The 58,526-nt window shown below is 44.0% G+C and overlaps 1 protein-coding gene and 1 non-coding gene across 2 annotated transcripts; one reads left to right on the top strand and one right to left on the bottom strand.

The window, feature by feature from the left end:
- Window positions 1-18,401: 18,401 nt before the first annotated feature.
- Window positions 18,402-43,492, bottom strand: SEC11C (SEC11 homolog C, signal peptidase complex subunit). Its single transcript, XM_029061353.1, has 6 exons — window positions 43,371-43,492; window positions 31,005-31,114; window positions 28,240-28,389; window positions 22,961-23,080; window positions 19,010-19,067; window positions 18,402-18,588 (listed from the first exon to the last, which is right to left on the bottom strand). The coding sequence occupies exons 1-6, from the start codon at window positions 43,410-43,412 to the stop codon at window positions 18,535-18,537; spliced, it is 534 nt and encodes a 177-aa protein (XP_028917186.1). The 5' UTR covers window positions 43,413-43,492; the 3' UTR covers window positions 18,402-18,534.
- LOC114811001 lies at window positions 23,240-23,371 on the top strand. The gene has a single exon (XR_003758686.1). It is a non-coding gene; the product is annotated as a small nucleolar RNA SNORA7 (small nucleolar RNA).
- Window positions 43,493-58,526: the final 15,034 nt, after the last annotated feature.

The following is a 58,526-nucleotide window of genomic DNA, read 5'->3' as shown; positions in this document are numbered from 1 at the left end:
CTTTTAAATAAAGCCAGGTCGTGTGGAGTTTATACACATGAGATCAGAAAGGTGGGCTGTCCAAAATGAATTTCAAAACATTCGTGAGAAGCAACCCAGACCTGCAGGCATGACTAATTGCTCTTCAAATCCACAATCTACCAAGCTATTTATCTTTGCTTTATTTTCCCCATTCCTTCCATCCTAGATGAACAAGAAACACATTTATCCCACTAAAACATAAACCTTAAAATGATCTACAGAATTACTCTAATGTCTATCTACATTGTGCTTTGCTGATAGAGAAGTCATAATCTACCTAGGGAGAGAGGGACCAATGAGAGAGGTAGTGGGGTCTCCTGGATAGAGCATAGGCCTGGAATCAGAAGGACCTGGCTTTTAAGCCTGGCTCTGCCACTTGTCTGCAGTGTGACCTTAGGCAAGTCACTTAACTTCTCTGTGCCTTAGTTAACTCATCTGTAAAATGGGGATTAAGACTGTGAGCCCCATGTGGAACATGGATTATGTCCAATCTGATTAGTTTGTATCTACCCCAGAACTGTGCACAGTGCCTGGAACGTGGTAAGAGTTTAACAAACACCATTAAAAAATTGTCTCAGTCTATCAATCACTGGTATTTATTGAGCACTTCCTGTTGCAGAGCACCGAACTAAGCACTTGGGAGAGGACAAAACAACTCTGTAAGCAGTATCAACATTTAGCTTTTCCAGGAGTTTTGATAACCCACTTTCTTCGAGGTGGGAGTGGGATTGGAGGCAGGGAGAGTGAGCAGATGATTATGGTAATTTCTTTTAACCCAATAGGCTAAGATTCTGATAATCTGGAAATGTTCCCAGCTGGCTCAGAGCACAGACAAATCAAATGTTCTGTCCCTCATGAAACCATTGTTCCAGGGTGGAGTCTTGCAGAGAAATTTTCAATGAGATCGTGATTGGACCTACCAGACCTAGGCATGGCAGGAGGCCCAAAGAAGCAGCCTGGCCTAGTGGAGAGCGCACAAGCCTGGAAGTCAGAGAACCTGGGCTCTACTTCTGGCTCTATCTGACCTTGGGCAAGTCACAACTTCTCTGGGCCTCAATTACTTCATCTGTTAAATAGGTATTAAGACTGTGAGCCATGTGTTGGACAGGGACTATATCCAAACCGATTATCTTGTATCTACTTCAGTGGTTTGCCCAGTGCCCGGGACACAGTAAGCACTTAATAAATGCCATAAAAAAAAGTACTCCACTGTGCCCAGCAACCAACTCAAATGCCCATGGGGCACAATGACCATGCCAGGCTGCCAGAACAGGGCCCGTGTATTTCGGGGTTGAAGGGGTGTATGTGTGTGTGTGTGTGTGTGTGTGGTGTGTGTGTAGGGGGGTGGTATCTTGGGGGCAGGGTGGGGAAGGAGGGCAGTCTGGTTCTGAAAAGTGGTTCAGAACCTTTCCCCAAGTCTTCTGGTGTGTGTGCTGTTTAGAAGAAAACTTTACAGACTCTGCAATGTTTGCAGAAAAGCGTATGCCAGAGATAAATTTCTTACTATTATTCATTCAATAGTATTTATTGAGCGCTTCCTATGTGCAGAGCACCGGACTAAGCGCTTGGAATGAACAAGTGGGCAACAGATGGAGACGGTCCCTGCCGTTTGACGGGCTTACAGTCTAATCGGGGGAGACAGACAGACGAGAACAATGGCAATAAATAGAGTCAAGGGGAAGAACATCTCGTATGTTACTTCATCTGTTAAATAGGTATTAAGACTGTGAGCCATGTGTTGGACAGGGACTATATCCAAACCGATTATCTTGTATCTACTTCAGTGGTTTGTCCAGTGTGCCCGGGACACAGTAAGCACTTAATAAATGCCATAAAAAAAAGTACTCCACTGTGCCCAGCAACCAACTCAAATGCCCATGGGGCACAATGACCATACCAGGCTGCCAAAACAGGGCCCGTGTATTTCGGGGGTGAAGGGGTGTATGTGTGTGTGTGTGTGGTGTGTGTGTGTAGGGGGGTGGTATCTTCTTACTATTAGTTCCTCATCCAGCACTATGTATTATGGTATTTGTTGTTAAGCTCTTACTATGTGCCAAACAGTGTTCTAAGTGCTGGGGTAGATATAAGGTAATAGGGTTGTCCCACATGAGGCTCACAGTCTTTATCCTTATTTTACAGATGAGATAACTGAGGCACAGATAATTTAAATGGCTTGCCCAAGGTCATTCACTCAGTAATAATAATAATGTTGGTATTTGTTAAACACTTACTATGTGCAGAGCACTGTTCTAAGTGCTGGGGTAGATACAGGATAATCAGGTTGTCCCACGTGAGGTTCACAGTTAATCCCCATTTTACAGATGAGGTAACTGAGGCACAGAGAAGTTAAGTGACTTGCCCACAGTCACACAGCTGACAAGTGGCAGAGCTGGGAGTCGAACCCATGACCTCTGACTCCCAAGCCCAGGCTCTTGCCACTAAGCCACAGTGTTTCTCACTAGTAGGGAGTGACGTTGAGCAGCAGAGATTCACCTCAGGTAAGCTAGCATCCATTTCAGATGGCCATGCATAGGACCCTCCATGTCCAAACCACAAAAACCTGGGAGTGTATTCTATTTGCACATCTGGCTTTGCCATTTGACTCTGCCCTAAACTCCTTCCTCCAAAAGAAACTCCATGCTCAATACTACTCATTATTATTATTATTATAAAGTGCTGTCAAGTTGTTTTCAATTCACAGTGACTCTGTGGATATACCTGCTCCAGAATGTTCTGTCCTCTGCCATAATCTGCAACCTTTCTAATGGTTCTTCTGTAAATGTTGTTATGGTCTCTATCCATCTAGCCGCTGGTCTGACTGCCACATTTTCCCTGGACTTTTCCTAGCATTAGTGTCTTCGCCAGAGAATTACTCTTTCTGACTTTGTCCAAAATATGCTAATCTAAATCGAGTCATTTGGCCTTCCAAGGACCTCTTTGGCTTAATTTGCTCCAAAATCCATTTGTTTGTTTTTTGGGCAGTTCATGGTATTGACAGAAACCTACTCCAACATCACATTTCAAAAGAATCGATGTTATTTCTATCCTGTTTTTTCTCTGTCTACCTTTTGGATCCATGCATTTTCACTGGAAATACCATAGATTTAGTTCAGTATAGGTGTTGGGAAGATAGAGACCCAATGAAAACTCAATAAACCTGCTAGGGAATCTTTCTTCATAACTACCCCTCCTGGACTTCTGTCCTCTCAGAGTCCAAGTATGGAAAATTGTAAAAATGGAGTCCAGTGCTCTCCTGAGATTAAATTATATGTTTAAAATCAGCACTAAACAAATTTAAACTGCAAGCACCAAAATAGCCTCACATGAAAATATCAGTATTTGAGATAGATCTTTCCTGAAATTTACTTCCCTGATGAAGGAAAGTTCCTGATGACCTGAAAGCATCTCGGTTCTGTTTTATGAGTGAATGTGTTGAGATTGGGTGCAACCTTGTATGTGTGGGAATGTATAGAGTGTTCTGCTTTAAGAGTTGGAAAGATTGCATAAACGTGTTGGTATTAAGATCGCCTTAGTGTCTCTGTCCTAGAATTGTTCTGTAGGATGTTCTGGGAATGCCAAGGAGTTGAGATTTGAGGTGATGCCTTTACAGATACTATGGATTGAAGGAAAAGAATGAAAGACCTAAAACCTAAGGGGAAGTGAACATAGAGAAATAATCTGTAGGTCACAGAATGGAACGATTATGTTAAATAAGGATGTAGATATTTATTCGTGGAGAATGGAAATTAACATCTCATTTTGATAGGAGGGATTGACTACACTTGCGTGTCTGTGTGAAAATGTATGTAAAATGAGTTATGTTGAATGAACTGGAAAGTGCTCCAAAGGTTGCGAGTCATTTTATTGGTTTGTGTTTTTAAGTGGTTTCCCCTTTTAGCAATTTGTGAAATCACCTAATTAGCAGCAGGAAATCTGCAACTAAGGGATGGGATAAGAATTGGAAAACCCCTACGGGGCTGGAACTATCAGTTTAGAAGATCAAAAAGGAATTTGTTTGAGAGAAGGCGCCTCCCTCTACCAAAGAGTTAAGTGTGAAACTGCAAAAGAGGGGATTGGGTGAGAATTTGAAAGTACTTTCCTAGTTAGAAATGTCTATAAGGGTGGTGATTTAGCCACTACTTCTGAAAGTCTACTGCAATAGATTTTTGCTAATGCTAAAGCAGCAATGTTAGGTGATGCTCTCACTCTGAGTTGGAGGTTTCCCAGAATAATAATAATAACTGTGGTGTGTGTTTAGTGCTTACTATGGGCCAGGCATTGTACAAAGTGCTAGGGTAGATACAAAGAATCAGGTGGGACATAATTCCCCTGTCTCACGGAGAGTTCATGGTCTTAATCCTCATTTTGCAGATGAGATAACTGAGGTTTCCTCTTTAACCCTTTAACCTTTAACCCTACTTAAAACTCACCTCCTCCAAGAGGCCTTCCCAGACTGAGCTCCCCTTCTCCCTCTACTCCCTCTACCGCCCCCCTTCACCTCTCCGCAGCTTAACCCTCTTTTCCCCCCATCTCCCTCTGCTCCTTCCCCTCTCCCTTCCCATCCCCTCGGCCCTGTACTCGTCTGCTCAACTATATATATTTTCATTACCCTATTTATTTTGTTAATGAAATGTACATCGCCTTGATTCTATTTAGTTGCCATTGTTTTTACGAGATGTTCTTCCCCTCGACTCTATTTATTGCCATTGTTCTCATCTGTCTGTCTCCCTCGATTAGACTGTAAGTCCCGTTGCAGGGACTGTCTCTATCTGTTGCTGACTTGTTCATTCCAAGCGCTTAGTACAGTGCTCTGCACATAGTAAGCGCTCAATAAATACTATTGAATGAATGAATGAATGAAAGGTTCAGAACAGTTAAGGACTTGCTTAAGGTCATACAGCAGACAAGTGGCAGAGCTGGGATTAGAACCCAGGTCCTTCTGACTCCCAGGCCCGTGCTGTATCTACTAGGCCATGCTGCTTCACTTAATTAGTATTCTGGCACCAGCTCTTGGTTTCTGAAGCGTACCCTCAAATTTGGCTAGGCAGAATGCCTCAAATAAACCTGAACTCAGTCCATTGCCCTGCTTTACTCCACTGGCAGTGGGGAGGAAAATAATGATTATGGTACTTGTCAAGCATTTACTATGTGCCAAGCACTGTTCTAAGCCCTAGAGTAGATACAAGGTAATCAGGTTGGACCCAGTCCCTGTCCCACATGGGGCTCGCACTCTTAAATTGGATCAAACTCTCCGACTCTGACACAACAAATGTACCATCGGGGAGGAAGCTCAGGATCTTGTTAAACTTCTCAGGACAGCCAAACTCTGGCTGACATGACCCAGAGGAGAGGACCTGAGAGGAAGGAGAGGACAGTGCAAGAGACTGTGTTTTCGCACTATGTACCTCATATGGGTTGATCCACTTTAGATTTTATTTTGAGAGACATAGTGTTGAGATTTACTCCTTGGGGAATAGACAGGGAACTTGACTAAAGCGGGCCTGGCTGGGGGATAATACTGATAATAATACTAATTGTGGTATTTGTTAAGCGCTTACTACGTGCCAGGTGCTGTACTAAGTGCTGGGATGGATACAAGCAAATCAGGTAAGATACAGTCCCTGTCCCACCTGGGGCTCACAGTCTCATCCCCAGTTTACAGATGAAGTAACTGAGGCACAGAGAAATGAAATGACTTACCCAAGGTCACACAGCAGACAAGGGGATCTGTTCATCATGCGGTATGGGGATCTCCAAGAAGTGTAGCCTAGTGGAAAGAACTTGGACCTGGGAGTCAGAAGCAATAAAGCTCAGACTACATTTGCATGGAGAGTCCCAAATCCCTGTTGAACTCAAGTCTTTCTTTCTCCCAGCCTAGTGGAGAAAGAAGCCCATATTCACTATGGGAAAGAGGATTTGCCCATTTCCTACACTGCAGAGTGGAAAAGAAATCCTGAGAGAACTATGAAGTAAACTAGACCAGGAGATGAAGCTATTCAAAGAACAGTCAGTAGTATTTACTGAGAGTATACTCTGAGCAGAGCACTGTATTAAGCACTTGGGAGAATCCAATAAGTTTAAAGCACACAGTCCCTGAAATTCATAGGAAGGGGAAGTCATTGATTTTCAACATGTGTGTAAGTGATATTTGGAGGAGGGAGTTGGGTTAGATGATGCAGAGGTGCAGCAGGTGGGGAAATTAGATGGGGAGGTGAGAGGTTAACCCGGCAAGGCCTCCTGGAGAAGATGTGATTTCAGAAGCCCTTTAAAGATGAGGAAAGAAGTGGTCTACTGGATGTGAAGAGGAGAAAGTTCCTCCTGGCAGAAGGGAGGGCATGGGCAAGAAATCGATGTTGAGAGATGAGAACAAGACACAGTGATTAAGTTGTCTTGAGAAGAGTGAAGCATGTAAGCTGGGGTGTAGTGAGAGAGGAGTGATGGTAAGTAGTGGGGGAAGAGCTGATTGAGTAGCTTGAAGCAAACTGCTAATGGGGATAGGAATGGGTAACCCGAGGTTTTTGAGTCGGGGAGATGGGCAACAACTGAAGTTTTAGAAAAATGATCTGGGCAGCAGAATGAATTATGGATTAGAGAGGGGAAGTGAGCAAGGAGACTATTCATTAGTTGAGTCAGGATATGACAATAGCTTGAATCAGCAAGGCAGCAGTTTAGATGGAGAGGAAAGGACAGATTCTGGAAATGGTGTTCACATGTTCAATGCTTTCCCTGGAGTCATTTTTCTAAAAAAAAAATAAATTGAATGAATAAATAAAAATTCAATTCTCTCTACCCTCAGCCCCATGGCACTTACATATCTATCAATTATATATTATAAATTATATACTTACATTAGTGTCTGTCTCCCCCTCTAGACTGCAAGCTTGCTGTGGGCAAGGAGCAAGTCGACCCACTCTATTGTATTGTATTCTTAATACAAACACCAAGTGCTTAGTGCAGTTCTCTGCACACAGTAAGTGCTCAATAAATACCATTGATTGATTGATTCAAGTTTCCCCACTCCTCAAAAACTTCCAGTGGTTATCCATCCACCTCTGCATCAAACAGAAACTCCTTACCACTGGCTTTAGAACACTCAATCACCTTGCCCCCTTTTATATTACCTCCCTGATTTCCTTCTACAACCCAGCACATTCATTTCACTTCTCTAATGCCAACCTGCCCACCATACCTCGATCTCACCTATCTCACCACCAACCCCTCACCCACATCCTGCCTCTGGCCTAGAATTCCCTCCCCTTTGTATCCAATAGAACATCACTCTCCCCACATTCAAAGCCTTATTCAAATCATATCTTCTCTGAGATGACTTCCCTGACTATGCTCTCATTTCTCCTACTCCCTCTTATGTTGCCCTGGCACTTGGATTAGTACCCTTAATTTACCCCACCCTTAGTCCCACAACACTTATGATTTTAATATCTGTCTTTCCCTCTAGATGGTAAATTAGTTCCTTGTGAGCTAGGAACATGTGTCCCGACTCTGTTATATTGTATACCACAATAATACCACAATTATTATTACTCTCCCAAGCACTTAGTACAGTGCTCTGCATATAGTAAGCACTCAATAAATATTATTGGTTGTGAAGATAGAACTCATAGGATTTGGTGATTGATTGAATATGGGATGCGAAAGAGAGAGCAAAGTCAAGAACAATAACAAGATTGTAGGCTTGAGTGAAGATGATGCCTGTGTGGTCAACAGCGATGGGAAAATTAGGAGGAGAAGAGGATTTAGAAAGGAAGTGGGACATCCATGCAGAGATGTCATGGAAGCAGGAGGAGATGAGAGATTGCAGAGAAGGGGAGCAGTAGGAGATAGATTTGGGAGTGATCTGAGCAGAGGTGGTAGGGAGGAAGGGAACAAAGAGTTTCTGTTGACTACTTGAATGGGCCTGATGACCTGTAGTTCAGGCACTGGAGATCATCTCCAGAACTGGGGGAAGAAGTTGATCAATCACTCACTACCTGCAGTCTTTGCCTTCAGGAAATTTCCCTTGTATCTCAGATGAATTTTTGTGTATTAGTAATAATAATAGTATCTGTAAAGCTCTTACTGCATACCAGACACTGTTTTAAGCTCTGAGGTAGATACAAACTAATCAGGTTGGACACAGTCCCTGTCCAACATAGGGCTCATAGTCTTAATCCCTATTGTACAGATGGGGGAACTGAGGCCCAGAGAAGTTAAGTGACTTATCCAAGGTCACACAGCAGACAAGTGGAGGAGTCAGGGTTAGAATCCAGGACCTTCTGATACCCAGGCCCGTGCTCTATCCACTAGTCCATGCTGCTTTATTAAGCACTTAATGTACTCAGCACCGGGAAAGAATGTCCAGGTGAGAATTAGGCACAATCCCTAAACCTCCAGAAGCTCACAATTTAAGAACAAAGAGGGGAGATGACAGCCACCTAAGGAGAGATGAAATAATAAAACAACTAAATATAAAAGACAAGGACAAATACCGTAGCTGGAGGAGCAGAATTTCAGGCTTCTCTAAGCACGGAGTCCTACAGTCACAGCTGCAGCCCCGGCGATTTAGACAGCCACTGCTGCCATCGCCTTCCAATTTCTAAATTCCCTGGAGGCTGTGAACTGCAGCTGCTTCTATCCTTCCTGCTGGGTAGTGCAAGGCAGGTTGGGCTCTAGGCTCCAGGGTGATGCGAGGGATGCACTGAAGAGTGCTGGTAATTTTTTTGAATTTCTATCCCTTTCTCTCTTATTCTTCCATTCCTTCCATCCTCTCTGACTCGGCTTCTCAATTGTTGCTACTTCTCCAGCTAACCACCCTACCATACTCTCCCAGTATAGTTCTGTCTCTAGTAATAATAATAATACTGATAATAGTGGTATTTGTTTTATTTGTTAAGCACTTACAAGGTGGCAAGCACTGTACTAAATGCTTGAGAAGCAGCGTGGCTTAGTGGAAAGAGCACGGGCTTGGGAGTCAGAGGTCATGGGTTCTAATCCCAGGTCCAGCACTTGTCAGCTGTGTGACTTTGGGCAAGTCATTTCACTTCTCTGTGCCTCAGTTACCTCATTTGTAAAATGAGGATTGACTGTGAGCCCCACATGGGACAACCTGATTACCTTGTATCTACCCTAGTGCCCAGAACAGTGCTTGGCACATAGTAAGCACTTGACAAATACCATCATCATCAAATGCTAGGGTAGATACAAGATAAGCAGGTTGGACCCAGTCCCTGTCCTATAGTGGGAGGGAGATCAGGTCTCTCTTCATTCTCCCATGCTCCCCAACCACAGGCAGCAGAAACAGCCAGTGTTTTGACCCAGTCTGACTTGGCCCCTGGGATGAGCCTTATTCCCTTCTGGATTGTGGAGCTTAAAACCCTCAGACAAGCATTGATCTCTTCTCTTGGGAGAGAATGAGTGTGGGCAAGTCACTTAACTTCTCTGTGCCTCAGTTCCCTCATCTGTAAAATGGGGATTAAGAATGTGAGCCCCACGTGGGACAACCTGATTCCCCTGTGTTTACCCCAGCGCTTAGAACAGTGCTCTGCACATAGTAAGCGCTTAACAAATACCAACATTATTATTAAATAGCATTTGTGACCCCTGCCTTCACAAAGCTAACAGTCTTGGTTAGTGCATTTTGTTCTGTGTGCTTAGTAAATATTGGTTGACAGGCAAGCGCACATTATGGAATCCTAAAGTGTTGTATTGGCCCTGAAGTTTACTGTTTGGAGTTGTAAGGAATTTTAATGTTTAATGTGTACAGTAGCTTCCTCTTTTCCTCTTCCTGGACAAACCTGGATATATATATATATATATATATATATATATATATATATATATATATATATACATACTCTTTAGTAAATTAGGGTTTATCATCAAATTTAGATTTTATTCATATTAATGCCTGTATCTCCCTCTCAACCATAACTTCGTTATGGACAGGGAACAAGTCTGCTCATTATTTTGTATTGTACTCTCCCAAGCACTGCACATAGCAAGTGCTCAATAAATAAGATTGGTTGATTGATCCTTTCAGAATGGAGGGATTTGCAGTAGGTGTATTTCCCCTATGGCCCTGTGGATGGTGCTGAAATTGTTCTACCAATTGTTTCTTGCTCCAGCTGACTTTTTGGAACAGTTTCAGTATCTGCCAGTGCATGGCAGGAAAAACAAAGAGGAGAAATGTGCCAATCTGATTATCCCCAACATGACCAAGTGTCCTCTGGTGGACTTTTCAGTCACAGGCCCTCTAGCCACAACTCCTGCAAGGCAAAACATCCTGGCCCATGGTCCCAGCCTGAGTGAAGACCAACCACTGGTTGTTTCACTGTGGGGAGAATGAAGGTGATCCATGTACTTGTTGGCTCAGGTAAAGGCTTCAGTGTAGGGGATTTTATGTTCTATAGGGATTTGGGCAGCAGAGTCAGCAGTGTTTATTATTTGCTCGGGGGGCATATGATAGAAGTCAAAAATACACTTTAGCCTTTAGTGTTCGTCACCCACAATACTTAAGTGGAGCACTGGTAGTCATTGTCTGTGGTGGGAATGCCCAGACCTAAGAGGAGCACGCCCAAGGAACAGCAAATTGTCAAGGCATCACGAACTAGGTCTAGCTTCTTTGCCTCCCTCCCCGTCCCCGCTCCCATCCCAAAACCAAGGCCCTGAAAGCCTGCAACTTGGATTCCCCAGTGCTACCATGCTCCGATATAGATCTGTGTCTAGTGATAATAATAGTGATCATAATTGCGGTATTAAGCACTTACTAAGTGGCAAGCACTGTACTAAATGGTGGGGTAGATATGAGATAAGCAGGTTGTACACAGACCCTGTCCTATAAGGAGCGGAAGATCAGGTTTCTCTCTTCATTCTCCTGCGTTCCCCCCTTCCCTTCCAGGCAGTATCCCTGTTTTGTGAACAGACACTGAGGCAGGAAACAAGGAGGGGTGGGTGCTGTTCTTACATCCTTTGATTTTTTTTTTCTTTTCTTTGCTCTGCTGGGTCACTTGCCTGGTGTGGACACAGCCTTGCCTGGATTTATTGTTCTGGAGAAGGTTGAGAGAAATTTCTATTGCCTTGAAAAGAGCCCTTTTGACACTCAAGTTGTGAAATAAAAATCCAGATGAATTTAACTGAATTTGGGAAAACAGAAACTGCCCTCTGAAGATTCAGCTCAGAAAGTTCAAGCAGAGCAGTCGTCACCCAGACTATACCCCTCCTGGGCTGTTTTAATTATCCAAACCAACCCCAACTCCCAGAGAGTGAAGAAAATCAGCAATTATGACCCAACATTGTTACATTCAATTTTAGCGGTGAGGGAAGAAAAATAGATTTTCTGGGTAAACAGTTTATTATTAAAGGTTAAGAAGAATAAATAATAATACTATTTAAAGTATTCCGTAAAGCTGTCCTTTCAGCTTTGCTGATTTCAACAGGATGGAGTCCGTTATTATTGTAATAACCTATTTCAGCAGAGGTAAAGGATTAAAGAATATGTTGGCTCCCACGGATCACTCCCGCTGATCTTTAGCAAACTACAGAATTGACTCATGGAAAGTATCCTTTTATGTGGAAGACATGTTAGATAAGCTTCCCATGATCCCATGTGAGAAGGGGGACTTCTAAGACCAATTTTAAGAACCAAATATCCACATTAAGAGCAAGAACCATGGAGTAGATTGCATGTTTCTAATTTACTTTATTGGCATTGCCAGTGAGGAATTAATAGTAGTGTCTATTAAATTCCTACAGTCAATCAATCAGTGGTATTCATTGAGCACTTACTATGTGCAGAGCACTGTACTAAGCACTTGGGAGGGTACAAGACAACAGAGATGATAGACGCGTTCTCCGCCCTTAGTGAGCTTATAGTCTAGAAGGGGAGACAGACATTAAAATAAAGTAGGCCTATATTCATAAGTGCTGGGAAGCTGAGGGTGGGGTGAATAAAGGGTACAAATCCAAGTGGATGGATTTGTGGAATCCAAGTGATCCAAGTGGAAGGGTGATGCAGAAGGGAGAGGGAGTTGGGGAAATGATTACAATGTGCAAAACACTATACTAAGCACTGGGAAAAAATACAAGGGGGAGAATTAGACACTGTGCCTGATACACTGTGCCTGATCCCCAGTGGACTTCAATCTAAGAATAAAGAGGGAAGGGAACTGGCTACGGAAACATATAGAATTGTCCTCCGTTCTCGGGGAAGACACCACTGCTGGTAGACTGAAGGCTCAATGTGGGCAGGGAATATGTCTACGAACTCCATTGTATTGTTCTCTCCCAAGTGCTTAGTACAGTGCTCCACATGTGGTAAGCGCCCAGTAAATATCATTGATTGATCGATTGATAAGTGCATATGTGGCTGAAGCCAATGTAGGACCCACAGCCTCGGCTGCATTAAGCACACAAAGAGGTTGTCCCTTGTAGTGTCGATGCAGCTGCTGGTGCTGTATTCTTTGCATTCTTGTCTCTCTTTCTGTGTAAAGTTTTGCTGAAGGAGAGCTGCTTACTTTTTAATGGTGGTCACTATGCTCATCTCTTCTCAGCAACTGACTCCAGGTTTTCAGCTGGGATGCAGCATTGTCTGAAGTCTCTGAAGCTTCTGCCATCCTCACTTTCAGTCTCTCAATTTTAGCTCACCCTACAGCAGCTGTTTGAGTGAGTATCCTGCTGTTGCTTATTCTCCTCACATGCCCCAGCCAGAGTAGCTGTGTTAAGGTGAGAAAATTTCACAGAAACACAAGGAAAGATTCTGTTTCCAGTGGGGAACAATGGGTGAACTATGTGGAGGAATTGATTACAGTATCAGTGGTTTGCGTGGCTCCAATTGGGCTCAATTAGCCCTGCCAATTGTGTTCCCACTGGGTTAAGGGAGTGAAGGGAGTGAGCAGGCGGTCAGGGGTGCAGCACCATGTAAAGTGCTTGCAAAGTTTTCACGCTCAAGACCTATTTGCGGTCCAAGTGAGCACAGCAGTGACAAGGCCCCATAGTCAGGCCGGTGGTTACCTTAATAGCCGCTCTGCCCTTTGCTACCCATGCTGCCCAGTTATTTTCTGGATTTTTGCTGCGTCTCTCCAGCTCACAGAATGGGCTCAGTGGTTCTTTGCTCAGAAGCCTATGCCCTTGATGGCACTGCCCCAACACACAGATCAGCCTAGAACCCTGGTTTCCCAATTCCCAGGACAGCATTCTTTCTGCAAGACCAACAACAGAGTTTCCAATTCAGATTGAGGAGCAAGATTAATTTGTTTTACTTAATCTGTAAAGTTATTTCTAAAGAATGGTGATAAAACATTTAGTATTCATTTCTTTCCCCTGGATTCTAAGATACTGAAATGGACTACACTGTTCAGATCAGAAGTTTTCATGTGGGGAGACAATGGCTTATTTTAAAAGAAAAAAGCCTGACTCCTATTTTTAGTTCAGTTGTGTTAACAAAGATGTTTCTAGAAACAAATACAAGCCAGGCATTGGTGCGCTGTAAGTTATGAGATAGAGGCATGGAATAAACCTCAAAACACCTTAATAACAGCTGTACTATTTACAGGGAAGAAAGAGCAAATACACTCCAGATTCTTACAGCTTTTGTTCCCTATCATCTTCACTTCCCCTAAAGCACTTATGTATTTATCTGTGATTTATTTATATTAATCTATGTCTCCCCTTCTAGACTGTAAGCTGACTGTGGGTAGGGAATGCGTCTGCTTATTTTTACATTGTATTCTCCCAAGTCCTTAGTACAGTACCCTGCACACAGTAAGCGCTCAATAACTTCGATTAGATGAATGAATATGGCTTGAGATCCATTTCAGGCTAAAAAGTTACCAGATAAGGACAGATGGGCTTATGACACTTCCCAGCTACTCTCACATAATTATGTCCAGAATCTTATTATAAATAAGTGCGGTGTTTGTTAGCACTTACTCTGTGCCAAGCACTATACTAAGCACTGGGGTAAACACAAGAAAATCAGGTCAGTTACAGTCCCTGTCCCACATGGGGCTTACAGTTTAGGAGCAGCATGGTATAGTGGATAGAGGTTCTAATCCCTATTCCACCACTTGTCTCTGTGTGACCTCGGACAAGTCACTTCACTTCTCTATTCCCCAGTTCCCTCATCTGTAAAATGGGGATTGAGACTGTGAGCCCCACATGGGACAGGGACTGTGTCCAACCCGATTTGCTTGTATCACAGTGCCTGATGCATAGTAAGTGCTTAACAAATACCGAAAATATTATTATTATTAAGGAGAACAGGTATTGAATCCTTATTTTACAGATGATGAAATTGATGCACTGAGAAGTTAAGTGACTTGCCCAAGGTCACACAGCAGGTAAGTGGCCAAGCTGGGATTAGAACCCAGGTCCTTTGACTCCTTAGGCCTGGGCTCCTTTCATTAGGGCATACTATTTCTAAACCAGCCTGTGGTTGTACCACATATTTTACTTGGGACACTGTCAACACTGTCAAGGGAGGAGAAATGGAACCAGGAGCCACACTCAGAATTGTCTGACTACTGTCCTGAATAGAGAAACAGCTCCTGAGAGCAAAGATAGCTGCTTCTTTACACACTATTGGACAGGAGAGGCTGATGCAGAATTAATTCTCTGCTTTTGTTTTCTGCTATTCTACTACACTGTCAGCTGGTCCAGCCCTCAGTGGTTTCTGTCTCCTCCCTCATAAGCTTTTAAATTCAAGTCTGAATAAGTCAATTGTCAACAAGTCCGCAAAAACATATTTGAAATTGTTTTCAGAGCGGTTACTTACTTTTTAATAACCGTTTCATGTTGTTTATAGCTGTAATTTGTACCACAATTATTTCCACAATTGTGTCTTTCCCAGTATGCCTCATGGAAGCTTGTCATACTGATTCGGATGTCTTCCCCAGTTCTGGTATGAGAGGAGCTTATGGGAGGCAGCCTTCTGAGGAATTCATCTTCCAGACATTGTTGATTTTTACTGTGCTTCCATAATGTGCTTAATAGAATGCAGCAGTCTCTACTGAAGGGCTATGTCCAGCACTTACGGATTTATACTCATCTTCAGCACAGATGTTTATTCAATTCTTTACTCTGCTTGCTCCATTTGTAAATATTTGTATGCTCATCTCCCCCAGTACAGTGTAAGCTTGGGGTGGGCAGGGAATATGTCCCTTCTTTGTGTTTTGCAGGCTTACCCCATGATACAGCCATAATATATTCCTTGAAAACATGGCTGTATGGTGGGGAACATTTTTCCATACTCAGTGCCATCTATTTGATTCCTTTCAGATCCAACCCTGACACAGCCAGACCTAAAAGTAAGTAAAAATTTACATTTCAAACTCCTTCCCCGCCTCCCTCTTGTTTCTTCCCCTTTTATTCTTAGGAACTTCACTGTACCCCACTCCCCAACTTTAGCCCCCTTTTCCTCCAACTCCAGTATTGTACTATTTTTGTGCTTTGTCCATCTGTTGCTTTTCCAGCCCTGTTTAGTCCATCACCCCGCCAGCCATTTCCAGGATGAAGAGGGAAGGGGTGGAAAAGGGAGAGAAGGGTTGGCCACTTCCACAGCCCAGCTGTCCCCCGCCCTTGTCCAGGTCTCCATTCCTGGGCTTGGGAAGGGGGAGTGGGGCTATGCACGAGAACCGAGAGGGGCAGGGCTTCCAGTCATCATGGAGAGAGAAACCACATTGTGTATCTGGCATAGAGCTGGGAAAAACCAAGTTTGCATCAGTCGCAGTGGTAGCTTTTGTGGCCTTAAGCAGCTATGGTGAGCACTCCTTTGGTTTAGGGAAGCAGTGTGGCCTAATGGGAAAGAGCATGGACTTGGGAGCCAGAGGACCTGGGTTCTAACCCGGGTCTGCCATGACCTTGGGCAAGTAATTCAACATCTCTGGACCTCAATTACCTCATCTGTATAATGGGGATAAAGACTGTGTGCCCCATGTGCGACAGGGACTGTGTCCAACCCGAATTGCTTGTATCTACTTCAGTGCTTAGTACACTGCCCGGGGCATAGTAAGCACTCAACAAATACTAATATCATTATTATTATTAACTTCTCTGTGCCTCAGTTTCCTCAACTGCAAAACAGGAATTCAATCTCTGTTCTCCCTCTCACTTGGACTGCAAGCCTTGTGTGGAACAGGGACTGTATCCAGCTTAACTTGTATCTACCCAACGCTTGGACCAGCGCTTGGCAGAGTAAGAGTTTAACAAATGCCATTAAAGCAATGTGGGTCAGACTGTATCTAACTTAATTATCTTGCTTCTACCCCAGCGCTTAGCATGCATTATGAACTTCCCAGACATCACTGTTCTCGGCAGCAGCAGCTGAGGTCTCACAGCTTTAAGCAGGCTCGGCGAGGCTCTCCGTGGCTTTCTGCAGTGGCAGTCCAGGTAACCTAAGGTGAGTTTAAAAATCCTGTCTCATACTGGAGGATGTGGGATGCAGATGACTAAAAATTACTCGAGAGGGCAAGGAGGAAAACGGGGCTGGGAGCAATCAATGGTATTTGAGTGCTTACTGTGTGCATTTTCACTGCCCATGACAAGTTTACAGTTTAGACATTGACCTCCTTGTGCTGACTGGACATAATGTTGGGCTGGGCCTACAGCTCCGTTCCTGGGCAATTAATGCATGATGTATCTCTGGATTTATTAAAAACCTTACTAAGAGCACACCTCATCTAAGAAGTTTTCGCCAACTAAGCCTTCATTTCCTCCTCTTCCATATCACCCTTGCACTAGGATTTGCACCCTTTATTCGCCCCTCCCTCAGCCCCATAGCACTTAATCTGTAGTTTACGACTAAGGCCCTATTTCCTCCTCCTCCCACTCCTTTCTGCATCACACTTGCACTAGGATTTGCACTCCTCCCTAAGCCACATAGCACTTAATGTACAGAGAACATATCTACCAACTCTGTTACATTGTACTCTCCCAAAGCTTAGTACAGAAAGTGCTTGATAAATGCCATTGATTGATTGGATTTTCCATATTGTGATTTGGAACATGGGACACCTACACTTTTCCGATAGCGTAGTGCACTGCATTGCGTGCAGGGAATACTCTAAATTCCAATACTAACAATGGACTGTAAACTTCTTGAAGGTAGGGACTGAGATTCCTATTGCATGTTCTCAACTACCTTAGTACAGGGTTCTGCAAGCAGTAGGCACTAATAATTGCTCATGATGGTGATGAGAATTTTGCAAGATGTATGTTTGGACAAAGGGTAGCTGCCATTTTAATATCTTTTTATATTTAAAATGAGTGCTTACCTCCCTTCCAGGTTGAGACAATTTTGCTTTATCTTTGTGAACACCAATCGAAAGCTAAGTCTGTGAGTGATGCACTGTCACTTGAGCTCCTCTGCTGAAAGGTAAGCAGATTGCTGTCCAGGGATATGGGTACTAATGCAGGATTACTATGTGTTTTTTTCCATATTTGGGTCCCAAAGTTTTCTCTAACATCTTAATCACCTAACATCTGGACCTCTGTTTCCTCATCTGTAAAATGGGGTCTCAAATCTGTTCTCCTTTAAACTGTGTCCCACCTGCGTATCTAAATCTATTCCTGTGTTTGGCACATAGCACTTAACAAATACCTAAGTTATTATTATGTAGACTGTAAGATCATTGTGGGCAGGAAATGTGTCTTAATATATTACACTGAACACTCCCAAGTGCATAGTATGGTGCTCTGCACACAGTAAAGCATTCAATAAATGTGATTGCTAGGGGCAAGATCCCCCCTAGCTCCTTACAGTTAGAAGCCAACTACCACCTACAATAATTACTGTGAAGTTGCAGACAAGTGGAAATGGAAGTAGTAATAGTATTTAAGCATTTATTGTGTGCAGAGAACTACACTGAAGGTTGGGAGAGAATAGGAAGGTGGAGTTAGACACAGCCCCTAACCCTTGAGAGGCTCACAATCTCTTAGTGCGAGCCCCCCGGGGGGACAGGGACTGTGTCCAATCCAATTTGCTTGCTTGTATCCACCCCAGCACTTAGTACAGTGCCTGGCACATAGGAAGTGCTTAACAAATACCAGTATTATTATTATTATTACTAAGGTTATAATAGAGTACAACAATGAGGAACAAGGGTGTAAAATATTCCAAAGGTGGTGGATATAGCAATAGTATAGAAATTTGCATTAGTGTCATAGTGGAATCTTCAAGCCATCTACCCCCTAAGCAATTACCTTAAACTCTACCACTACAGTTAAGGGTCCCAATTTTGGGGGCATGCTGCTTTATCAAATTCAATCAAAACATAGATATACTTGATGCAGGCTCCTTGCTCCCAGTGATGTGGAGCCTGACACTGTTCTTTGTGTGGGGTTTATCAATGGGACAGACTCATGCCAGAGAATTACAAAAGAAACCAAAATGTTTTCTCTCTATCCATTTATTTGGACAAAGCAAACCATTTGCAAATTCTCTCTTCTTTAGAAAGTGGAACGTTTCCAATATATTAAGTTTTTCGGTAGCATTCATTTTGATCAGGAACCAGGCTTCTCATCTTAGGATTCACGTTTCAGTAACACGTATGCACCCATTACAGCCAGAAGAGCATACTATAAAGAAGAAAAACACAGAAATTACAGTGCTTCCTTTGCAAAGCCTGGAAATAATAACAAAAAAAGCATACAGATACTAAACTTAATTGGAGACCTTCTATTCTAGGACAGAGCTAGTGACTCCACTCTGACTCCCAAAGTCAGTTGTGTTGCACCTAAAGTGTCTTGAATGTGGTGTTGGGCTACCTACCCGATGCACTTGCTATAAAAGAAGTCTGCTTCCATCTTCTAGACGAAGTTTAATAATGAAACAATTTTCTTTAAATTCCCCTTTAAGGATGATCACTTAAGCATTTTCCTTTTCTTTTTGCAACAAAATTGTTTTTTTCTAGCCAAACACAAATTGAAACAAAATTTTTTTTTTCAGACTTTGAGCAGTCCCCGACCCTGAAATGTGCAGAAAATTATGGGCTCTTACCTTAAATTTTGGATAGTCGTTCATTATTATGGTCACCATCCCAACGTACGGTAAGAATCTAAATAGAGGAAAACAAATATAATAGGCCACTGTGAAAAGGATGTACAGAATGAAGCTAGCCACTGTAGATTCAGACTAAGATTCATTTTCCTTTTGGGACAATGTTGAATCTGTGAATAAAGACTAGTTGCCTCTGAACAGCATTAAAAAAAAACCCCAAAAGACCCAAAGGGACTTGTAAGGATCTTTAAAGAAGGGAAGAATCTCATTTTAATTTTCACCTGGCTATCTGAACACAGGAGGTCCTTGACTTATGACTGTCCAAATTATGACAAATCCCACTTGTGCCATCTCAGAATTGACACCCAGTGCTAGGTTTATTTTTATGACATCAGATCCCACAGACACGGGCTTAAGACAAATAGTACAGCAGTCCTGCCCCTCCCTTGGCCCAAATGGGCTTCTGCAGCCCACCCTCTGGGGCCTCAGAGCCCAGGATGTGGGAAGACTTGGAGATTACAGGAGGGATCCTGGAGTTCCTTTCTTCCTCCTTTTCCATCAGCTGGTGATGGCGGGGGCTGCCAAGCAAAACCCCCACGGATCAGCTCACTTGCTTGTTTGACCCCAGTGCTGCAGGGACTTTAATAATCATAATCATAATATGGTATTTGTTAAATATTTAGTATAAACCAGGCACTGTACTAAGTACTTGGGGAGATAGAAGATAATTGGGTTGGACAGCCCCTGTCCCACATAGGGCTCACAGTCTTAATCCCCATTTTAGAGATGAGGGAACTGAGGCACGCAGAAGTTAAGTGACTTGCCCAAGGTCCCAGAGCAGACAAGTAGTGGAGCTGGGATTAGAACCCAGGTCCTTCTCACTCCCAGACCCTTGCTCTTTCCCACTAGGCCTTGTTGTTTCACCCTTTAAACTTAAACTGTTGCTTATGTTTAAAACCTTAGGACTTTCCAGAGATATTCTTGATTCATTCAATCATATTTATTGAACACTTACTGTATGCAGAGCACAGCACTAAAAGCTTGGGAGAGAACAATACAAGAATAAACGGACACATTCCTTGTCTGCAACAAACTTACAGACTAGAGGGTGCTTACCGAGGGGGCACCTCGCCCTCAGCCCTATGGCATTTATGCACATATCCCTAATGTATTTATATTAATGTCTGTCTTCCTTCTAGATTTTAAACTCAGTGTGGGCAGAGAACCTGTCTACCAACTCTGTTATATTGCACTCTCCCAATTGCTTAAGTACAGTGCTCTGCCTATAGTAAATGCTTAATAAATGATCGATTGATTCATTCATTCAATCATATATATTGGGCACTTAGTATGTGCAGACCACTGTACTAAGTGCATGGGGAGAGTACAATACAACAATAAACAGTCACATTCCCTGCCCACAATGAGCTTAATCCAGAAGAGGGGAGACAGACAGCAATACAAATAAATAAAATTAGAGATATGTACATAAGTGCTGTGGGGCTGGGAGGGGAAAAGAGCAACGGGAGCAAGTCAGGATTGATATTCTAAGATATTAACCCAGTGGTAGGGAAATCCAACCCCACGGCACAGATCAAATACATCATCTTTGAGGACTGGTTTACTGCAGTAATTCCTGACAAAATGATGTTTCGGCCTTTAGGCCATCTAACTATGCCAGCATTAAAGGGATATTTCTGCAGCCCATGGACAAAGGTAATTACATCTGTCCAGGCCTGGTGTCATATGCCCAGACCATCCTGGCACCTGAGAAGGAAAGGAGTCAACTTGGAAAGAATTCCAGAAAGGCCACAACATTTACCAGGCAGTTAAGAACAACGAGGATGGCATGAAGTGAACTGAAACCACAATGCCACTCCAAAAGGGCCAAGGAAGCAAAGGGGAACATCATTCCTCCCGCCCCCGACTTTCTGACCTAGACTTCCAGGCGTGTTTATCTCTGAAATGACCTGAAAGTTTCCTATTGGGGTCAAACATACACAGAATGATGACTTTCCGGGCTATGAGTTCTTTGACACCCATCCCATTCCCCTCATGCTCAGAATAAAGAAAGTTGACACCTATGCCAGAAACAAGCCGATATGAATGGTGTTTAGAGAAAATTGTGTCCTGGGTTTCAAACTGACTTCTAAGACTTTGCAGACACTGCTGAAGACATAGCCTAAAATGTGGCTGAAATGAGATGGGTGCTCAACTTAAACATGGCACCACATTCTAAAAAGTTGACTAAGGAACACCTCATCAAATTGCAACAATAAAAAAAAAGCAGAGGAAGAAGACACCCCCGTTGCCCGAGAGACTCCTTATAAAGTTTTGACAATACAAGTGGTGGTGGAGACACTCCAACTGGCTAAATGGACCGGCCCTTGTTTGAAGGATATGTCCTCAACTCATGCAGCTGCTACTCGGAAATTTACAAGAAGGGGAGACCAAAGACAAGTGTCCACAGACACTTTTAAGAAGAGAGATCCAACCTCTTGAAGTAAAAGTCCCACCTGGAAATCTCACTTAAATAACTTCACGGATGGAGCTGACTGGGTGGGAGGAAAAAAAAGTTACAACTTGACTATATGCTATGGCACCTATGTAGAGAGAGGTAATGCACAGGGTGTTCTGTGTAAAGTAATTGCACAGTAAATGCTATATTTTGTATTGCATTTAAAAACTTTCTATGATTGCTCTTCATAAAAAATGGGGTAATGTGCCTATAATCACATCTATAATTGGGTATTTTGGGTCATAACATGATTTCCTCTAACCTGTAAGCTTGTTATGGGCAGGGTAAGTTGTACTGTAAAATGTTTAGACCAGTGCTCTGCACACAGTAAGGGCTCAAATACCATTTATTGACTGATTATGGGAAAACTGACACTTACTTAAGGCAGTTTCTCAGGAACAAATTATGTCATAAGTTTAAAGACTCCTGTATATACCAAAGTTTTTCCTCTATCTGCTGCAGAATCAGTGTCCCCAAAGTAAATGGGACTAAAGGGTCTGTTCAACTGCTAAATTCTTTAGTCAGGGAGCAAGAAAGGAATGCAAGCTAACAAACCCTTTTGTATGAATTACTAAGCTGCTAGTCATAACCAAGTGGATAAAGTCTAAGACAGACACACACGCACACCCACACACACTCACACATATATAAATGAGAGAAAGAGGCAGCTCTCTCATTCTCTCTATAGATAGAATGTTTTGTAAATACACTTGCCATACCAGTTGGAGTTTTCAGGCAAAGCAGCAGAGTTTAGGTGAAGAGGATTATTGACTTCAAATATCCAAGGCTCCAGTGAAAGTAAATGAATGGAGCCGGTGATTAAGTTAGAGAAGGGCCAATTTAGAAGAAGAAGGGGTATGATATTAGTAGCTTTTTAAATTATAAAATTATAATCACATTAAAATCAATTATAATTTAAATTTCTATATAGTATGAATAAAATCCACAGAAAAGCAAAAGTTCTTATTTTAACTAATAGCTTTGTCTTACTAAAATGAATAGTTCTGCTAAACATTGACTGGAATTGATCTTTCTCAGAAAATAGTTCTTCATCTTAACGGGTGGTGCTCTTGCCCTGAAGCAAGGAGGTGGACTATAGGACCCTTGAGGTCTCTTCCCATTGTGTATTTCCAATACATGCCAATCATTTTGATCCCCCTACCAAACTGAAAACAGTTGGAAATCTGTGGAGTTTTATTCCCCATGACCCTACATTTTAAGTAACTCTGGATGAAAAAGCCTCCTTCCCCCTAAACAAAGGCTAACTTTTCCTTCAAATTGTAGGATTTAAACAGTTAAGATGAAAACATCATGCAGTTGTGTTTGGTTCTCATTTTCCATATCTCTACAAAGAGTACACATTTTATCAGAGTAAATGGGCCTCAATTTGGATTCTACTTAATGACAACCAATTTTAAAAACAAGTTTCTTACCCCCTTGCTCTTCCCACAACATCCTTCTTTTCTAGCCAGTTCTGACCTTCCTTGTATAAGCCTCTATCATCGACTTCATTATTATCTCCTTTAGTTAAGAATTTGATGTTTCCATTGTCCCTGGAAGGAAAAAGCATAGCAAATTAACTCAAACCATTTTAGTTCAAAACGATTACATTTAACTAGTATGTAGTATTTCAACTATATATTAGAGTATATGTATATTAAGCTGTATATGCTAACACATAGTTGAAATACTATGTGGTAGTATTTCATTCCCCTCTCTTAGGGTCACACCTGGAGAGTTTCCAGTACTCTACCAGTCTCGACTATGGGAGGTAGAGTCAAGCAGAGGCATTCCATTCCTTGCTTGGGTAGTGGCTAGAGAGTGGAAGGCAATCTGCTACAAACTCACCTGTGCTGGGCAGCAGCGCTATGGGAGAGAGCCGAGGGCAGAGATTCAAGGCAATGGTAAACCACTTCCATATTTTTACCAAGAAAACTCTATGGATACACTACCAGAACAACTGCAGCTGGAGGAGGGGCGTTCTGGGAGAGATGTGCCCATGGCATCGTTATGTGTCGGAGATGACTCAATGGCATAAGACAAGTATTTCATATATGTATATATATGTATAAACCCACTCACACACCAGGTGCTGCAAACATGACAACACAAGAGCCAGCCTTGGGATTAAGGGTTCCCCACAGTGGCCTTTTCAGTCAGACAAACATACACTCAAATATAAAGGATCCCTATGTAAAACATCAGGGTTTCCTATAACCAACACTTTGGCAGTCTAAGGATAAGCCAAGTGACTTACATCTATTGGAGTATGCAAATACCGACTAGCTTTCTGTTCTTTAATACTCAAGTTTAAGTACAAACCATCTCATAATTCGATAGGATCAAGTTTTAAAATGCTCCAGGTCTTGGGTCATAAAAGAACACCATTTTTGAATAGAAGGGACCTGACATACTGACACGTTTTCGGCCCCCAGAAGCCTATGTTTCTTTAGAAGGGAGGAAAACATCCTCATTACTTTCACTTTCCCAGAGCCCCTGCACATCTCCACTCTGGGAATCCCAAGGGCAAAAGCCCGTAGATTGCCCCAATTCTGGAACAAGTTTTGTAACCAGAAGGGTTTAACTCTGTCGCTTGCAGGCTGTTTGATTGCCAGGAGCTGTAAAGGGAAGGAGAGCGTTGGTGGTAGCGGCCCTTGGCCCTCGGGGCCTGTTCATTAATTCAGAGAAGGCAGCAGCCTGAGAGAAGGAAAGGCAGTGACGGGAAGTAGGAGGGCACAGTCAATAAGATAACTTAGGAATCTGTCAAGCACTGGCATTAACCTATATTTCTTCAGAAGACTTTAGAGTTTAAAAATCCCTCTCTGCACTTCACCATTTTTAGTAAAAGGTTGCAAATCCTCTAAAAATCAAGATCAGCTAAACTTTCTTTTGACTATGCTTTTTAAAAACTTTTTTTTAAGCTAACTGCCAAAACCTGTCACCAAACATGGTCACTTGTTTACTTCTTTTGTTTTGTTGTCTGTCTCCCCTCTTCTAGATTGTGATCCTGTTGTTGGGTAGGGATTGTCTCTATTTGTTGCTGAATTGTACTTTCTAAGCGCTTAGTACAGTGCTGTGCACACAGTAACCGCTCAATAAATATGAATGAATGAACTTTTACCACAGTGCATGCTTTCACTACACACCTTGGATACTTGGGGAAATAGGGAGCGTTCTTCTGGCAAAAACAATAATAACAAGGCTGTGCAACTATAACAATAATGAAGGTATATCTGTTAAGCACTGTAGTAAGCCTACGGTAGATACAAAATAATCAAGTTGGGCACAGTCTCACTAGGGGTTCACAATCTAAGGGAGGAGGAGAATAGATCCTGAATCCCCATTTGACAGATGAGGAAACTGAGGCACAGAGAAGCTAAGTGACTTGCCCAAGGTCACCCAGCAGAGCAGTGACAGAGCCACCAAACCACGGTGCTGCATCAATCTGGAAAGACTCTGAGGTTGGAAGAAAAGAATCTGGGTACAGCTGTGTAGCAGTGTGATGTTTCCAAAAACGTCATCCTTGCGTTCTGGGGGAACGGGTTTCATTTGGGCAGTTGGAAGAAGTTGAACTGAAGTTGGAAGAAGACCAGACTGGCACACAGACTGAGCCACTCAAACCTAAGTGGGTTCCGTGCTTCATCAAGTTTACTTTTTATATATCAGGATAAAATATATTCCTGGATCACATTCTTTATTATGGAGCACACTGATGTAAACCCAGGATTGTTAGGAGAGCAGAACTCCAAATGGGACTAATCAGAGGCAGCCTGAACAGACATTTGGACAGTCTATAAGATGCTGGGGAAACAGAATATGACTGTAAAGAGAGTCCTTTTTAATAAGACAAATGAAAAAAAGGGAATAACATGATTAGATAAAATATGAAAACCTCCCCAAGGACCTGAATCTGCGTCAAATAGCATCAGGTTGATTTGAGGGGTGATTTGCTAAAGAAATCAAGACAAGGAAGGGGAGAAGTGGTAGTTTTTGAAAACTTAGACAAATTGGTGGAATGTGTGCAAAAATTATTATCATTGCATCACGTGTGGAAGTTTACATCTACCTTTAGTTAGAAAAATTGGAACACACACCAATCTTACAGCCTCTGGCACTTGAACAAATTTCTTCACTATTGCTCAATCAATAGTATTTGTTCAGTGACCATAGAGCATAGACTGCTGAACTGGAACATTCTGCACCAAAGAGACTTACGGGTACTTGAACAGATGAATATGTTTACTGCATTACCATTCTGGCACAACAGAGAAAGTGTAGAAAACGAACAACATATAAGCGTGGCTTAGTGGATAGAACACGGCTCTGGGAGTCAGAGGGACCTGGGTTCTAATCCCACTCCGCCACTTGTCTGCTGTGTGACCTGGGGCAAGTCACTTAACTTCGCTGGGCCTCAGTTACCTCCGATCAGACTCAGACTCTGCCCCTCAAGGGACTCACAGGTTAAGTAGGAGGGAGAACAGGCACTTATTACTCATTTTACAGGTGAAGAAACTGAGGCAGAGAGAAGTTAATTAACTTGCCCAGAAGTAACACAACTGGCAAGTGGCAGTGAGAATTAAAACCCAGGTCCTCTGCCACTCCTAGGCCCAGGCTCTTTCCACTAGACCAAACTGCTCCTTGTAACTTTGCTCTATCTGAAATTCTTTTCATGTCTGTCTCTCACTGTAGACTAAGCTCCTTGTGGGCAGGGATTGTGCCTACCAACTCTGTTGTACAAGCACTTAATACAGTGCTCTGCACTCAGTAAATGCCACCTGAGTTACAAGTTAATTAGAAAGGCTCAATTGTGTTTGTAAAAGTTATTTTAGCCAATCTAATACTTTCTTTTTACTTTCTGCTATACAGTCTCTAAGATTAGGAAGAGGGAAAAGTCTTGTTGATCGATTTGTTTTGCTTAGCAATATAAATCAGGGGGAGGTTGCCACATCATTTCCTCCTCGAAACTCCAGGACAGTGTCAGTAATAAAAAAGAAAAAAAAAGCTATTGTCTACTATTTAAAAGTCACCTCAAATTCATTTTGTTTTTTGCCTAAATAAAACCTAACTAAAAATGAATTTCTTTAGTAAAGTATTGTACTTTTCTTTTAAATTTGTCTTCATATTCCATTTAGAATGCTGTAAGTTGTGGATATAAAGTATGAATTCCAAACTGAGCAAATCAATCTTTCCTTAGGAATTTTTGGTAGACAGAAGCAGTGAGGTCTAGTTGAACAAGCATGGGTTGGGAATCAGGAGATAAGAGTTCCAATCTCTTCCTCCTCTCTCGCCCCGCTCCGGTCTATTCTTCACTCCACTGCCCGGCTCATCTTCCTGCAGAAACGATCTGGGCATGTCACTCCCCTTCTTAAACAACTCCAGTGGTTGCCTATCGACCTCCGCTCCAAACAAAAACTCCTCACTCTAGGCTTCGAGGCTCTCCATCACCTTGCCCCTTCCTACCTCTCCTCCCTTCTCTCTTTCTACCGCCCACCCCGCACGCTCCGCTCCTCTGCCACCCACCTCCTCACCGTCCCTCGGTCTCGCCCATCCCGCCGTCAACCCCTGGGTCACGTCCTCCCGCGGTCCTGGAACGCCCTCCCTCCTCACCTCCGCCAAACTGATTCTCTTTCCCTCTTCAAAACCCTACTTAAAAATCACCTCCTCCAAGAGGCGTTCCCAGACTGAGCTCCTCTTCCCCCTCTACTCCCTCTGCCATCCCCCCTTTACCTCTCCGCAGCTAAAGCCTCATTTTCCCCTTTTCCCTCTGCTCCTCCACCTCTCCCTTCCCATCCCCACAGCACTGTACTCGTCCGCTCAACTGTATATATTTTCGTTACCCTATTTATTTTGTTAATGAATTGTACATCGCCTCGATTCTATTTAGTTGCCATCGGTTTTTACGAGATGTTCTTCCCCTTGACGCTGTTTATTGCCATTGTTCTTGTCTGTCCGTCTCCCCCGATTAGACTGTAAGCCCATCAAACGGCAGGGACTGTCTCTATCTGTTGCCGACTTGTTCATCCCAAGCGCTTAGTACAGTGCTCTGCACATAGTAAGCGCTCAATAAATACTATTGAATGAATGAATCTGTAAAATGGGGACTCAGGGTGTGAGCCCCATGTGGTACAGGGACAATGTCCCACCTGATTAACTTGTATCTACCTCAGCACTTAGAACAGTCCTTGGTACATAGTAAGCGCTTGAGAAGTACCATTATTATTACTGTAATTATATCATGAAAGCAAAGGTTTAACAAGTCATGTTCCATTATTTCCCTTATACACCATACCTTGGGGACAAAGTTAATTTCATAATTCTTACAGGTAACTACGGGTCATTCGTGTTGCTGTATCAGTCAGTGGCAGGCATATGACCAGCACAAGTTTGTGCAGTGATTTTGAAAAGGGATGCTTGCCGTTCATTTTGGGGTCACTGCCTTCCCCATTTGGACTGAATGACCTGGCTTCCCCTTCACACATTTGAAATAAATGTAAAAGGAAAGCAGAGTTTGCTATTTGCTTTGTACTTTAGAAAGAGTGAGTCTCCTGTTCAAGGAGATTAATAACCACCTGAAATTCAAAACTTACCAAGTATAAGCAAAATAATATTTACCTTACAAAGGGGTGATTATTTTAGGCTCTGGTGCAACAGTTAAAAGACTATTAACTGACAAGAAATGGCAAAACAAAACTGACAAGTAAAGTTTCATTACTTTTCATGAACTTTGATGACTCTATGAACGATTGGAATATCTCTGCCTTCAACTTTGAAAACAACTATTTCACCAGCTCTGATGGGGTCTTCCCGGAAATTTGTTAAAAACAGAAGATCTCCTCTGTGAAACGCTGGCTCCATACTCCCACTGAAAATAAGCAGAAAAGAAGCCACGTGACATCGTGGTCTGAAGGTGATGTCCTACCCACAGCAGAATAAGGCACAAAAGTTAAACATTAAGTTAATACTAAGGTCATTACACAATCCAGTCTATAAAGCCCATCAATCAGTGGCATTTACTGAGCGCTTGGGAGAGTACAATACAACATAATTAGCGGGCACATTCCCTACCCATCAGTGGTATAAGTGCCTTTTTCTTCAGAATGTAAAAAAGAGAGCAGTAAGCCTGAAAAGGATCTAAATCACTATAGGAGTCATCTGACACCCATGGGCTTCAAACTGGTCTGAGGGCCCTCTTTCAGCAGTTGGAGTTGGGGGCTGTGGAAGCAGTCTTTTGGCATTCGGCGGTATTTATTGAGAGCTTACTGTGTGCAAAGATCTTGGGAAAGTACAGTACAACAATAAACACTTTCCCTGCCCACAATGAGCTCCCAATCTAGAGGGGGAGACAGACATTAATATACATAAATAAATACAGATCTATACATATGGGCTGTGGGGATGGAAGGGAGGATGAACAAAGGGAGCAAGTCAGGGCGACGCAGAAGGGAGTGGGAGAAGAGCACAGGACGGCCTAGTCAGGGAAGGCTTCTTAGAGGAGGTGTGCCTTCAATACAAAATGTTACACGGGCCTAGAGGAAATACGTTCAGGCCTGAACATGGAACTGCCGGTGCTTCCACTGCATAGAAGCAGCTGGAAATGTGAGTTTGTATTAGGGGAGGCAGGGAAGCAAGACTATTGAGGAAATGCTCTCTCTTTTCATAGCAGACAGGCATCTGCTCTCCCCACCTTCAAAGCCTTATTGAAAGCACATCTCCTCGTAGAGGCCTTCACTAAGCCCTTATTTCCTCTTTTCCCTTTCTTTTCTGTGTTGCCCTGACTTACTCCCTTTATTCACCACCCACCTCCCTCCCCACAGCTTCATGGCATGAATGCACATATCCAAAATATACTTATTTATATTAATGTCTGTCTTCGTGTCTAGGTTGTAAGTTCATTGAGGGTAGAGAATGTGTGTGTTATATTGCTGTGTTGTACTCTCCCAAGCGCTTAGTACAATGCCCTGCACATAAGTACTCAACAGATATGACTGATTGATTCAGTTTCAGTTTCCCCACCAGCCCCAATTCTACGACGTTTGTATATTTTTTCCTAAAATTGTCTGACTGTTGGCAAAAATCTGCACAGTCCTGAGAAAGGAGTGCATATAGTCAGCCCAGGAACAGTGCAGACAGAGATACAAGGTGATTTTGAGACCATGATGATCCTATGTGATTCCGTTTCTTTTTATTCAGCTCCCCTTTACTTCTGCATGATTGTGTAGTTTGATACTATCTACCTCAGGGCTTAGAACTACGTTTGGCATATAATACCACAGTTCTCAGTATTACTGTTAATAATGGTAGTCAGGACTTGGGTTCTAATCTTGACACTGCAACTTGCCTGCTGTAGAGCCTTGGGCAGGTCACAACTTCTCTGTGCCTCAGTTTCCTCAACTGTTAAATAGGGATTCAGTAGTTGTTCTCCCTCCTACTTAGATTGTGAGCCCCAAGTGGGACCTAATTACCTTGTATCTACCCCAGTGTTTAGAACAGTGCTTAATACATAGTAAGCCTTTAACAAAGAAGCAGTGTGGCCTAATGGATAGAGTACGGCCTGGGAGTCAAAAGGACCTGGGTTCTAATCCCAGTTCCACCACTTGTCTGCTGTGTGACCTCGGGCAAGTCACTTCACTCCTCTGTACCTCAGTTACCTCATCTGTCAAATAGGGATTAAGACTGTGAGCTCCATGGGGGACAAGGACTGTGCCCAACCTGATTAGCTTGTATCTACGAAGTGTTCTGTACAGTGCTTGGCACATAGTAAGTGCTTAACAAATACCATCAAAACCCCCCCCAAATTCCATAATATAGTATATTGCATTAATATAGTTAATGCAGCCTTCAGTGAAAATTCTTATACAATATACCTATGTATACACCCACTTCCCAAAATTCCCTTCACCTCAACATACTGTGATAAAAGGCTTTTGCAAGAAAACTAGGGGACTGGGCATAGTGGGAATATAGACTTTAGAAGCAAGCATATAAGAAAGCTTTCAAAAAAGTTAAGCAAATAAAAGTTCTATATTTCAAAGCCACTTTTTCTACCACAAAAAAAAGCTTATGACACTATTTAATGGTGCAAGTAGCTTCCATTTCAAGCCCACTGAAGAAGTGCCTTTCAAATTGTTCTCTCAGAAATCCACATTTCTCACATTTATTTGTAGTTTAGCATCAACATGTGATTAGGTCTATTGAGAGAACAATACCATTTTTGCATTGAAAGCTAGAAACAATAAGAATCATTCCTTCCAAAGTCTCATTGTTCTATAATTTTTGGAGTTGAAACCACACTCTTATCCAATTAGCATTATAAATTAATACACCATTTTTCTTTGCAATGAACCAGACTGCTAAATTTTACCAACCTCCAGAAGAATGGAAGCATAACTAGCCCTTTTCATTCATGCCAACATTGCTGTCATAAAGGGGATATCCACGGCATTCCGACAATGAAACAAAGAAGTGATTGAGACTTACCTCAGTACCACAACAATTGGGCTTTCACTTCCAGTGAGGACTATCAAACCTTTCCATATCATGAGCGCAGAAGACACGATCATGGCAAAGTTTAAAACTTGGTAATATAGCTGGGGGAAAGAAAAAACACCAGTTTAATAGAAATGAATTCAGATAGCAGAAAAGAGAAAACAATGTAAAACACATGTGTGTTGTGTGATCTTGGGCAAGTCACTTCACTTCTCAGTGCTCAGTGACCTCATCTGTAAAATGGGGATTTAGACTGTGAGTCCCATGTGGGACAGGGACTGTGTCCAACCTGATTTGCTTGTATCCATCGCAGTGCTTAGTACAGTGCCTGGCACATAGTAAGTGCTTAACAAATACCATAATTATTATTATTACTAAGCCTAGAGTCGAATGCATAACATGTTCCCATCTTTTGGTTAACTTATGCATTCTCTCTAGTTTTAGTGGTGTTTTACATAGTATATGCACTATTCCATGCTGTGTTCCTATCATTATGCACTGCAAATATCCAGAGTATCTAAATTTGATAATAAATCTTAAATTTACCAAAAAGAGTATAGAAACAAGTTTGTTCTCCTCTTTTAGCTTGTCTCAACTGTATTGAAGAGGAAAAGAGGAAGCCGGTAAACACATTTAACATTAAAATTCCTTGCCTCTTCAAACAGTAAACTTCAGGTCCACTATAACGTTTTAGGATTCCACAAATGTCTGTCAATCAATAATATTTATTAAGCACTGAGAACAAAATGAACTAAGAAAGCTAGTATGCTCCTTGAGGGCAAAGATAATGAATACCAAATCTCTCAGACTGCAAGTGAAGAGTGCAACGCTCTGCAGGAAGAGGGTGCTCAATACTGATGGATTGGGAGAGCACAATAATCAAGCGATTTGAGCTCTACTCTCGAGGAGTTTATAATCCAGTTGAGACACTGAAATGACTTACAGATATGAAGGCAAGTGGATATTTGGCTAAGTAAGTTCATTAATAATGAGGTATTTGCTAAAGAAGAACGTTCCACTGGGACTCTCACACAGATTCTCTAAGACGCTCGCATGTCCATGCCACAAACTATTTTGAGATTTTTTAGACGCTACACTTCATCTTAAAACTTTCCAGAATTCTGATGTTCAGAAGTTTAAGAATTGGCTTCTCTGACAATATTTCAGGAAGGAGCAGGCCACACTGTTATGGAGAAGAGGTGGCTTGGGCTCAGAAGCTCTGCCATGAGAGAAGAGTGCTAATTCGGCCTCCCTGGGGTTTTTGACAGAGCCAAAAAGGCCCTCCCCACCCACTGGCTCCCCTAGCAGTCTATCTCTTACTGTCTCTTCTCATATCCTGCTGCTTGTTCCTGTTGACGTTGCACTTTCTTACTCAACTCTCCTATCACCAGCCCCAGTGAGGGCTGCCTCAGGGTCCTGTCTACTGAAGCAACTTCGGGAGGAGAGACATGTTGGGAACATTTCTACCAACTCTGTTGCATTGTACTCTCCTAAGCGCTACATACAGTGCTTTGCACACAGGAAGTGCTCCATAAGTACCACTGATTGATTGGTTGCAACACTAATTCTAAGCAGGAAGGATGGGCTTCTTCTCTGCCTCATAAAAGCACGACGACCTTTCTATCACCACTCACAGCTAATACCCTCCTCCTTCCATCCCTTTGCTGGCTATAAACAGCTGTGTCGCCATATCTTCCCCTTGCCTTCTCTACTTGAAAATAAACTATGTCCCCACTAGGCTGCAAACTATTTGAGGGCAGGGACTTTATTTATATTTTGCTTTTACTACATTTTCCCAAATGCATGCTCTACTGTACTATTCACAGCAAGCTTCCAATAAATACTACTACTAATAATTACGGCATTTATTAAGTGCTTACTATACATGAAGAATTTCCTAGGGTACATACAACATAATCAACAATCCCTGTTCCACGCTCACAGTCTGAGAGGGAAGGAGAACAGGTATGTTATACCCATTTTAAACTGAGAAAAACTGAGGCTCAGATAAGTAAACGACTTCCCCAAGATACAATATTCATTCATTCATTCAATCCTATTTATTGAGTGCTTCTGCATGCAAAGCACTATACTAAGTGCTTGGGTAAGTATAATACAGCAATAAAGAGTGACAATCCTCACCCACGATGAACTCAGTTTAGGGGGGGAAATGTAAGCTTGTAGTGGAGGTGGCACTAAAACCTGGGTGTCCTGATTCCCAGCCCTTTGCTCTTTCCACTGGACCACACTGCCTTTCCTGATGGCGTGTTTGGTGGGAGAGACAGAAACAGAAAGAGAGACAGAGAGCTCTACATGTATCAGTACCGTTTGTGTGCCTAAGTAACTGCTGCTCCTGGACACACTCAGAAACCCAGAAAAGTGACCAGACCCCAAACCTTCAGAACTTGAGGCAGTACTGAAATGAAATAATCCAGTCACTTTCCAACCCAGACTAGGATGAGGTTTCCAAGTTTGATTTATTCAAGTCAGAAGACTTCAAAAGTCTGACACAGACCTCATGCTAAGACTGAATTCCTCGCTGTGATCTCTGTCCTTGGAGAAAGCCTTTGAAAGGGAGTAAAACCTACATTAATAAAACAGCATTTAAAACAATCTTATTGAAGAAAATCATCTACCAAATAAAGACGTTTCAATTTATGGAAAAATATTTGGTATTAATTTTTAAACTCCTTTGGTACAGATGTGGTTAAAGCCCTACAAAAGTCTATGAAAAGGTATAGAATAATAGAATTTACAAGGGAAGTTATGGTGTATCAGGGAAAATGAAGCTTAGAGGTTAAGCTTCAGACTAGAAGCTCGTTGTGGGCAAGGACCATGTCTACCAGCTCTTTATATTATACTCTCCCAAGCACTTAGTACAGTGGTGTTGGGAGAGTTCTGGACTGCCATGATGACCTGTAGAAGGCTCAACAGGAAGTGGGTGGAGAGGAGGCTGCTCAACGGGTGAGGGTTGGGGTGAGGGGGTGTGTGTCACGGTCACAACGTCCCTCCTGCTGCTACTCCAGAGTCCTATGACCCTTCTCAAACCCCTCACAGTGTCCACACCACCTGGAGGGAGGAACCCAGACTGATGCTATGGATTCGGAAGTCACAATGACAGACAGGTCTATGAACCACAAAGATGTCTCCACGTCTGGCAAGCACACTATCAAGCGCTGACCCTAACCTTATCCATTAAGGACCACAAAAGCAGAACCAGAAATGGCTTCCTTCAACTGTTCCACAGAGTTAGCATTCCTGATCAGAAAAAAAAAAAAAGTTGAGAGGCCAACTCAGCTTTTATTTTCCTTCCTTAATGGCACTTACTATGTGCTAGGCCCTCCCTGTAATAAGTGCTGGGGTAGCCACATGCAAATCAGGTTGGACACAGTTCATGTCCCACACAAGTCTCACCATTTTTATCCCCGTTTCACAGATGAGCACAGAGTAGTTAAGTGACTTGCCCAAGGTCACAGAGCAGATAAATGGCAGAGCTTGGATTGGAAAGCAGGTCCTTCTGACTCTGAAACAAGTCTAACCAGTACTTCTCCTCCTCCATACCCTCCTCCATCATACCTTATCTCACCTTGGCTTCACGGACTCCGTCCTCTCCTGGTTCTCCTCTCACCTCTCTGGCCGGTCATTCTCGGTCTCCTTCGCAGGAACCTCCTCCCCCTCCCATCCTTTAACTGTTGGAATTCCTCAAGGGTCAGTTCTTGGCCCTCTTCTGTTCTCCATTTACACTCACTCCCTTGGTGAACTCATTCGCTCTCACGGCTTTGACTACCATCTCTACGCAGATGACACGCAGATCTACATCTCCGCCCCGTCCTCTCCCCCTCCCTTCAGGCTCGCATCTCCTCCTACCTCCAGGATGTCTCCACCTGGATGTCGGCCCGCCACCTAAAACTCAACATGAGCAAGACTGAGCTCCTCATCTTCCCTCCCAAGCCCGGTCCTCTCCCAGACTTCCCTATCACCGTGGATGGCACGACCATCCTTCCCGTCTCTCGGGACCGCGATCTCGGTGTCATCCTTTACTCGTCTCTCTCGTTCACCCCACACAACCTATTCGTTACCGAGACCTGCCGGTTTCACCTTTACAATGTCGCCAAGATCCACCCTTTCCTCTCCACCCAAACGGCCACCTTACTGCTACGGGCTCTCGTTATATCCCGGCTAGACTACTGTGTCAGCCTTCTCTCTGACCTCCCTTCCTCCTCTCTCGCCCCGCTCCGGTCTATTCTTCACTCCGCTGCCCGGCTCATCTTCCTGCAGAAACGATCTGGGCATGTCACTCCCCTTCTTAAACAACTCCAGTGGTTGCCTATCGACCTCCGCTCCAAACAAAAACTCCTCACTCTAGGCTTCAAGGCTCTCCATCACCTTGCCCCTTCCTACCTCTCCTCCCTTCTCTCTTTCTACCGCCCACCCTGCACGCTCCGCTCCTCCGCCGCCCACCTCCTCACCGTCCCTCGGTCTCGCCTATCCCGCCGTCGACCCCTGGGCCATGTCCTCCCGCGGTCCCGGAATGCCCTCCCTCCTCACCTCCGCCAAACTGATTCTCTTCTCCTCTCCAAAACCCTACTTAAAACTCACCTCCTCCAAGAGGCCTTCCCAGACTGAGCTCCCCTTCTCCCACTACTCCCTCTACCACCCCCCCTTCACCTCTCCACAGCTTAACCCTCTTTTCCCCCAACTCCCTCTGCTCCTCCCCCTCTCCCTTCCCATCCCCTCAGCACTGTACTCGTCTGCTCAACTGTATATATTTTCATTTCCCTATTCATTTTGTTAATGAAATGTACATCGCCTTGATTCTATTTAGTTGCCATTGTTTTCGAGATGTTCTTCCCCTTGACTCTATTTATTGTCATTGTTCTCGTCTGTCCGTCTCCCCCGATTAGACTGTAAGCCCGTCAAACGGCAGGGACTGTCTCTATCTGTTGCCGACTTGTTCATTCTAAGCGCTTAGTACAATGCTCTGCACATAGTAAGCGCTCAATAAATACTATTGAATGAATGAATGAATTTTCCAGGCTGGGCAAGCTCACCTCAGATAGTGGGGTATCCCTCATGGTGGAGGAGAGATTTCAGGAGGACTCTGGGGAGGGAAGGACTGTACACTGGCAGAACTGAAGTAGAGGGAGGGAGTAGGAAATGAGCTGTGAGTCAGAGACGGGGAGTTGAAATAAGGTGCAGCAAGAAGGTTAACTCACGAAATATGGAGTATGAGTTGGGGAATCGTGGGTGAAAAGAGTGGCTATTAAAGACAAATATGAGGAAGATCCTTGAAGTTAACAGTCAGAGGAAAATGAGTAGCCAATGGAGATTTTTGAAGAGTGGAATGATAAACAGGGCAGTAGAAAACAGGAAAGACTTGAGGGGAGAGGATGAAGGCAGGGAGACTGGCATGAAGACTGATGGGTTGTCTGAGACTGAAAGTTTGTGAAAGAAAAACCAGCAGGATTAAGCAACATAATAAAAACCTGAGGGGAGCCAAAATTAACGCCTAGTATCTGGGCTTCTGCGACCAGGAGGGTGGAGCCATATCATTCCATATAGTCGTTTAGACCGTGAGCCCGTTGTTGGGCAGGGATTGCCTCTATATGTTGCCGAATTGTACACTCCAAGAGCTTATAACAGTGCTCTGCACACAGAAAGCACTCAATAAATACGACTGAATGAATATGCAAAGCTCTTATGCACACACTGGGCAAGGATCGTGTCTACCAACTCTTTACATTGTACTCTCCCAAGTATTTAGTACAGTGGTGTTAGGAGTCTCCTAGACTGCCATAATGACCCGCAGAAGGCTCAACAAGAAGTTACATATGGCATTTATTTCTTCGCTTCCCATCACACCTTCGCCACTGTCAATAGTACTTACATTTTTTCTCCTGTTCACAATGTCCAAATGCAGTTGTGCCCTCCCTTTTCATAACTGACAATCACTCTCCCCACCTTCAAAGTCTTATTTAAAAAAAAACTCCTCCAAGAGGCCTTCCCCAACTAAACTCTCATTTCCTCTTCTCCCACTCCCTTCTGACACCCTTGAATTTGGATTTGCATCCTATTCACCACATACTCAGCCCGACACTTATGTACATATCTGTAACTTATTTTTTATATTAATGCCTCTATCCCCCTCTAAACTGTAAGCTTGTTATGGGCAATGAACATGTCTACCAACTCTGTTATACTGTACTCTCCCAAGGACTTACTACAGTGCTTGGTACACAGAAAGCATGCAATATGATTGACTGCCTCTTTCCATCATTAGATTTGTAATTCCTCGAGGACACGGACAATACCTTTTATTTTGATTGTGCAGTTAGTTCTCTGCACACAGAAAGCACTCAAATATTAATGAATGAAGCTCACAATGATTTCTTTCATTAATATTTATGTGATGTGTGTGTGTGTGTGTGTGTGTCTGTGTGTGTGTGTGTGTATTCTGTTGGGGATACACTGCTAATGACTGAAAGTCTTCTCAGAGGAAGAACATTATTTTGGGGAGCCTCTGCCACATTATTGCTCTGAGGAAATGAGCAGGAGAGAAAAAGAAATTAACACAGTAAAACCATCAGAGTTATTTGCATACAAGGTAGCAAAATTAAGTAGGCCTGTGATAATACCAGATGGATGAAAGAGGAAGTAGTGTTGACAGGAAAAAAAAAGAGATGAGATGATTTACATGATATAAGCCATGATAATTAATGCATGAATTGTTTGAAAAATGATCAATGTTTGTGTTTTTATCTACACTTGTCCAATTTGCTGTTGGTTCACACTGTTATTACATTGCAACCTTGTAACAGGTAGATCCCAGGATTGTTAAATTTGCAAGGACAGTGTGCAACAGCCACTTGCTTGTGTAGGTTTTAAATGTGCTTTTTTATTGCTGTTGTAGGTGATCATGATGGCGAATCACAGTACAGCAGCTGGAAATGTGAGAGTAATTAAGATCACTAGGAGACAAAAATCTGTATTAATGCAGATGGCTTCTGGTTATTAGAAACTCCTGTGTGCAAGGGTTTCTGGCAAGCCAAACTAATTGCTTCAATGCAGGGAGGGAACCAGCTGAACTGTTCAAGAGAGGGGTGGGCAGGGAGCTCAGAAGCCACTTCAATTGGGCCATCTTAGAAGCAGGCAGCAAGGGGGCAATGGTAACAAGGCTGACTTTGTGCTGACCATTGTATTGGTGGAGAGAGGAGAGCTCAGGGGAGTTTCCAGGAAGAGATGATTTTCGTAGGGTTTGAAGATGGGGAAATTGGTGGCCTATCAGATATGAAGAAGGGAAGGGGGCCAAGTCCCCGGCAGGAGGGAGGGTGTAAGCAAGAGGTTGACAGGTAAAAGCAGGCAGTGGGTTGGTTTGTTCTACACAGGAGCAAAGTGGAAGGGCTGAGTTGTAGCCTGTGAGCCCACTTGGCAGGGATTGTCTCTATCGCCAAATTGTACTTTCCAAGGGCTTAGTACAGTGGTCTGCACACAGTAAGCACTCAATGAATACGACTAAATGAATGAGTGATGAGAAGGGAACAAACTTAGGTGGAGGAGAGAGAATCGACTGGGTGCCTTAAAGCAAACGGCGAGGAGTTTCTGCTTGATGTGGATGGTCAACCACTGCAAATATATGAGGAGTTGGAAAGCAGGCACAGAATGACTTTTTTTAGAAAAATGATCTGGGCAGCAGACTGAACAACGGTCTGGAGAGGGGAGAGGCTGGAGGCAGAGAAGTCACTGAGTAGGCTAATTCCATCATATTTATTGAGTGTTTTTTTTGTGCAAAGTACCGAACTAAGAGCTTGGGAGAGTACAACAATAAAGAGACAGTCCCTGCCCACAACAAGCTCACAATCTACAGGCTAATGCAGTACGCAGCACAGGACATTAGTGTTTGGATCAACGTGATAATCAATTGGATGGAGAAGAAGTGTCAGATTCTGGAAATAATGTGATGGTAGAACCGACCGGATTTGGTGACTGAACGGATGTGCAGGTTGAAGGAGAGATTTGAGTCAAGGATAATGCTAAGGAAGCAGTCAGGATAAAAGTAATGTCAACTGTGATGGGAAGGGAGGAGGAATTCTGTTTTGCACGTGCTGAGTTGAGGTACTGTCGGGATATCCTGGTAGAGACGGTCCTGAAGGCAAAAGGAAATGTAAGATTGCGGAGAAGGAGAAAGGCTGGGGCTGGAGATGTAGATTTGGAAATCATCCGCTTAGAGATGAAGGTGGTTGAAACCATGTGATTGGATGTCTTATTCAAGGGAGTTAATTTAGATGGAGACTAAAAGGGGGAACTCAGAACTGAGCCTTGAAGGATCCCGACTCTGCTCCTTGTCAGCTGTGTGACTGTGGACAAGTGACTTCACTTCTCTATGCCTCAGTTCCCTCATCTGTGAAATGGGGATGAAGACTGTGAGCCTCACGTGGGACAACCTAGTTACCCTATATCTACCCCAGAGCTTAGAACAGTGCTCTACACGTAATAAGCACTTAACAAATAACATTATTATTATTATTATCCCCTCCACATCTAGGAGGTTGGAGGCAGAGGAACTGTCACAGTGAAAGAGACTGGGAAAAAGTGGTCAGCCTTAGGAGGAAAACCAAAAGAGAACAGTGTCAGTGAAACTAAGGTTTGAAGCCTGCAGCCTGGTCCCTTCCTGACACCCTCATTGTTAATCCCTGAGCAAGCCCCAGGTCAGCTCTCTCCCCTTGCCTCTCTCCCACAGAGCTCCTAAATTCATGGCTTAAAAGCCTTTCCAGAAAGGCCCTCTCCTCTACTGCCCTTCAGACCCTTCCTGGGCTACTGGGTCATTCATTCATTCGTATTTATTGAGCACTTACTCCTCAACTCATCCCTCTTGTTCAACCCATATATTCAATTTGTCACCAAATCCTGTCGGTTCTACCTTCAATTCATCCCTAATATCCACTCTTCATCTCCATCCAAACTGCTACCATTCTGATTCACGCACATTATCCACCTGGACTACTGCTTTAGCCTCCTCGCTGACCTCCTAGCCTCTCTCTCTGCATTTCAGTCCATACTTGGCTCTGCCTCCCAGAACTTTTTTCTAAAAAAAAAAAAATAAATTTAGCCCCCATTTCCCCACTCAATGAACTCCAATGGTTTGCCCATCTATCCAAACAGAAACTCCTCACCATCACTTTAAGCCACTCAATCAGCTCGCCCTCTCCTTACTTGTCTAATCTACTACAGTACTGCCCACACACTTAATTGCTCTAACGCCAACCTACTCGCTGTTCCTCGATCTCATCTGTCTGGCCGCCAACCCCTTGCCCACGCCATCCCTCGGACCTGGAGCTCCCTTTCCCTCCATTGCCAACAGACCGCCACCCTCCCCACCTTCACACTATTACTAAAATCTCATCTCCAAGAGGCCTAACCTCGACTAAGCCCTCTCCCCTCTGTGTCACCTAAGCACTTCGATCTGCAGCAGCATGGCATAGTGCATAGTGCACAGGCCTGGGAGTCAGAGGGTCATGGGTTCTCATCCCGGCTCTGCCACCTGTCAGCTGTGTGACCTTGAGCAAGTCACTTTCTAGACTGTGAGCCCGTTCTTGGGTAGGATTGTCTCTATTTGCTGCAGAATTGTACTTTCCAAGCTCTTAGGACAGTGTTCTGCACACAGTAAGCACTCAATAAATACGACTGAATTTCTCTGTGCCTCATTTACCTCATCTGCAATATGGAGATTGAGACTGTGAGCCTCACATGGGACAGGGACTGTATCTACCCCAATGCTTAGTACAGTGCTTGACACATAATAAGTACTTAACACATACCACTATTATTATTATTCTTATTACCCCCTTGCATACTTGACATTCACCCTCACCCCAGTGCCGCATTACTTATGTACATATCCTCAAATCCACCAAAGAGTTCTGACTCATATTTTCCTTATCTGTCCTTTATTTTAAGGTCCGTCTCCCCCTCTAGACTGCAAGCTTGCTGGGGGCAAGGGTCATGTCTACCACCTCTGTTGGAGTGGACTCCTTCCAGGCGCTCAGTACAGTGCTCTGTGCTCAGTAAATGCCAATAAATAAATGCCACCGATTGGCTGGATAGAACCCCTTTGGACTCCCACGGAGGGCGAACCATCGGCATCATGTTGATTTTAGGAATCCATCCGGCGTGACCTCTCTCCTTGGTTTGTCTTTATCGAGCCCTTCCTGCACGCTGAGCACCGTACTAAGCACTTGGGAGAGCACGCTACAACAAAACAGATACGTTCCCTGCCCAGAGTCTGTGGTCCCAAAACTTCGGTGCCCAGGAGACCCCCAACGTCTCCATCACCCCATCACAGAGAAGCAGCATGGCTCGGTGGAAAGAGCCCAGGCTTGGCAGAGGTCGTGGGTTCTAATCCCACTCCTCCACTTAAATAATAATGATGGTATTTGTTAAGCACTTACTATGTGCCAACCCCTGTTCTGTCTCAGAGCTGGGGTAGATACAAGGTAATCAGGTTGTCCCATGCGGGGCTCACAGTCTTCATTCATTCATTTAATCATATTTATTGAGCGCTTACTGTGTGCAGAGCACCATACTAAGCGCTTGGAATGTACAATTCGACAACAGAGACAATCCCTGCCCAATAACGGGCTCATCCCCATTTTACAGATGAGGTCACTGAGACCTAAAGAAGTGAAGTGACTTGCCCAAAGTCACACAGCTGACAACTGGCAGAGGCAGGCTTGGGAGTTAGAGGTCCTCAGCACTGTGCATATTTGTATATATTACTTATTACCCTATTTATTTTGTTAATGGCATGTATATCTCCATCATTCTATTTATCTCGATGATGTTTTGTTTTGTTTTGTTCTGTTTTGCTTTGCTCTCTGTCTCCCTGATTTAGACTCTGAGCCCGTTATTGGGCAGGGATGGTCTCGCTCTGTTGCTGCATTGTACATTCCAAGTGCTTAGTACAGTGCTCTGCACATAGTAAGTGCTCAATAAATACTATTGAATGAATGAATGAATCCCAGCTCCCCCACTTGTCAGCTGTGGGACTATGGGCAAGTCACTTCCCTGGGCCTCAGTGATCTCATTTGTCAAATGTGGCTGAAGACTGTGAGCCCTATGTGGGACCACCTGATGACCTTGTATCTACCCCAGTGCTTGGAACAGTGCTCGGTTCATAGTAAGTGCTTAGCAAATACCAGCATTATTATTATTAGAACCCATACCTTCTATCACTTGTCAGCTGTGTGACTTTGGGCAAGGCACTGCCCTGGGCCTCAGTGACCCCGTCTGTCAAATGGGACTGAAGACTGTAGGCCCCCACGGGGGACTGCCTGATGACCTCGTATCTACCCCAGCGCTTAGAGCACCTAGTAAATATCAGCATTATTATTATTGATATTAGAACACATGACCTCTGACTCCCACTTGTCAGCTGTGTGACTTTGGGCAAGTTACTTCCTTGGGCCTCAGTGCCCCCGTCTGTCAAATGGGGCTGAAGACGGTGAAGACTCCCACTTGTCGGCTGTGTGACTTTGGACAAGTCATTTCCCTGGGCCCCAGTGACCCCATCTGTCAAATGGGGCTGAGGACTGTGAGCCCCCACGTGGGACGGCCTGGAGGCCTTGTATCTACCCCAGCGCTTGGAACAGTGCTCGGCACATAGTAAGCACTTAACAAAGACCAGCATTATTATTATTATTACTATTAGAACGGATGACCTCTGCCTCCCACTTGTCAGCTGTGTGACTTTGGGCAAGTCAATTCCCTGGGCCTCAGTGACCCCATCTGTAAAATGGGGCTGAAGAAACGTGAGCCCCACGTGGGACAGCCTGATTACCTTGTATCTACCCCAACGCTTAGAACAGTGCTCAGCACATGGTATAAGCACTTAAAAACCAGCAATATTATTCTTAATATGAGAACGCATGACCTCTGCCTCCCACTTGTCGGCTGTGTGTCTTTGGGCAAGTCACCTCCCTGGGCCTCAGTGACCCCATCTGTCAAATGGGGCTGAAGAAATGTGAGCCCCACGTGGGAGAACCTGATTACCTTGTATCTACCCCAACGCTTGGAACAGTGCTCAGCACATAGTAAGCACTTAACAAAAACCAGCATTATTAACATTGAGACGCATGACCTCTGCCTCCCACTTGTCAGCTGTGTGACTTTGGGCAAGTCAGCTCCCTGGGCCTCAGTGACCCCATCTGTCAAATGGGTGTAAGACCGTGAGCCCCCCCCTCACGTGGGACGGCCTGATGACCTCGTCACCCGTCCCAGCGCTGAGCCCGGCCCTTGGAGCAGATAGGAAGGGCTTAAGAAGATGCCATCATCATTATTAGCGGCCCAATAACCGGCCTTTACCTGCCGCTTGTTCATCCTCCGCAAGTCCCCGAAGACGTCCATGGCTGGAGGAGGCTCTTGCCCCCCGCGCTGCGGGGCTGAGGCCGCGCTCCCTGCGGCCGGACGCCCCCCGCCCCGCAGTGGGCGGGCCCCAGGGGCCGCTGGGAGTTGTAGTCCCGCCGGCCTCCCCGGCCCCGCCCAATGAAGGCGCGCGTCCGGGCGGCGAGACTACAGGTCCCAGAATGCCGCGGGGGAGGCGGGCGAGCCCTCTCCGGGGAAGACGGGGGAGGACAATGGCTTCCCCGGGAGCCCCGGAGGGCGGGACCGATTCCTCACCCACCCTCCCCCACCCTAAGGGGCTTCGGGCGGGCTCCTTTTCACTTCTAGGGGCGGATCGGTAAGACGGATGCATTGGAAATTAGAACCGCTGGCATCCCCTCAGGCGCCATTAGCGACGCCTATAAACTCCTCCGAGCGACCATGCCGTGGGTGCTGCCCATTGGCTGTTGGCTGGGAGGGGGCGGGGCTTACGGGAGACGTGTTCGTTCATGCGTTCGTTCGTTCATTCATTCGCTCATTCATTCATTCATTCATTCACTCGCTCATCCATCCATCCATCCATCCATCCATCCATCCATCCATCCATCCAGCCAGCCAGCCAGCCAGCCATTCGCTCATTCATTCATTCGCTCATTCATTCATCCATCCAGCCATTCGTTCATTCATTCATCCAGCCAGCCATTCGCTCATTCATTCATTCATTCGCTCATTCATCCGTTCATTAATTCATTCATCCATCCACTCATCCATCCATCCACTCATTCATTCACTCATTCATTCATTCATCCAGCCATTCGCTCATTCATTCATTCATTCATTCGCTCATTCATTCATTCATTCGCTCATTCATCCGTTCATTAATTCATCCATCCATCCACTCATTCATTCACTCATTCATTCATTCATCCAGTCATTCGTTCATTCATTCACTCGTTCATTCATTCCTTAATTCCCTCATTCATTCATTGATTCGTTCATTCATTCGCTCATGCATTCATTCATTGGCTCGTTCATTCATCATTCATTCATTCATTCATTCAATGGTTCATTCATTCGTTCATTTGTTTATTCATTCGCTCATTCATCCATTGATGTTGATATTTGTTAAGCGCTTACTATGTGCAGAGCACTGTTCTAAGCGCTGGGGGAGATACAGGGTCATCAGGTTGGCCCACGTGAGGCTCACAGTTAATCCCCATTTTACAGATGAGGTAACTGAGGCACAGAGAAGTGAAGTGACTTGCCCACAGTCACCCAGCTGACAAGTGGCAGAGTCGGAATTCAAACCTATGACCTCTGACTCCCAAGCCTGTGCTCTTTCCACTGAGCCACGCTGCTTCTCTTCATTTGTATTAATTCATTCAACAGTATGTATTGATCGCTTACTATGTGCAGAGCAGCGTGGCTCAGTGGAAGGAGCCCGGGCTTGGGAGTCAGAGGTCATGGGTTCTAATCCCAGCTCCGCCACTTGTCAGCTGTGTGACTTTGGGCAAGTCACTTCACTTCTCTGGGCCTCAGTTACCACATCTGTAAAATGGGGATGAAGACTGTGAGCCCCATGAGGGACAACCTGATCACCTTGTATCTCCCCAGGGCTTAGAACAGTGCTTTGTACATAGTAAGTGCTTAACAAATACCAACATTATTATTATTATTATTATCCCTGCTTAATGACAGGCTCACATTCAATAGTATTTATTGAGCACTTACTATGTGCAGAGCACTGGACCAAGCACTTGGAATGGACAATTTGGCAACAGAGAGAGACCATCTCTGCCCAGTGATGGGCTCACAGTCTAAGCGGGGGAGATGGACAGCAGAGCAAAACAGAACAAAACAAAAGCAAGATAACATCATCGAGATAAATAGAATCAAGGGGATGTACACTCATTAAGAAAATAAATAGGGTAATAAATAATATATACAAATGAGCACAGTGCTGAGGGGAGGGGAAGGGGAGGAGCAGAGGGTTGGGGGGAGGGGAGGAGAGGGGGAACAGAGGGAAAGCGGGGGCTCAGTCTGTCGTATTGATTAAGAGCTTTCTGTGTGCAGAACACTGCACTAAGCACTTGGGAAAGTACAATGCAACAATAAAGAGGGGCAATCCCTGCTTGGCCCCCTAAGCACCCAATAAATACCATTAATGGATTGATTGATTGATTGATTGATTGATTGAATGAGCCCTTTGTTGAGCAGGGATTGTCTCTGTTGCCAAATTGTACATTCCAAGCGCTTAGGATAGTGCTCTGCACATAGTAAGCGCTCAATAAATATGAATGAATGAATGAATGAGAAGACTGACCATAAATGAGGAGATCAGGACCAGAAGAGGCTTCTGACTGTGGAGTAGATTCTATGTTGTGGGCAGGGAGTGTGTATGGTGTTCATTCATTCAGTCGTATTTATTGAGCGCTTACTGTGTGCAGAGCACTGTACTAAGTGTTTGGGAAAGTACACTACATTGTTGTGGGCAGGGAGTGTATTTGGTATTCATTCATTCAATCGTATTTATTGAGTGCTTACTGTGTGCAGAGCACTTTACTAAGTGCTTGGGAAAGTACGCTACAACAATGAACAGTGGCATTCCCTGCCCACAACGAGCTCATAGTCTACAGCGGTGGAGACACACATCAATACAAATAGAATTACAGATAAGCACATAAGTGCATATTGTCGAGTTGTACTCCCCCAAGAGCTTAGTACAGTGCTTTGCACATGGTAAATGTTGCTGGTATGCTCTGTGGGCCTCTCTGGAACCAGCACCAGCTCCCCTCTGCACCATCAAGTAGACCCCACGCATCTCATCCAGCTTTGTATGTAACTACAAGAGCTTAGTACAGTGCTCTGTATTCATTCATTCATTCATCCAATAGTATTTACTGAACACTTACTATGTGCAGAGCACTATACTAAGCGCTTGGAATGTACAATTCAGCAACAGATAAGTATTCAGTAAATATAGATTGATTGATTGTAATCACCATGTGGGCAGGGACTGTGCCCAATCTGATGATCTGGCATCTGCTCCATTGTTTAGCTGAGGCTGAGACATTGTGCTGGCCCTTGGCAGGCTGTGTGCTTCCCTAGAAAGAACACTAGCTCCCCTCTGCATTATCAAGTAGACCCCAAGCATTTCATCTGGCTTTGCACCTCCCTGATGAGAAAGAAGACAACTATGAAGCCTCCCTAAAATCTGAAAGAGCTAGTGGCCACAGTAGCAGTTGCCGTGGCTTCGGGTATGCCGTGCACTCTAAATCACAAGAAGTCAGAAATCCTGCTCCTCCAGCCACAGCCCCTCCTGCTCCTCCAGCCACAGCCCGCTCTGCTCCTGACTTTTGTTTTTATTTTGTGCTGTGCATTTGTCCTTGTCTCTAATGCTGTTTTAATGTTTTACTGTTTCATTGCCTCTGATGTGTGTGTCTCCAGCCCCTCTCCCCCACCTTTAGTCATAGATTGTGAGCCGCTCAAGTGACAGGGTCCAGGCTTAACTTGTACACTTTTTCCCAGTGTTTAGTACAGTGCTATGTACACAGTAACGCTTAATAAATACCACCATTTCTAATACTTAGCACAATGCATGGAACATGGTAAGCACTTAATAAACAAATACCATCATTATTTGTTTTAGGAAAAGAGGAATAAAAGGAATGAAGAGAAGGAGGCAGGGAAGGGACTAAAGAGAGTGAGGGGAAGGGGGGAATGGATGGAAGAAAGGGAAACAATAGAGGAGGAAGAGGAAGTGGGAAGAAAAAGAGAGAAGAGGTAGGAAGAAAGGAGAAGAAGAGATGAAAAAAGGAGGAAGTGGGAAGAAAGGGGAAGAGAAGATGGGAAAAAAGGAGGGAGGAGGTGAGAAGAAAGAGATGGAGGATTTGGAAAGAAAGAGACAGAGGAGATGGGATCAACTCTACTGTTCTCTCTCAAGGGCCTATAGAGGGCTCAGAACACCATAAGTGCTCAATAAATACCACTGATTGATTGATTAGAGGAGATGGGAAGAAAGAGATGGAGGACATGGGGAGAAAGGGAAGTGGGGATGGGGAGGAAAGTGGGGATGGGGAGGAAGTTGGGAGGGGATGGCGGAAAGGAAGGAAGAAAGGGAGGGCAGGGAGAAAGTTGGAAAGAAGTAGAAGGGGAGTGGAGGGTCAGAGAGAGAGGGGATAGGAGATGGGAGGAGGAAAAGAGGGAGCGATTTATAAGTGTGTGAGGATTGGCAGTGCAGCTGAATCTAAAGATGGGGCACAGAGGGAGTTCAAGCTGAATGTAATGGTTGGAGCCAGGAAGGCTGGCCAGATTTTGCAAGGATGTGATCTTGGGGCTACTTTACTGTGGATAATAGGGGTGACCTCAGGAACTGAACAGCCACAAACCCAAAACGTAATGTGTCCAGAAGCCACAGTCAGATGAACCACACCCGGTGGGAGGGAGCAGTGAAAAAGACAGCAGGGCCAGGACTGGGGCTGGGCACCATGCCTTCCCTGGCCCAGACCTACATGGGCACAGGCGTGGCCTCAAAGGGTTCTGAAGCAGTGGCACTGATGAAATAATTAAAAATGGGGCATAGATTTGTGAGGCACATGGCAACCAAAAATGTTCCTTTGTGACTTGCCGGCCAAAGACTGGACACCCCTACACCAGTGCCAGTGTATTGAGGGAGGGAGGGAAGAAGGAAGGGAGGCATAAGATGGGGGAGAGAAGGAAAGGGAGGGGACATGGGAAAGAGGAAGTGGGGAGAAGGAAGGAAAATGGGGGGGAAGAGAAGGAGAAAGAAGAGGAAGAGGGAAGGAGAAAGGGAAAGGAGGAAAGGAACAAGAAAAGGAGAGCAGAAGAACCAACTTAAGAGGGTCAATAAGGTGACTGCAATTTTAAGGTTTTGCGATCGTCCCATCTCCCCCATTATATTGTAAAAAGGTGGCAACTGAGCCTTTACCACACTAGGCAGCATAATAGTAATGCAGCATAATAATAATTCACTAATTTTGTCAATAAGGACAGTGAGTTAGCATCAGGGAGAGGGATAAAATACCCCCACAACTATTTGGGCATATGTTCATGCCAGGTCTTGGGCAGGGCTTCCAAAAAAAAATAAACATCAAAATATCAATGTATTGTGACAAGACTATAAGTGTGTTGTGGGCAGGGAGCATATCTACCAACTTTGCTATATTGTGCTGTCCCAAAAACTTAGTTCAGTGCTCCGCACACAATAAGAGCTCAATAAATATGATTGATTGGATTAAAGACTGAGAGTAAAATTTAGCAGGGGGCGTGCTTAAAGGCTACTGTGGTAATAAGGGATTTAGGTCATGATCACAATAAAGAGGATTTTGAAGTCCTTAAAAAAACCCATCGTCTCCATCTGAAGAAAGGTTAACAAAACCAGAGTTGATGATTAGTTTAGAAACTCCCTGGGCATTTGCGTAATCATCACCCACAGCATTTATTGTGCAGTTACTGAGTACAGAGAAATGTACCAAAAGTAAAAGATGCAGCCCAGCCCCCAAAGAATTTTTAGTGCTCCCAAATAATCAATCAATAACACTGAGTGTTTACTGTATAACCAACTCTGTACTCAGCACTTGGGAAAGTATAATATGACAGAGTTGGTAGACCTGACCCCGGCCTCAAGGAATTTACAGTCTAAAGGGGCAGAGAGGCATTAATAATAATAATAATAATAATAATAATGGTATTTGTTAAGTGCTTTTTATGTGCCAGGCACTGTACTAGGTGCTGAGACACTGTACTAAGCGCTTTATGGTCGGTGCACTTGGATCTGTGACCTTTGGACATTTGCTATTCGCCTCACCCCCAACCCCTCAGCCCTTATGTACATATCTTTAAATTATTAATCGTAAATTACTTATTCATATTCATTCTTTCCCTCTAGACTGTAAGCTCACCATGGGCAGGGAACATGTCTGTTAATTCTGTTGTACTCTCCCAAGCGCTTAGAAAAGTGCCCTGCACATATTCAACGTTCCATAAATGCCACTGATTGATTAAAATGGGTTAGGGAGAGGTGAAATAGTAGAGTGTAAGGATCTTTATAAAAACACTGTGGTGCTGGTATGAATACCCAAGTGCATGGTTGAATACAGAGGGAAGGACTTAGTCTGCGAAGGCTTCTTATGATGTGATTTTAGGAGGGTTTTGAAGGTAGAGAGAGCAGTAGACTATCAGATAAGTGTCTATTTGCATTCCTCTATATTATTGCACCATTTCCTATCCACAATTAGCTCCTGTTGTCTTCCAACCATCCTGTTTCCCTTGTCATTTGGTGCCCCCCTCCCAAATTTTACTATTCAGTGCTTTGCATTCCTGATGTCTTTGTCTTTCCTTGTTTTTTTTCCCTTAAAACTCTTTAAGAAGTTAAATTTACTATAGATTAGTGAATACCAGGGTCTAGCCCCCTCTAGAATATTCTCCACATTCAAAAGGCTGAAAAAGTAGTGAGTGATTGATTCGAGAAGGCTGACACCTGGCATCATTAGCAGGCCTGTCTGACTCAGGACTCCAGGTACCTTAGTCATTCTTATTGGAAGTCAGTGTCTGGCTTTCATTCTGCCGCTGATAGAATTGCTAATCATTTCTCAGCCATTTGCCTGTTTTGTTTTCTATTTCGTCTACGGCGCAGGAATGACTGCTCCCTCAAATCGATGACCTTTAGATTCCCAAAGCAATCACCTTTCAAAGATCCTCTCCATCTGTGAGAAACACTGGTGCTGGAAAACAGACGGAGCCAATAGCCACTCAATCAAATTTCTGGCTACTCCCATAAGCGAAGTTTCCCCGCCAGACATGGTTATTTAGACCACTGTGTTTGGGAGAGTAATGACTGATAATTAAAAGTGTGTAATTACAGGGGTGGACATTCATCAGTTGTTTTTTAATTAAAATGATCTTTTCAGTGATGTTGCATATCACGTTAGCTGCATAAAGCACTTGGTCTGAGTTATTCCAGGTCTAATAAAAACTCAAATAATGCAAAAAAAATCCATTTTTAACACCAAATGTGCCCTTCAATGATATTTTCTTACATGAGGTTTGGTGTGAATTCCATTTCCAGTGAACAGATATCGGCAAGGGTGTTGTCACAGTCAATGCCAATACCCAAGTAGAGTTGCCCTTAGGTTTGAAGATGACACTGACAACAAAGAGACTTCATCCATGAGTGTGAGCCACTTGGACACACTTTATCCATGAAAATGCAATAGTTCAATTCTTCTGGTCTGTTGCTCTTCAATCAATGGTATTTACTGAGTGCTTGGTGTATGCAGAGCTCTGTACTGAGAACTTGGGAGCATACGATGCAACTGAGTTGGTAGGCGTATTCCCTCTCTGCAAGGAGCTTATGGTCTGGAGGGTGAGCACTGCTGAGACACCAGCAATTGGAAGAGGAAGGGTAGGCTTTACCGCCAGCAGAACCTGCATTTTAGTCCTGTTTGTGGTCATGGTGATGGATTGCACTGAGCCATCCACACTCTGCTGCCTGATCCCCCTGTGCCCAGTGGCTTAGATAGTGAGATGGTTGGTAGGGAAAATAGTAGTCTCCGGTCCCAACTGAATGTATCTGTCATAACTGTGCCCTTGTCCATTTGGTAAACCATCACAGATTAGCTCAGTAATAATAATAATAATAATGTTGGTATTTGTTAAGCGCTTACTATGTGCAGAACACTATTCGAAGCGCTGGGGTAGATACAGGGTAATCAGGTTGTCCCAAGTGAGGCTCACAGTCTTCATCCCCATTTTACAGATGAGGTAACTGAGGCACAGAGAAGTTAAGTGACTTGCCCACAGTCACACAGCTGACAAGTGGCAGAGTCGGCATTCGAACCCATGACCTCTGACTCCCAAGCCCGGGCTCCTTCCACTGAGCCATGCTGCTTCTCTAAGTAAGGTAAGCTTCTCTTAGTAAGGTTGGGGAGGAGTGAGGAGGGGGCCTTTTCCACTTTATTCTGAAAACCAAGGGCAAAAATCAAGCTCCCACCTAAACAATAAGAGAAAATAAAAACATACAGTTGTCCGCCACACTAGAGAGAACAGACCAGGTAAACAAAATGAGCATCAGAGCAGGGAAATGCAGGCAATGATAGTTATTTCAGGAGACGGTGCAGGTGGGTAGATGTGAAGAGCTGATACCAGCAACTGTCAGACTGTGAAACCACCCTTCCTGTGGTCAGCTTCCCTTCTGTTGACTTCCCCAAACTTAGGTATTCTATTTATTTTATTAATGATATGTATATATTTAGTTCTATTTATCCACGTTGATGCTGATGCCTGTTTATTTGTTTTGATGTCTGTCTCCCCTTCTTCCAGACTGTGAGCCTGTTGTTGGGCAGCGATTGTCTCTGTTGCTGAATTGTACTTTTCAAGCGCTTAGTACAGTGCTCTGCACACAGTAAATGCTTGATAAATACGATTAATGAATGAATGAATGAAGTGGATCTGTTAGACCATCTCCCCACCATCTTTCCTTAGGCTGCACAGCCTCTCCCAGTTCATTTCCACACCTGGCCTGGCCAATCCATACTCTACAAGTGGCCCAATACTTTCATGGCCTGCTTCAGAGGGTAATCAATCTATCGATGGGAGAGTAAAAGTGAGGTAAGCCGTCCCCTCAGGGCACCAGGGGGACGGACTGGGTGGCTGTAGGGGACCTCTCAGGGATAATAGTCACTGGAACTTTTCAAAGATAGGCGGTCACCTGGTCCTTTTTTTTCCCAGATGGCTGCTGCACAGCTTCTCTCAAAGATGACTGCAACTCTGCTCTTCTAGAAGGTGCCTGAGCTGCTGCCTTTCTCCAAGATGGCAGTGAAACGCTAGTGATATATTAAGCCCGTCAAACGGCAGGGACTGTCTCTATCTGTTGCCGACTTGTTCATTCCAAGCGCTTAGTACAGTGCTCTGCACATAGTAAGCGCTCAATAAAGACTAATGAATGAATGAATGAATGAATGAATGAATATCAGCCAGGAAACATCTTGAGTCTTAGAACTGAGCTTTCCAGAGAGTTGTGTCAGAGGCCAGAGGTGATGTGGTGCAGAACTAAACCTCCCTTTTCCAAACCAGACTAAGCCCCCTTTTTCCAATCTTCCCCTATCATTGCACCGACCCCCTCCCTTTGTTCTACCCATCCCACCCCACAGCACTTGTGTATATCTGTACATATTTATAATTATAATTGTATTTATTTTATTAATGATGTGTGCATATCTATAATTCTATTTATCTACTGAAGCAGCGTGGCTCAGTGGAAAGAGCACAGGCTTGGGAGTCAGAACTCATGGGTTCGAATCCTGGCTCTGACATTTGTCAGCTGCATGACTGTGGGCAAGTCACTTAACTTCTTGGTGCCTCAGTTACCTCATCTGTAAAATGGGGATGAAGACTGTGAGCCTCACGTGGGACAACCTGATTACCCTTTATCTACCCCAGCACTTAGAACAGTGCTCCACACAGAATAAGCACTTAGCAAATAACAACATTATTTATTTATAATGACGCTACTGTTGCCTGTTTACTTATTTTGATGGCTGTCTCCCCCCTTCTAGACTGTGAGCTCATCGTGGGCAGGATTGTCTCCATTTGTTGCTGAATTGTACTTCCCAAGCTCTTAGTACAATGCTCTGCATCCAGTAAGCCCTTGTATTTATTGAATGAACGAATGAATGAACGCTCTCCCTCAAAATATTGCTTATGATGCAATTGCATTACGTTTCACATATGCCTGGTGTGACATGCTGTGCAGGACCTAGGTGGCAGCTGCTGTTTTGCCCTGAGTCAAGATGACTGAATGTGAGAAGCCGACTTTGCAAGTTTTCTGGACAAGGAATTGTGATTGGCCTGCAGTGCCTCGGTAAGAGTGCTTTCAATACGAGAATGACACTTGTAGATAGTGGAGGAGCAATGTGGAAAACGTTTAAAACCCACACTGTGAGCCATACCAACTTAGTAGGTAGATTTCCCGTGATTCCCCAGAAGCCTCCTTTTTGGGGTCAGGCCAGTATAAGGGACCCTCAAAAGACAGGTGATTTACAATCTTCCTGTTTGCCTGGATTCAGTCTGTACATTACTAAGAAATGAAACTCTCGCTTTCGGTGTACAAGACCTTGGCTACCACAGAGGGTTCGGTAGTGGTATTCTCAGGTGCAGACAGTGACAAAGAGAGGAAGCCCAACATAGATGAGGCACGTGGATACATATTATCACCATAATAATGATGGTATTTGTTAAGCGCTCACTATGTGCTAAACACTGGGATAGATATAAGGTAATCAGGTTGTCCTTTGTGGGGCTCACAGATTTAATCCCCATTTTACAGATGAGGTAACTGAGGCACAGAGAAGTTAAGTGACCTGCCCAAGGTCACTCAGCTGATAAGTGGCAGAGCCAGGATTAGAACCCACAGTCTCTGACTCCCAAGCCCGTGAAACCAGAAACCAGAGGTATGGAGTTGGAGAACCACACTTGCCCAGAATCCTCTTCTACCTTTCCTGGGCTAAACTGATGTAGGGACGTCGAGGTCAAAAGAAAATAAAAACAGATCTAGAACAGGGCTTAGCTGGCCTCCTGCTCTTCTGCCACCTAATCCTATGAGAACATAAGGGCATGAGCAATGGCAGAATTCTGCTCTGTATTCTGCTTCCAATGGTGGCACCACAGAATACTTAGAGGAACAGTGTAATGACTGCCTTCCAGGACATCCAACACTGTAGTCAGAAATTCAGAGTCCTTTCTAATATCTTTTGCTTTTCCTTCTAATGCATGGCATTTGTTAATTGCTTACTATGTGCCGAACATAGTACTAAGCACTGATGTAGACACAAGCTAATCCTACATGGGGCTCACAGCCTTAATCTCGATTTTACAAGTGAGGTAACTGAGGCAGAGAGAAGTGACATGACTTGCTCAAGGTCACACAGCAGACAAGTGGCAGATCCGGATTAGAACTCAGGTCCTTCTGATTCTGATTCCCAGGCCCTTACTCTATCCATGAGGCCATGCTGCTTCTGCGGACCTACCATGGATTCATGGATCTATCGCCTGTGAACCTACCTAAGCTCTTTTTAGACCTACTTATACTTTCTCCCTGCACTGGAACAGCCTGAGCAGAGACTGTGGATTAGCAGGGGATTGAAAAACCAAGCCCAGCTATCCTTCTTTCAGGAGATAGGCTGGAGAGGCACTGATCAGCTCGTGGGCTTGATCTGGTGTCAGTATGTTTGTCTGTAGGACCACACCCTCCTAACTCTGCTACATTTTAGATCATCTATAACTTTGAAATGGTCCTCAAACCAGTACAATGTATTGAAAATAAGCGTGAATCTGGGACAGGAACAGAAACCCGATTTCACATCCAAGTCAAGATCTCTGAATATTTCAGTAAATAGCAATTATTGACTATTCATTGAGTAGAGTACACTGGAGTTGTAGTATTGCTACATATAAAGTGCCTACTTTGTGCAGAACACTGCTCTGGGAAAAACATTCCAAGGGGAGAGAATTAAGACATGGTTTCTGTACCTCAGTGGGCTGACATTCTAAGAATAAAGGGAGAGGTTGAGCAACAGAGACATCAGGAAGGATGACAAGATAAGAGGACAATGACAAACACAACTGCTACTAGAGGAGCAGTGTTTCAGGCTCCTCGTGACTGAGTCCAACATCCACAGCCACGGCCACAGGCAGTCTTCCCAAACTTTTAGAAGTTTAGAGGACAACCTGCTGCTGCATCCTCACCTTCCTGGCTGGAAAAAGTGGGAGGCCATTGGAATCCAAGGAGTTTTGGTGGGGGAAGAAAGGAGCAACGACCTCTCCGTATTAAATACGTGGAAAGGTACATGTTTTCATCCCACAAGGAGCTTCTCCTTTAATGGAGGAGACATACATGCAGATAGTTACAGATAGTGGAAGCAGAATAAATAGTTGACTGCATAGTGAAGGCATAGTATTTGCCTGTATACCAGTGCTGAGGATAGATATAAAATATATAAGCATTAGAGATAGCTGTTGTGTTGAGTTGATTTGGGTGTCGGGAGTTAATCTGGGAAGACTTCCTGAAGAATGTGGGATTTTAGGAGGCTTTGAATGTGGAGAGACCTAAGGTCTGATAGCTTTTGGGTGGAGGGGAGACCCAGGTTGGGGAAACAGAGTGAGCAAGGGGCTGGAGATAGGTGAGTGGACAGAGGGGTACAGTTAGCAGGTGAGTTTGGGAGGACGGAAGAGTACAAGTTAAGGCAGGAGTGGGTTTGGAGGACTAAGAGGTAAAATGGGGAGGTTTGATGGAGCATTTTGAAGGAGGCTTTGTTTGTTGTGGAAGGCAATGGATTGTCACTGAGATGAGGGCAGAATGCAAGCTAGGTTCCCCAGAACTCTGAAAAGATGTCCAGGTGAAAGTACATTACCTGAGCTCAGAAAATTACGGTGAATGTGCCTTGTGGACACAGATTTATGGCTAAAGATACCTAAATAAAGCAGTAAGAATCTTAAGGAATTTCAGTTTCTCAAAATAGGTTGGTTTTTAGGGTGGATTTGAAAGAGGGAAGTTAGGTAAGGTCACCTAATGCCTCTGGGCCCGTTTTCTCATGTGTAAAATGGGGATTCAATATCTATTCTCTTTCCCCTTTAGATCCTGAACTCTATGTTGCACAGGGATCCTGTCCAGACAGCTTGTATTGGATCTACCCTAAGTGCTATGTATAGGGCTTAGCACGTAGAAAGCACTTTACAAATAACCATAAAAAGGCAGCTAGCTGTCTGTAAGCCCATCAATGGGCAGGGATTTCCTCTATTTGTTGCTGAATTATACATTCCAAGCGCTTAGTACAGTGCTTTGCACATAGTATGCGATCAATAAATACTATTGAATGAATGAATAAGTGGGAGGGTACAGGAGAGCACAGAGAAGAAAGGGCAGAAGTGATGGAAGGAGACAGAAATGGAGACACAGAAAGATAGAGAAAGAGAGAGACAGAGAGAGGGTGGGAGAGAACCAGAAGCTCATAGCTATAAAATCATGAGATGAACTAAAAGACAGGAAACCTTATTAACATTTAGACAGAACAATTGAGACAGAACCCAGATAAGAATAGGGCTGCCAAGATGGAGTGGGGAGGTAGAGGCATCATGGGGACATTAGATCCCAGCCTCGAAAAGTTCTTGACACACTAAAGATTCTTTGTAGAATTTAAATAATAAACCAACAGTTGAATGAGTGAAAGTGGGAAACATACCAGGTATATATTTTAACATTAGCCCCAGGCTAGCAGAGGTCTTCTTCAACCCTGAATAAGATCCCAGAATGATGCATGAGAATGGATTCATAAACATGTCAGCTTAACTCATGGAAGCTGAGGATCAGTTACCGAACAGATGCTGAGCAGAATGTTACTTGACATCATTAATGGTTTTGCATTTGCCAAGGTATGTTTTTGCCAGCAGTGACGGCGCATCAGGTTTGTGAGTTATGAAGTTAAGCAAGGTAGTCTTTAGGCAAGGGAGGAGTCAGAACACCATGGAGCCAGGAAACAGGAAGATGTTGGGGTTTGAGGAGAAGAGAGACTAGGGGACCATCTGAGATCCCTGCCCAGGGAAACGGTCAATCGATCATATTTTTATTGAACACTTACTGCCTGCAGAGCACTGAATTAAGCACTTGAGAGAGTACAGTACAACAACATAACAGACACATTTGGCGACCACGACAAGCTTACGGTCTAGAGCGGGAGACAGGCATTAATATAAATAAATTACAGATATGTACATATGGGGGGCCGGAACGGGGGGGATGAATAAAGGACGCAAATCAGGGTGAAGCAGAAGGGAGCGGGAGAAGAGGAAATGAGGGCTTAGTCAGGGAAGGTCCCTCGACACACTTCCCTTACTTGAAATTTGTTTTAATGTCTGTCTCTCCTGCCAGACTGCAAGCTCCTTGAGGACAAATATCATGTCTACCAAATGTATTGAATTGTACACTCCCAAGTACTCTGCACACAGTAAGCGCTCAATAAACACGACCGAATGAAGTGCTTATAATAGTATTCTGCACACTATAAGCACTTAATAAATACCAATGAGGGACTGAAAACATTTTGTCTAAGTTATTTGAGGGCAAGGCCCAGTTTTCATTCTGTAGACCCCCAAAGCACCTAATAAAAGTACTTTGTTCACAGAGGGCACTTAATAAATACTTGATGTAGTGACAATAATGTCTCCACTCTTTCCTGGGCTGTAGGCCTGATGCTTGGGGAGGTGCGTTCACTCTTTTAGATAGTGACAGCACCATTTCATTCTTTCAGTCCCTTGTTGGTCTCATAAAATGAATTTGCCTCCCTAACTGTTGAACTTCCAGACAGGAAGTGACTTAGTTCCGTGGCTCAGTGGAAAGAGCACGGGCTTTGGAGTCAGGGCTCATGAGTTCGAATCCCAGCTCTGCCACTTGTCGGCTGTGTGACTGTGGGCAAGTCACTTAACTTCTCTGGGCCTCAGTTCCCTCATCTGTAAAATGGGGATTAACACTGTGAACTCCACGTGGGACAACCTGATTCCCCTGTGTCTACCCCAGTGCTTAGAACAGTGCTCGGCACATAGTAAGCGCTTAACAAATACCAACATTATTATTATTATTATTATTAGTTCCATAGGAAAGCAGTGTGGCCTAGTGGAAAGAGCACAGGTCTGGAAGTAAGAGAACTTGGGTCCTAATCCGGGCTCTCCCACTTGTCTCCTGTGTGACCTTGGGCAAGTCACTTAACTTCTCTGTGCCTCACTTTCCTCTTTTTTTCATTGGTATTTGTTAAGTGCTTACTATGTGCCAGAAACTGTACTAAGAGCTGGAGTAGATAGAAGATAATCAGATTAGACACAGTCTGCATTCCACATGAGGCTCACAATCATAATTCCCATTTTACAGATCAGGTAAATGAGTCACAGAGAAATTAAGTGACTCACCTAAGGTCATACAGCAGACAAGTGGGAGAGCCAGGATTAGAACCTAGGTCCTTCTGGCTCCCATGCCTGTGCTCTATTCACTACAACATGCTGGTCCTTATCTGTAAAATGAGAATTAAATCCTTCTCCCTCCTACTTAGCCTGTGAGCTCCATGTGGGACAAAG

This window comes from Ornithorhynchus anatinus, chromosome 3, assembly GCF_004115215.2.
Source record: "Ornithorhynchus anatinus isolate Pmale09 chromosome 3, mOrnAna1.pri.v4, whole genome shotgun sequence".
NCBI classification, from domain to species: domain Eukaryota; kingdom Metazoa; phylum Chordata; class Mammalia; order Monotremata; family Ornithorhynchidae; genus Ornithorhynchus; species Ornithorhynchus anatinus.
The sequence above is the reverse complement of the archived record's forward strand: the minus strand, read 5'-3'. Positions and strand labels throughout refer to the sequence as shown.

Excerpts from the sequence above, each read along its gene's own strand:
- SEC11C (XM_029061353.1), bottom strand. The coding sequence starts at position 43,412 with ATGGACGTCTTCGGGGACTTGCGGAGGATGAACAAGCGGCAG. Across the intron at positions 31,115-43,370 it reads GGAGGATGAACAAGCGGCAG|CTATATTACCAAGTTTTAAA; the intron begins GTAAAGGCCGGT and ends TCTTTCCCCCAG. Across the intron at positions 23,081-28,239 it reads GTCATCAAAGTTCATGAAAA|GGACAATGGAAACATCAAAT; the intron begins GTAATGAAACTT and ends TTTTCCTTCCAG.